We start from the raw sequence: 53,589 nt of genomic DNA on the forward strand, positions 1-53,589 counted from the left end.
GCCCCCCCCCCCCCCCCCCGTGGATCTCACCTGCCTCTGTCCAGCTGGCCTCAATCCCAGCTCTGCTGGTGCCTCCAGAAGACTCCAAACCTGGGAAAAGTCACTGTGCCCCACGGGACAGGGACAAGTCTGGGAGCAGGAAGTGGACTACTGTCCTCAGAAGCCCGGCCACCCCTCCTGGGAGAGCTGCCCTAACTAAGGTCAGGGAAATGCCAGGGCCTTCTCGCTGGACCCTCTGCAGAACTGCAGCCCACAGGGCCGCTGGCTTCAGGCAAAGGCAAATGGCAACAAAAATAAACACAAGATAAAACAGAGCCTGTTGGCCCCGGGCTAGTTTGTTTTTCCTGCGGAAGAGAGGCAGCGGGAACGAGAACCATCTGTGCCCAGAGCGCTGGCGGCCTGGCAGCTCATCCTACTTGCCCTCCCCCGTGACCACAGGAGCTGGGCAAGGCCTTGCTGCCTGCTTCGTGGGTGCTGCTGGCTCGGCCGGGCGCGGGGCGGGGCTACCACACTCCTCCAGGCCCGCCTCCTTGGGGTGCCCCCTGAGCTGGCATCGTTGTAAGGGCAGGGGCCGCCTTGGGCCCCACCTCTGCCAGGCCTGAGCGCAACTTCCCCGTGAGGCCACTGCCGCTAGCCCCTATGGTCCCCGGGGCTGCGGCCAGGGGCCCGGTGCCGAGAAAGCCCTCACAGGGATATTGGCGTGAATGGCGGAACAGGGGAGCGATGTAGCGTCACCACAGGGAAAGCATCTCGTTTTCCTTCCTTGAAGCAGGAGGACCAGGGAGCCAGGGTCCCTGGGCTAGAAGAGTCTCAGCTTTATATCAGAACTTCGCCGGGGGAGCCGGAGCCCTCTGGGGTGCTGTGCAGTGAGCCGGCCAGGCCCCTGCCTCCGGGTCACCCGCCATAAGGTGCTCTCCCGCTCTGAACCTCGGTTCGGCCACCCGTGAATAGGGGTCACTGGTCCGTCCTGCAGGGGGCGCGAAGGGTCATGGGGTCCTGACGGTGCTGGTCACCATTCCCGGCGCACAGCAGGAGCTTGTGGAACGCCAGCGTTGGGACCATGCTGCCTGTCCAATCGTGCCCTGATGACGGTCCTGGGTCCTGGCTGGCACCAGGCGACAGGCCCAACGCGCATTGCCCACGTGGCCCCCCACCCGCGGGGAATGAGTGCATCACTGGTCCTGGCAGGGGGCTCCTGGGCCACGGGTCTGGGCAGGAGGAGCTCCTGGAGGGCACCACCCGTCCCTCACCACCGGCCACACACCTGCCTCGCTCTTGCCCGAGTCCCCTCTGCGCACCGTCCCCAGCTCTGCCTCCCTCTTCCCGGCCTCCCCGGGGGCAGCCCCTCGTTACCTTCTGCCTTGTAACCACCTCCCCACTCGGTGAGGCCTGGTGCACCAGCGGGACAGAGTGCTCCCATGGGGGGTCGTAGGCACCCCTGCCCCATCCATCCCTATTGGGTCCCATTGCCAAAGGAGCGTTAGAGGGAGAAAAACGCTTTCCCGTCGGGACACATCCTCAGAAGGAATACAGAGGGCAGAGGAGCAGTGACGCCGGCCGGTCCTGGAGGCACCGCGGCTCGAGAGCCGACACCCAGGATTTGGTGTCAGCACGCCCGGGGCCCTGCCCTCGCCAGTGGCCAACAGTGCCGCCTCCACCCGAGGCACCTGCCACGCGCCTGCCCTTCACCGCTCAGCCTTCCCTGGCGTCCTGCCTGTCGTACCAGTGAGCGGGCAGAACGGCGAGGTGCCGGTCCCCAGGCCGGGCTTCAGGGGAGCTGACTTACCCGTCCCAGATCCGCCCCCTGGCCAGGCCTGGCGGGAGATGACGGTGGACGGTTTCTGAGCGCCTGGAGGTGGGGAGGCCTGGTGGACTCTCAGGGCTGCAATGGGCCTTGGATGAAGGCCGGGCCGGCTGAAGGCGGCCGCTGCCTGGAGCCATCCCAGGGACAAAGGATGGGCACACAGGCGTCAGCGGGGTGTGCAGCCTGAGGCCCACGGGGGTGTTTGCTGGGGCCAGGGGTAGATCGGGATATCCCTGCTGCTGGCGTGGTACCTCCTCGTCCGTGGCCTCCCAGACCCTGCTGCCCCCGCCCCCCAGCCTCCCCGCCTACAGCAAGTTTGCTCCTGCGGGGCCCAGAGGGGACACAGAGGAGCTGAGCCCAACCCGGGACCTAAATGCTTCTGACCAGTCTCTACCATGGATTCCAGACTGAAGAAGGAAAAGGTAGACAGGGAGAAAAAGAGAGAGAGAGAGAGAGAGAGAGAGAGAGAGAGAGAGAGAGAGAGGCACACGCACGCTCACATACATAGTCATGTAAGACCACTCGGGTTGACCGCGTTCCCGATAATGTCATTACCCTGAGAAACAACGTATTGTCCTGCAAAGTCGTGGGGCAAGTGCCCCCCACCCCATTGCCCTGAGGACCCCGGGGGTCGCCCACAGCCATCTCCTCTCCTCAGGGCCTCAAGACTCCCTGGAGAGTGGGGCCTGCAGGGTGGGTGAACGGGTCCCCAGGCAGGTGCCGCAGGGAGCCGGAAGGAAACGGTCTGCCGCCCCGCGGGGCCCAGTGTCTCCCTGGGAGATGACAGGCGCCCAGGAAATAGCTGGAGGTGCGAGGGAGGCTATGCACCACCCGTCTCATTGAGCGACACCTGGCCACGCAGCATTCCTGGGGCCCTGGCTGGCAGCTGCGGGCTCTGTCACCCGGGGCCACGTGAAGCGGGCACACCCGCCCTCATCCGTGGCAGGTCGGTCTGTGGGAGCCCATCCCCGGCTCGTATGACTGAACCCCCTGCCCCCTGCCTGTCTAAGCCCCCCAGGCCTGGCAGATGGGTGACACTGAGAGCCGGAGACAGGCAGAGAGAGAGACACAGAGACAGAGGCAGAGAGATGGAGAGTCTGGGGGCTCTGGGCTCCCACGGTGCCGTGTGGTGGGAGGGGGAGTCTTCACGCGAGCCTAAGCCAGACAGAATTAGGGGGGCGAATAAATCCGAGGAAGCCCCCCCAGGCAAATAAGACACAGTGGATTTTCCCCTTTCAGGGGCTCTCTGCCCACAGCTCCCCACTCCAGCAGAGCCGCTGGGGATAGAAGCCACTGGCCTGTGTTAAATCCACTCCCCCCTCCCGCCGGCTGGCCCTCGGCCAAGCTCCCTGACCCTTGGGGTGCGGAGCGGGGAATGAGGCACTCATCAGAGACCACTGAGATGGTGTGTCCTCTGGGTCCGTCCCCTGGGGCCGCTCCCTCCAGAGGCTCCCAGGGAGGGTCGTCCCTGCCTCTCTCAGCTCCTGGGGCTCCAGGCGCCCCTTGGCTGGTGACTGCCTCCCTCCACCTCTGCTCGGTCCTCAACAGGCCCCCACCCTTCTCCTCTGGGAGGACTGGCCATCGGATGCAGGGCCTGCCTAGTCCAGGATGGTCTCATCCTGAGATGCTTAATGACATCTGCATGGACCTTCCCTCCCAAACAGAAGCACATTTACGCCTATTTACTCTAGGTGGACGTCTTCTGGGGACTCCATTCACCCCGCTACGCCCACGTCCCAGTATTTACTTGCTACATGACTTGGGTCATAGAACACGCAGAGCTTTGCGGCCTCGTTGTCACGTCGCGTTATATCCTGAGCACGACCCGGGCATCGCAGAAAGGTTCTCACAGGCACCACTGGGGGTGGGGCTATGTGGCCTGCATCCAGACCCTCGCTGGGGGAGCCTCCGCTGCCCCCTCCTTTCCCGGCTGTGCGCTGTCCGGTGAAAGGCACCAGAGCCTGTGCCCCCAGGGCTCAGGGAGCAGCCGCCCTCCCGGCAGCTCAGGGAGCGGGGTCACCACACAACCGCTCACAGGTCCATGAGGAAACCTCTCTCCGTGGGGACTCTGTCTAGAACGTAGGGACAACGTGGAGCTTGGGACACTGCAGACCCATGCAGATGTGGCCGCTAGAGCAGGGGCCCTACCCTGGGCCTCTCTCCTCTGTCAGACGGAAGCCTGGGAAATAAAGTCCTGCCAGTGAAGCCCCTGGCACGGGCCTAGAACATGTCGTCCACTGTGCAAGGGACAGCTGTCGCCATGAAACTTGCTCCTGGGCTGACCTCCTCCAGCCTCCCCGGGCTGAGCCCCTCAGGCTGCCGGCCCAGAGGCGTGGGCGGACGCGGGGACCTCCTCAGGCACAGACCTCGTGCGCGGGGCCAGCGAGTCGGGGTTTGCCCGCCTCCGTGGGCCTCCTGGGCAATGCCCGTCACCTGTCCAGCGGCAGGCGCGGAAAGCCAGGGAGAGCAGGAGAGGGGGCCACCCTCCTGCCGGTCCCCGCGTGGGGTCCGTTCCCAGAGTCTCTGCCCATCTTTTCCGGCCGCTGGCGGTTGCCACGGAAACCCCGCATCCTCCTCAGGGGGCCCCTGCTCTGCTCTTAGGGGAAACTCAGCCAGGCGGCCTCCTCTCCCAGCCCTCTGTGGCCTCGGGGTGGGGCTGTTTTCACAGCTTGATTCTTCCCAGTGGGTTGGTCCCTAATTCCCAAATGGTCTGGTCAGGTCTGTGGGAGACTCCCCTTGGTGTGGGCCCCACCCCGCCTCTGTGGCCCGAATCAACCTAGGGGCAATGACTGACCTGCAGGGGGCAGCAGACTCAGGGCAGCGCGGCAGCAGTCTGGGCCGGGCCCCAGGCGGTCCCCAGTCTGAAAAGCACCTGGAATCCTACCACTCTGGTTCTCCGAACTGCAAACCTTCCAGGATGGGAGCACGGACATTTCCTGAGCATCTGGCACCCGGGAAGGGAAGCAGCCAGAAGGAAGGAGGGACACAGGACCCCAGGCCTCCGGGGCCCCTCCCTCTCCCTGCAGGACTGATCGAAGCTCAGAGCCAGGCTGATCGGGGGAAATTAGAAAGACCCGCAGGGACAAACCCATCTCATGCATTTACTTTTGATCCCCTTGGAGGCCCCATTAAAACGACAGCAACGAGGGGCGCCTGGGTGGCTCGGTCGGTTAAGCGTCCGACTTCGGCTCAGGTCATGATCTCGCGGTTCGTGAGTTCAAGCCCCGCGTCGGGCTCTGTGCTGACAGCTCGGAGCCTGGAGCCTGTTTCAGATTCTGTGTCTCCCTCTCTCTCTGCCCCTCCCCTGTTCGTGCTCTGTCTCTCTCTGTCTCAAAAATAAATAAACGTTAAAAAAAAAATTAAAAAAATGAGAGCAATGAGTTTCTTCGTTTGCTTTTTAAATTATGAGCTCATAAAGACAAAGAGGACAGGAGAGGGGAGGGAAGGGGGGAGGGGGGGCGGCCCTCAGGTGCCATGGAGAACAGGGGCTGAACTTGGGAGGTGACCCCCCCCCATAGCTGGAGGTCTGGACTGAGAGCTCCCCACCCCGCAGAGGCAGAAAGCCAGGGAATGAGGGTCCTTACAGACCCCCTTCCTCCCGCCTCCACCCCTAAGCAGGACAGTGGAGGCGTCTTCTCAGGGTCTGGCCAGCCCTACGTGTTTGGAGTCCACAGCTCACCCCTCCCTCAGAGCCACCAGGTTGCTCTTGGCCCCACCTGTCATAGGTCTGGTTCTCCGGAAGCGGATGCCAAGGCGGAGTCTGGGGCGCACGATGCACCCCAGGGAGCCCCTGCCGTTGGATGGTGGGGAGGAAGCAGGGCCACCCTGCGGGGCTCTGGCCGACTGACGCCTTGCCGCACCCCCCGGTCCCCAGGCCCCGGTCCTCTTCCCGCGGGGGACACAGGAGGTCCTGGCAAGGCACCCTCTTGCGGGGTGCTGTCCGGGTGACGCTTCTGGCGAGGCCCTCCTCGGCTGTGGCCGGGGGCAGCCCGTGGACGTTGCCCCTCTGCACCTGCCCTGACGAAGCGGGATGCAGTGGGGTAGGGGGTCCCGCGCTGGAAGGTCAGACGTTCCTACAACCGGGGTGGTGCCGGCCGAGCCCTCGCGGATAGCACAGGCCAGCTGCGCCCCGGACGCACTCCTGAGGAGGAGCGGCGGCCCTTCCAGAACGAGGGGGAGGCCCAGGGGAGCCGCCGGGCCGTCCGAGCTCCAGGACTCCTAGGCTCCCCAGACCCCTGCAGGTGCGAGTTTGGAGCTGGGCAGGGGTGGGGGCAGCACACGCTGACCAGGACCTAGGGTTGAAAATGAACTTTGGGTGAGTGTGCAGATCTTAGCCAAGTGACCGAGACCCCGGGAACCCACACGCGGGACTAGGCGCTGCCCGGACCCCTCAAGAGCCCCTGCCCTCCTTTGCCTGGGCCTGCCACACTGACTCCAAGGAGGCGGAAGACCTTGTGAGTTTTGCGTTTGGTAACCGGACCCCCCGCCATGTCCACCCACCGGCACCTTCCCACCGTCTGGAAGCCCTGAGAACTGCTCTCTAGACGAGGCTGTGAACTGTCTCAGGTGTTCCCCCCCCCCCGCCCCGCCCCGCCCCCGACACCATGCTTCAGAAGGGCTGGGGTGACCCTGTTGGCCTCCGGCTCCCTGGCTCCTGGCTGCCAGGCTGTGCTTCCAGAGACCCGGGTGGCTGCTGGAGGTCCCTGGGGGGGGCGGGGAGAAAGCAGGGGTGGAGGGTCGAGAGGGGGCAGCTGTGGACCGCACTGGAGATGCCCGCCTCCCTGCCGGTGCAGACCTGCCTCCCGCGCTGCCCCCACTGCCCGGGGCCCAGTAGGAGCGCCCCAGGTGTGTGTCCCCTGCCCGTGGGGGCTGGATGTGCCGGTGAGGCTCCTGGCGCCTGGCGCTGTTCCCTCGAGGCTCCGGGAAGCCAGCCTGGAGGAGGAGCCTGCCTGGATGGACGCTTGGGTTTCTCCGGCAACGTCAGGTGCCGGTGTCCCGGTGCCTGGCTCCGCCGGTGACTGGCCTTTGAGCCACGGCTGCTGCCTGGCGCCCTCCCACAGCTGGTGAGTTCCCTGGGGGGCTCTGCCTGAGCCGAGCCGGCCTGTCCCGGGCACTTGGGGGAGGCACGGGTGGGAGCACAGGCAGGTTGGGGAGGGCGTTAGCCTTTCCTCCTGGCATGGACGTGGCTGGGTGCTGGGAGCCACCTTCCTTCCGTCCTGCTTTCCTGGGGAGGGGTCTTCTGGCGTGGGGGCTCCCTCTGAGGGCTTGGGGCCTCCTCAGGGGCAAAGCCAGGCTGCCCCTGGGAGCTTGATGCCCACCCGCCCTACCCACTGGGCAGCCCTGCCTCTGGCTTCAGGTGCTGCTGTAAGGCCAGCACTAGACTCTTACCTAATGAACTGTCCCTCAGTCTCCCCGTCTGTATAATAGGAATAAATACGCCACCAGCCCCTGAGTGGGGCTGGTGGACAGTTCTGCATTTGGTCCCACCCGCAAGCCCAGCTGACAACGAGGCCAGCTCAGCCTGGATCCTGTCCAGCTAACTCCTCGGGCAAAGGGGGCCCCTCAGGCCGTCCTGTCCTGCTGGAAGACCCCCATCAAGGAGTGGAGTCAGCGGGCAGGAGACCCACAGCCATGCCCCCCAAAAGCCATGGTCCCCAGTTGACCCTTCTGAGCCGTTTGAGGGTGGCTCTCACTCCCTGGGGGGTGTCTGTGTCCACGGGCTCCTTTCCCCGGGGTCGCTGGTGTTCCAGCTCCCTCCCTGTTTGCGGGGGGTGGCCCGGAAGACAGGTCTCCACTCTGTGTTGTGTGACTGTGGGCAGGGTGACAACGCCTTGCTCTTGGGTTGTGGGGAGGTGCCTCAGGTCGCCTGGGGAACACGCTGGGGGCAGGGCCCGGCCCCTGGCAGGGTGCCCCCAGGGGAGCCGGCTCAGGAGCCGCTGCACTGAGCGCTGGGTGCTGGCCAGGCTGACTCTGGCCTTGGACGAGGCCGCCCAGGCCTGAGGGTGGGGGTGCGGGGCGGGGCGGGGGGAGCAAGGAGGTAGCCGGGCCGGGGTGGGGGGAGCTCCCTGCTGACCTCTCTGTGGGTGTGGCCGTGAGTCCCTCTTGGCGAGTGGGCGGTGGCGCTAGGGTCCCCTGGGGGGTGGGTTAAATGGCGACTGGGCTGTGCAGCCGAGGGGTCGAGAGGTCGCGGGGGGTGGCAGCCTCGCCTTGGTTTTATCTCCTTGACCCTGTGGCCCGGCCTGGCCGCGTGTGGAATTTCCCTCTGCCCCGCCTCACCCACCGGCCCTTGCATCCCGCTTTCCCGCTGGCGCCCCCCTCCCCAACCTTGGCCTCGTGTTACCTTGTTTGGCCCTGTGGTCTGCCACCCTGGGGCCTGGCGCTCTCCTCTGGGGAGCGGCTGGTAGAGACGCGGTGGCTGAGAATGGAGAGGCTGGGGGACACCGCCCTGGCCAGACTCCCACGCAAGAAAGCCTTTGGCAGCCCAGGCCGGCCTACCTTCTCTGCAGCCCCGGGCAGCGAGCACGCGTGCTGTGTGTCGGGGTCCGGGGTCACGGGGCTGGGGGGTGCCTGTGCAGCTCTTGTTGCCTGCATATCACTTCCCCAGATGTGACCCGAGCCTGGGTCAGCGGCCGGAGCGCTTCTGTCTGGACCTCTAAGGCCCTGCACCCCACCCTCTCTGGGCCCCTGCTTGGTGGCTTCTGGGCAGGGCCTGGTGCGCTGGGGGACTCTAATCGGGGGACAGGGCCAGTTCGGGTGTGTTCGCTGCCGGGACCAGTGCTGCCCCAGGGCCGGGTCTGAGCCGGTGGCTGGAGGGCCCGATGCCCGAGTCCAGGCGGGGCCGGCTGCTTGCTGCTGCTGGTGAGACCAATGTGGTCTGAAACCCTGGGGCCCAGGGACCGTGGGCACCTGGGCCTTTCTCCTTCACGGTCCACCGAATCTGTCCCCGAGCCCGCTCGGGGTGCTTTGGGCTGGGTTCCCTGGGGATGAGCTGGGGAGACGTGAACAGCGTGGCCGACAGAGCCGAGCTGCCGCCCACCCCACCCCTGCAGCCCGGCCAGGCTGTGGAAGCAGGGGCCTGGCCCAGAGCGGTGTCATGGTCTGTGGACTGTGGGCTGCGGGTGCTGTGGGTGGATCCCCCGGGCCCGGCAAGGAGCGGGACACCTGCTCCACCCAGGGCCCCCCCACACTGGGGGCTCTCACAGCCACGAGCATTTGCACACAGGCCACCCCTGCACCCCCCCCCCCCGGAGCGGTCCCCAGCCCCCTGGGGAGGGCAGAGGGGACCTCGCTCAGAGAGAGTGGCACTGGTAGGTGTGAGGAGGGAGGAGGCAGGGGTGGTCGGGAGGGAGCGAATGTGGCAACAGAAGGAGCCTCGGGGCCCAAATGGGGGCCAACCTCCAGCCGGGCCTGCATCTTGGCTCAGGGTTAGGGGAGAGGCTGGGGCCTGATCCATGTGGGGGGGGCCCCCCCCCCCCCCCCCCCCCCGCCGCAAGACTGTGGTCTCTGCTGTGGCCTTGTGGTACCTGGTGCCCACGCTGCTGCTCGTGGCCCCGGCCGCTTGTGGTCACCCCAGCAGGTGTGAGGGAGCCGGGGCAGTGCGTGCCAGGGTCCACGGAGGGTCCTGGGCAGGGAGAGGCCCTGGGGGCTCGCACGTCCCCTGATTTGGAGCCGGGCTAGAAGCCCGGGCGGTGAACCAGGTCTGTGGAGAGGTGCGGCACCCACGGAGGGGGGTGGAGGTCGGGGGCCGGGGAGGAAGTTCTGGGCTTGTCACCGCTCACAGAGCAACGACGAAGCTGGTTATTTTCACGTGCACACACATTCGTTTCATGATTTCGCTTTTATGAACTCTAGGGCGTTGAAGCAGACTGCTTCATCGTGTGTATGCATGTATTTATGTGTATTTATTTTGAGAGGCGGGGAGGGGAAGAGAGAGAGAGGGAGAGAGAGGATCCCAAGCAGGCTCAGCGCTGTCAGCACAGAGCCTGATGTGGGGCTCGAACCCACAAACTGTGAGATCGTGACCTGAGCTGAAAACAGGAGGTGGACACTTAACCTCCTGAGCCCCCCAGGCGCCCCCCCCCCCACCATCGTATTTATGAAATAGCTGCTTCCTGAGGAGGAAAACTGCTTAGGACCTATTTCTGCCCAGAGAGCCCCTCCCTCTGCCCTTTAGGGATCAGGGCTAGAAAGTTGGGGGTATGCCGGGGGAGAGTGATGAGGGCCTGAGTGCCTGGCGGGGGACACGGCCGCAGTGATGGCGGGGTCCGTTGGCAGGGCTGCAGGGGGTTCTGCTGAGCTGTCTCTGGCAGTCTCCTCGGTTGTGCAGCCTGTAAGGGTGGTGGTGGGGACACCGTGGTCACGCTCTGGGGAAGCCACAGTGTTCCCAGTCCCGCCACCCCCCCCCCCAGGCTCCCCTGTGCCACCCCGGGTCAGCCCTCTGTGACACTGACCCCTCGCAAACATCGTAAAGGAACACAGGGGTGGGACCGGCTGTAGCCTGGCCTCACCGGGGAGCAGGCAGGCCCAGGCAGGGCGGGACTCCCCACCAGGCGGACTCGGCAGAGCGGGAGGGTGGCCACGGTGCCACCGGCAGGGGGACCTGGCCACGCAGGTACGCGGAGGCACGCCCTCGGTCTAGGCCGCCAGGTGTGGTCGAGGGTCCCAGGGCCAAAGTCTGGATCTGGGGTCCCGCGGGCTCTGTGCCCTGAGATGCGCGCCTTCTGCCCCCCGTCTCGACCTCAGGAGAAGCCAGACGGGAGAGAAGGGACAGCACCCCGCAGTGCAGGCTGGTCCCATCCCTGGGGTGGGTCCTCTCACCCTGCTGGCGGGACGGGGGCGGGGGGGGGGGCATGTCCACCGCGACAGGGCCCTGCTGGGCTCAGGACCTCGCCCTGTGCCCTGCCGCCCTGCCCCTCCGGCAGCCGCGTCCAGGCATCTCTGCTTCCCCCGGACAGGCAGGAGGCCCTCCATTCTGCCTTCTGCTTCCTCGGGGCGACCTGAAAACGAAGTCTTTGTAACCCTCTCAGCCACCCGGCCGCCCCACTCAGCGCCCCCTGCTGGAGTGAACTCACCAGCTGCTCACAATACCTGGGGGGACAGCGGCAGGGTGGGGTCTCTGGTCGCCCGAGGTTACTCAGCCGGCTGGGGGCGGAGCGGGGATTTGAAGGAGCTCTGCTCCGGGGGACCATGCCCAGCTCAGAGCCAGCTGACTGCAGAGTCCACACCCTCTCCACCACTCCGCCGGCCGGGGTCGTCGAGGTGACAGGACGCCCACTGCAGGTGGGCCAGGCTGGGGTGCAGCCCTGGGAGTGCAGGGCCCAGGAAGCAGGCCCGGGGCTCCCGGGGCTCAGGCGTCTTCAGCTGCTGCTCCTGTGGGCAAAAGGGTGTCCCGAGCCTGTGGCAGGGCGAGCCGAGGAGCCAGCGCCCACTTCCCGTGACCAATCCCGAGAGGCCGAAGGCAGGGACCTGGGCAGTGTTTCCGAGTCCGTGTCGGGGCCCGAGCACACAGCCTCTCGTCCAGCCGCTGGGGACACGTCCTGGGCTGGCTCCTCTCTCCCGCCCCGGGTCTTCCAGGCTGACCCTGCCCAGAATCGAAGCCTGAGCCCGGCATCAGCCCGGAGGTCACCCCACTCTGCCCCCAGCCCCTCCCTGTGCCCCCACTCTGGCCCAGCCCGACCGCGGCCCCGGCCAGTTCACTCACCGCCCGCGCAGCCACTGGCTCCGGTGCCCTGGGAGGAAGGGGGTGGGGCCCTGCCCATCGCCCCAGCAGGAGCTGAAGGCCTCGGCCCTGTCGCTGAGTGACGTGGGGTTATTATGCTGTCACAGGCCACCCAGAATTCTCTCCCACCCTGCTAAGAGGCAGCTCGTTAGAAAGCCCCCCGCCCCCCGCCATTCCAGCCCAGGGCCCGGCAGCCCACCATGTCTGCTCAGTTTCCACAAGTATCCTGAGGGTCCTCATCGTGGGCCAGGGGACTGGAGAAGGCCAGCCGGCCCAGCCCGCGCAGGGATGGATGTCGGGCCTCAGGCCAGCAGGCTGCCCTGTGAAGGCACCATCTGTGACCTCAGGGCAGGCGGTGACCAGGGGGCTCACCAGATCCCGCCCTGGGCCCGGCCCTGGGGCCATGTCGATCTCGGTCCTCCTAGGAGACACGACCCAGCCCCACCCCAAAGACAACCTCGAGGCCCAGGGCAGGCCAGCCGCCAGGAAGGCTAGAGCCAAGCCCAGGTAGTGTCTGTGCCCGCCCCCTGGACCAGGTGGGGGCTTCCTTTCCCAGGAGGGCAGCCCGGTCAGCATGAGGACAGAGGACTTGGGGGCCTCTGCTGCATGCCTTCTCCAGAGCCTCAGTTTCCCCATCTGCAAATTGGACCGATCGTGGTGCCTTCCCCAGGGCCTCAGTTTCCCCATCTGCAAATTGGGCTGATCATGGTGCCTGCCTCAAAGGCTCCAGGTGGCCGTCCGAGGGGACGTCACAGCAGTGCCGTGCATGGGGCATTTCACTGGTCCCCTGCACCTTCCTTGGCGGTGGGCCTTCTGAGACAGGAGAACGAGGGAGCAGGAGGGGTGCTGGGCTGGGGGGGTTGTGCTGTGTGAGATGTTCTTCTGCTCGGCATGGCCGTGTCCCCCCCACTCCTGACCGGCCAGTCTGCTTCTCTCTCCCCAGGGACTCCGGGCTCCGTCCATCTGCGGCTGATGATGATGCCATGGCTGCCCTGAGGTGGGCCAGGCCCTCCCGGCAGCCAGGTGACCTGCGGGGAGCTCCCCACGTGGCCTGGTCCGACTACACCGAGCAGCCAGGCCCCCAGAGGAAGGCCTGCAGCCTCCTGGGGTGGTCCGAAAGCGAGGAGGCCAGGGATGGGGACAGCTCAGTGTCATCAGGCCGCCTTTCCGGCTCCTCCGGGGGCCACGAGTCCTGCACATCTCTCCCCGGGCCCTGGAAGGAGCGCCCCCCCCAGGTGCAGGGGCCCCGGCGGCAGCTGAGAGAGAGCAACCCACGACTGGAACGGCTTAGGGACAAGATCCGGGCCCAGGCACAGTGGCAGGCCAGCTGTGCCTCTCTGGGCACCTCAACGCCCTCCAGCGCCTCGCGCCTCTACAGAGTCTCCAAGCCAGATGCCCGCAGGAAGGCCGGAAGGCTGGCGCACCCCGATCCGGCCCCGTGGGACGTACTTGGGCCTGGGGCCACCGTCAAAGGTGCTGCGTTTGAAGCCTTTTGAGCGGCTGCCGGATGGGGACCTTTTCCTGGAACTTTGCGGAACCTGTCTCACGATGCTCCCTCTCATCTTCTCCAGGCTTAGGCACCCCGAGCGAGGCTCCGTGTGGAGCGGAAGACAAGGCCATCCCGGGCCGGGGGCGAGAGCCCTCCAGGGTCCCCCAGCGCCAGGCCTCAGGTGAGCCCGTGTGGACACCCAGGCGGCAGTCGGGGCCACACGGTTCTGGACCATACAGCTTCTCTCTCACCAGGCGATCGGCTCTATTTGATCACACTCAGATGGGGACACTAGAGAGGGTCCCAGCCCTTTATGAAAGGGCCGAGCAGGGGTCTGGACTCAGCCCGCCATTCCGTGGGGGTAGGACTTCCGAACCTCGGCGCCCCTCTCGGGGAAGGAGTGCAGGCTGGCACCGTTTGCAGATGGCGAGGGGGAGGAGGGCATCCCTCACATGCAGAGACAGCTTCACTTCAGCAAGATTTGGGGGGGGGGGACCCTGGAGTGGGGGAGGGGGAGGGCCTCGGGAGCAGAAATCAGGCTGCCCTGGGACGCCCGAGGCTTCTGGGGTCCTCGGTGCAGGGGAACAGGATGGGTTTTCCACGGGGCAATATTGGCACCGAGGGTGGGCGAGAGGTTGGTCAGTATGGGATTTGCGACCCCCGGGGCAGCTGTCACAGGGGCGTTTTTGGGTGTGTGTCCTGCCCCAGCTGGATGTATGAGCCGAGTACAGATGCCGGTGGGGTCCAAGGTGCCTGCTGATCAAAGCCAAGGGGGCCGGGCCCAGCTCTGGCTGACGTGGCCGGGGGCTGCGACAACTCCCCGTAGCCGGACGCCCAGGCAGGCCGTGGCTCACAGCGATCACACCCTGCCTTTCTCCTCCTCCACCCACGGGACCCCTATGGCTTCAGCTCTCCCGTCCGCTCCCATCCCACAGAGGCCACTGGGGCCCCTCAGGCAAGGACGGGACTTGGCCATTGGTCACTCAGCACCTGGTGTCATCGGTCACCAGTCCTTGATAGTCACGTCTCCCCCTCCCAGCTTTAGAACCCTCCGGAAGTAGGTGTGGGGCAGGGCCAAGGTCTTTTCCTTTTTTTCTTTTTTAATTGTGGTAAGATACACACAACACAAGATTTACTGTCGTAACCACTTTCAAGGACGCAGTTCGGGGGCGTCAGGCGCACTCACACTGTCGTGCAGCCGTCTCCCCGTCCGTCCCCAGAACGTGTTCGTCTTCCCAGACTGGACTCTGTCCCATTACACGTGGACCCTCCCCTCCCCCAGCCCCACCCTCCCGCTCTCCGTGTCCGTGGCTCCGACTCCTCCAGGGCCTCCTGTGAGTGGATCCTGTAGAATTAGTGCTTTTGTACAGGCCTGGTTGCTGGACGTCCCTCCTGCCAGCGGGTTGTGGGCACCGAGGACAGAGGGACCGGCCAAGGCCTGGAGGCCTGGAGAGTCCTTCGGGCCAGCCTTTCCCTGAGCGCCCCCGGTTCTGCTCACACATCGCGGGCTGATCGGCTTCTTGGTGCTTCCCAGACACGGCCCCCGTCCCAGCGGTGAACAGGGACGAGCGAGGCCAGACAGCACGGGGAGAGGGGGCCCCACTGGCCCTCAGGAAGCTGGCCCGGTCCTGCTGGCCGCTGTGCTTGCCCGGGGACTTGGACAACCTCCACCGCCCTCGGTCTCTGAGTCTTCACACATCCCGCCAGGGTGGACCCCACCACGCGGAGCCCCTCCCCCCACGTCCCCCTGCTGGGCCGCCTCTCCCCGGCGGCCCACTCGGCCGTCTATTCAGTCACCAAACACGAGGGCCGCACCGCAGACCGAGATGGTTGCGGGCAACTCAGACGGGAGGCCGTTCCTGTCCTCGGTGGCTCGCGGCCCCGGGCACCTGGGCATTTGTGACCAGTCGGGGCGTGAAGGGGGGGCCCGTGCAGACCACTAAGAGGCGGACAGCCACGTGTGCCCCTCTGGCCCTGCACTCACAGTCCCCGGGAGCAGGCAGGACAGGCGCGTGGCTCTGTAGGGGCAGGGGGCCGCCAGCGTGGCCGGCCGTGTGGCCGTCACTGCTCACCCTCCCCGCCTTCCCTCCTCCTCTCCTCTCCCTGAAGCTCCACGGGAGAAAACCAAAAGAATGAAAAGTCGTCCTTGCGTGAGGGAGAGAGCGCCCCAGTCGCCCACCTCTAGAAGAGATGCCAAAGACACAGGTAAGGTTTGCCCGTTTGGGGCCCCGGCAAGGCCTGGGGTAAAAGTCTGTGACCCGGCTCGCTAGGTGGGCACGCGGCTTCTGGTTCCGGTGCTGCGGATGGACGGGGGCCTGGGGCGCTGCGTGCACGGGGGCCTGGGACGGGCAGGGGCTGAGCTCGAGTGGAGGGTCTGCCACGCGTGAAGGAGGGGCGGCACTGGCGTCCGCATCTCGGGTGAGTGTAGACCCCGCCTGGGCGTCACCGGGCGCCGCGTGGTCCCCGCCGGCACAGGGGTCGTCCGCCGTGAGGAAGTGGGAGTCCACCACCCCCCGTGCCGTGGACTGTCCTTCCAGCACCCCTAGACCAAGAGAGTCTGTAGGGACACGGAGCCGCTCTCCGCGATTGGACGTGCATTCACAGTCTGTGCTCCGAGGCATCACTCGTGAGCGGCGGGGGCTGCTGGAGGGAGAGGTCTCCCTAGGCACCCGGCCTGGGATTGGAATCCAGACAGCAAGCCCGGAACACCTGCCTTCCCCCAGAGCACTCGGTGATAGGAAAGGCCTTAGATAGTGCCCACTGTCTCCCAGCCCTCTGGGGACTTGGGGCCATCAGGCAGGGGTGCGCTTCGGCCGATCACATCCCAGGAGAGTCCGAGGCAAAGCTGGTGGTGGTGGCAGGCCTGAGGTCACACCCTGGGGCCCCCAGAGGTGGGGGTTTGGGGCGTGGACATCCAGCAGGGACCCAGCTGCCCAGGCTGGGTCGGTCTGTGCCCCTGCCCTCGTGGCGGATCTGCCCGCCCCAGAAGGGGCCACTTTGGTGTGTGTGGGACAAGGGAGGCAGTGTTCCCCTGGGGCTTGACTGTTCCTGGCGGGCAGCGTGGAGTGGCGGCGCTCAGCGCTGGCTCTGTGTGCCTCGAGCTCTCTGGACATCAGCTCAGGGACCCCCACGGCACTCCCCTGGGGTAGACGGGCTTGCTCCTGCTCTGTAGACGGGGACACTGAGGCTCAGCGAGGTTCGACAGCCTGCCCAGGGCTGCACTGGTGTGCTGGCTCCAGGCCTGCGCTGCTCACCTGAGAGAGCCAGGGGCGGGTGCTCTGGCCACCTTTCTGCTCCGAGCCATCAGACTTGCTGCCTCCACTCTGGGAGAGCACGGGTTGCCACTGGACGAATGAACATGTCCCTCCTCCGCCATTGGCTTCGGGGACCCTCGAGGGAGGCGGGCAGCCATGGGGGCAGACACGTCTATTCAGCAGGGTAAGAGGTGACCAGACAGCAGGGAAAACCTCCACTCGAACCTGACAGTGAGGGATGCTGGGAGCCACAGAGAAGGTTCCGGAAGGCTCACTGAAAAGGCACAAAATACAATAGTTTTCTGCATCGTTGTCACCCCCCCGCCCTCAGCTTTTTGGTTTGTTTTATTTTAATGGCTCGCTTGAAAAATGACCTGCTTGCTGTCTGACACTGGGTCAAAGGGCATGCCACTGGCTGCATCCATCATCGTAACCACCGTGTCACCCTGACGGAGCTGACCATTAGTTTCTGTCAGTGACCAAGTCACAGCTGGGCTAAGGAGAGATGAGCTTGGGTTCAGAGGTCAGAGCCGCAGGACTTGGGAATTGGATGAATTAGAAATTTGCTGTAGTTAACAAAAAATTAAATCACAATAGTTATAAAATATTCATCCATCCGGGCTGAAGGAAAATGAAGCCCTATATTTAATTTCAGATTATACCGCCTCACTTTGCATTTTTTATCATAGATTAAGTCGGCCCTGGAACTTTGACAGGGCACTTGGGGACTTCATCCATTTCCACAGATTAAAAATCCTCTCGTAAAAAAATTAATTGCCATTAAACTGCTCAGCGGAAGAAAAAATGTGCCCATCAGGACCCATTTATTGACCCGGACCCCTCTGGCGGGCTAATGGGGGATGAGCGGCCAGTGATGGAGGGGCCTGTGGGGAGGGTCCCGGCCAGCGGGCAGCCCCCTCGCCAGAGCAGGGCCTGCACAGTGGCAGGGAGGAGCGATGACTTTGTGCAGGTCAGCAGCGACAGGGGCCAGGACGCAGGAGCCTTGCTGGGGAGCCCCCCCTCCTCCCTCGGTACCATCCAACACCCAGGTGCGGCCACCTGGGCAGTGCCGGCCTCAGCCCCGGCCTTTGTCTCTGCCAGCGGAACCCTGTCCCTTCCTGGCCCACCCCGTTTCATGCCTGTGGTCTTGTGGGGAAACCGAGGAGAGTCACTCGCCCGAAGCCCATAGCTAGTAATCAGCAGAGCCAGAATTTAAACCCGGTCTGGGACTCCCGAGACCACGCTTTAACCTCCGGTGTTCCCGGGCCCTGGCGTGGGGGGCGTGGCCTCAGGGGCCCTTCCTGGAGGGGTGTGGTTTGTGGGGGGCGTGGCCTCAGGGGCCCTACCTGGAGGGGTGTGGTTTGTGGAAGGCGTGGCCTTGGCTTCGGGTCCTGAAGGGGCGTGGCTTTACAGAGGGCAAGCTTTCGGGGCGTGGCCTAGGGAGGGCGTGGCTTGGCGTGGCCCTTTCCCCTTCCTGCAGCCGTCGGTTCAGGCTTGCCTCTCTCTCTCTCTGGGTCTGGGCCTTGGGCCAGGGATCCTTAAGCGTGTGTTGGGGAGGGGCCTGACCCTGTTGGTTGCCTGCCCCGGGGGTCACCTCTCCTGGCCTCCGCCACGGCCCTTGTGGATGGGTTTGTAACGATGGTGGGGGCTGGCATTGGCATTTGGTGAGAGTATTCTGGGATTATGAAGAACTTTGATAAATGACGTTCCTCAGGTGACAACATTTGTTAACAAAACCTCGTTTGCGTTTGGGACGCGGTGGGTGTTTGTCCGTGCTCTCCGGGACCCCTCGTCGTGCTGGCCTGGGCATCCTTGTTGGTGCCCAGCCCCTTTGCTGCGGAGCCACACCGGCTTGAAAGCAAATAGTTTGCTGCAGCCCGGTGCGAGTGGCCAACTGTGGCCGTAGCCTCCCACTGGCCCTTCCTGTGCTGATGGCTCTCCGTTATCGCCGTCCTTGTCACTACGGGCGGGTGTTTACTGAGCACGTGCCGCGCACCTGGGCCTGTGTTGCTCCCTCGGGGAGCAGCTTTTATTGTCCCGTTAACCGAGGGTCAGAGAAGTCAGGTGACCGTCCAAAGTCATCCTGGGACTCAGCCCTGCCTCTCGCTGCCTGGTGGCTGAGGCTCACCCCAGCTCCTCTGGGGGCGTGTGAATTGGTCCCAGGGGACTGCCCGGGGCCAGCAACCTCCCCGGAAGGCCCCGGCTGCTCGGCTGTGTGTGCGTTTTCTCTGTTTAAGATTCTGAGTTGGTCGGTGTTTACGCCTGGAGGAAAGGACCAGCCCTGGCGAGGGCCCTGCTTGGGCCCCCTCCGGCCCTCCCCAGGCTCCAGAGGGAGGCTCCCTCGAGAGACCAGGCCCCCACCGCGGAATTAGGTACCTGGTGCCTCGCCTCTGGCTCCTGCTGCTGCGCTGTAGCCTGTGGGCGGTGGGCGCAGAGGGCGAAGGAGGGACATCAGGTACAGGAGCAGGCCTCTCCCCAGTGGCCCGTCGGATGCCCTCCAAACCTGCCATCGGGCAGGACTTGGGGGAAACCATTACGTTTGAAAGCCTAAGGAAAGGATTTCTGTCCCCGCGAGACGCCTTTCAGGCTCCCAGGAGGCTAGGCTTTCCCGACTGGGGGAAGGCAGGGTGGGAGGGGCAGGGGCTCCTCCAGCAGACACACGTCACCCCCATCACGCTGTGTTCGCCATGTCTGGGGTGGGGGGCTCTGCGCCACGTGCCCGGGCACAGCCTCGAGTCACCAGGATGTGGCATGTGCACCTGGAGGGCTTCTGCAAACCCATGCTGTGTGCAGGGGTCAGGAGGGGCTGGGAGCAGGGCCAGGGGTGCTTCTGGGGGGAGGGAGGGGAGCTGGCTCTGCCCCCCCCGGGGCCCTGCAGCCCCTGACACCCGTGACCACCTGTGTTTGCAGGAGACAGCAAGAAAGTTGGAGCTGCTGAGAACTCCCCTGCCCGTCCCCGGATGCCCGGTCCAGCCTCTGTCCGCGGCGGCCTGCAGGTGTCCACCAATACGCCCAACCTGTCCTCCTGCGAGCAGCCTGTGACCATCCAGAATGCCATGGCTGTCCTTAGAGACCTCCGCCAGCAAATCCAGGCCGGGCTGGAGCTGGCCCGGAGCCACCGCCCCAGGGGAGGGCCAGAGCTGGGGCGGTCAAAGTTGTGGCTGCAGAACCTGGCAGAGAGGAGGCAGCAGGGCCCCTGGAGCACCCCAGATGTTCGGGGCTCCTTCTCGAAGAGTCCTCAGGCCTTAGAGAGGGCTGGCAGCTTCCCCACGGGGCATCGCTGGAGCAGCTTGGCTGGGTGGGAGTCCTGTCCCCAGATGACCTGGGCGGCCCGAGGACGGAACCCCTCCTTCCAGAGGCCTGGGAGCCCCCCTGAAAGGCTGACCTCCTTCCCTCAGCGGCCCTGGAGCGCCTCGGCCAGGCAGCCCTCCCGGCCCCAGAGGACCTGGGCTGCTCATGAAGACTGGGAGAGCTCTGCCCAAAGCCCGTGGAGCCCAGCGGCCCAGCGGCCGTGGAGCGCCTCCTTCCTGCACAGCAAGGGCACCCCATGCAGGGGCCGAGGCTCGCTCCCGCCTCCCTCGGAGCCAAAGCGAGCCTGGATGAGGCCGGCCCCCGGGGCCCCCAGGAACGCCCCTGGGAAGGAGAACGAGGTGAGGGTGCCGCCACCCTGCCCGAAGCCCCGGGGGGTCCTGGGTCACCCCTACAGCTCTGAGTCCCTGCGGGAGTTCATGCGCCAGAAGACGCTGGCCCGGAGGCGACAGGCCCTGGAGGAGAAGGCCTCGGCCCTGCGGGCGCTCGAGCTGAAAAACCAGAGGCTGCAGGATGTGTACAGGAAGCAGAGGGAGGCCGTCCTCGGCAAAGCCGTCCCTGTGGTGTCCCACACGACCCCCGGCATCGTGACCTTTTTTCCGCATTGTGCACAGTCCAAGGTACGCGCAGCCTGCCGGTGAGGACGCGGTGCTGAGTTTCTGACGTCCCCAAGTGCCTGCCTCCCTGGGTATGGTGGCGCTCTGAGGGACCCCACTGCCTCTGTCCCAGCCCCTAGAGAGGGGGCCCCCCGAGGGCTCCAGCCTGAGACCCTTAGCTCTGGGACTAAGGGACAGGGTCTCAGGGTCTTTTGTCCGAGGCGGGCTCTGACCGTGTTCTCCTCTGCTTTAGGGCCTGGAAGCCTCTGGGAGCCTGGGGTCGCCTGTGCTGGAGTGGAGCAAGGTGACCTCCGGCATGGTGCTGGGGGACCAGGAGGCCCCGGGCAGGTGGGTAGGCGGGGGGGGGGGGGGGGGGGGGTGGGGGGGGGGGGGGCATTGGGCACCTCCCCAGTGTCGTGTGACTGCCACCTCTCTCTGCACACACAACATCGCCTCACCCCGAAAGGGAACCCCGTACCCGTCGGCATGGCTCCGGTGCCTCCCCGCGGCCCCCCCGCCGCCCCAGTCTGCTCCCCCCTCTACAGATTCACGTCACTGGAGTCTGGCGGGGCATGGCCGCTGGGAGGCCGCTTCTCTCTTGGAGCGTGCTTTCTGGGCACGTCCGTGTTGTCGCGCGCATTGGGGTTTCGTTCCGTCGTTATGGCCAAACCCCGTTCCGTGGCCTGACGGCCGCAGATGGTTTATCCGTTGGTCAGTTGGTGGACGTTTGGACTGTTCCCCCCCACCCCGCCCCCCAGGCTGCCGTGGTTAGTGCCGCTGTGAATGAATTCACTGGATGCCTATCTCGTGTCCCTTGTTACACGCCTGGGAGTGGAATTGCCAGGCAACTTTATTTGGAAACTCGGTGTTTAACTTTTCGAGAAACCGCCAGATGGCTTCCCACACCGGCTGCCTCGTTTTGTATCCCCACCAGCGACGGAGCGGCCCAGTTTCTCTGTGTCCCGCCAACTGCTTTTCTGTTTTTCTCCCTCCTGTTTTCGTCTGTTTTTCACTATTGTGTATTTTAATGGAGCCGGGCACCTGTTCGGAAAGCCCCTCCCCGGGGCGGCACCTTAAAGCTCGGGGTCAGGAGACCGTCCCCCACTTTGCTTGGGGCGCTCCCGGAGGTTACAGGTCCACAGAGCAGCCCGGGAGGCTGCGCGGTTTTCAGCTTCTTAAACTTGACGTCTGGGAACATCCTGAAGAAGATGCGGGTCCCAGGTCGTGCGGCTCAGTGACGTTCACACACTCCACACCTGCGTCCCGACGGAGAAACCAGCCACTGCCCAGGGCAGCCCCTGTCCTCTGCGGAAAGGCCGGCCGAGGGCTCCTGGCCGCCTTGACGTGATGCCCGCGGGTCGGTCCCCCGGACAGCGGGAGTGTGGGCCCTTCATCTTGCTTTCTTGTGTTCTTTTTCCCCCTCCACGTTTTAAAGAAGTTGTGGGGAAATACACACAATGTAGATTTACTGTCTTTAGGCACATTCACGCTGTCATGCAGCCGTCCCTCCGTCTGTCCCCAGAACGTGTCCACCTTCCCAGACTGGACTCTGTCCCATTACACACGGACCCTCCCCGCCCCCCCCCCCCCCGCCCACCTCCTCTCTCTGTGCCCGTGGATCTGATCTATCTAGAGCCTCCTGGGAGTGGATCCTTCAGGACTGGTCCTTCTGTGCAGGGCACAGCTCACGGAGCACGGTGTTCTCCAGGTGCATCCACGTTGCGGCCGGTGTCCAGATTTCCTTTTTATGGAATGCTTCCGATCTCTTCACATCCTGTCAACACTGGTTATTTTTAATTTTAATTAATTTATTTTTATTTAGTTAATTTTTTTTTTTGAGAGAGAGAGAGAGGGAGCGAGTGGGGGAGAGGGGCAGAGAGACAGGGAGAGGGAGAATCTCAGGCAGGCTCCGCGCTTAACGTAGAGTCCAGTGTGGGGCCGATCATGACCTGAGCCGAAATCAAGAATCAGACGCTCACCTGACCGAACCACCCAGGTGCCCCTTTTATTTATTGTTAAGTCGTAGGCACCCTGACCGCTGTGAAGGGGTATCTTACTGCGATCTGGATTTGCATCTCCCCGATCACCCGCGATGTTCGGCCTCTTTTTCGTGTGTTTGTTGGCTCTTTGGAGAAACATCCCCTCAAATTCTTTGTGCGCTGTAGCTGTTGAATGGCAGGTGTCCCTTATATGCTCTGGGTTCTGACCCTCATGGGACGTGTGGGTTGTAATAACTTTGTCCCATTCTGTAGGTCACCTTCTCACTCATGATTGTGGCCTTGGTGCACATGAGTCATACGTTTTGAAGGACTTTGATCTGTTTTTTCTTTTGGTGCCTCTGCTCTGGTGTGAAACTCCAGAAATCACTGCTGGGTCTCCCTCACGGCCTGGGGTGGTCCCTTGCTGTATAGACGTGCCCCGGAGCCAGCCCTCCGAGCCATAAACTGTCACCGTGAATGGACGCCATTGTCACAGACGCTCATCCCGCCTCCTACACGTTTTGAACTCGCTGCCGAGGCCGCAGGCGCCAGACCTGACCCCCTCCACCCTCTCTCCCTGCAGCTTCTGCCTGTGTCTGAACAGAGCCCTGAACCGCACTGAGACGCTGGGGACAGGCGGCCCCACGCTGATGTCCGCCCGCTCCTCCCCGGGTCCCCTGAAGCTCCAGGACCTCGCCACCCAGGGCCCACGTCCAGGAGTGTGCATCTACCTAGACCCCGAGGAGAGCGAGCGCCTGGGCACATCGGGGCCCCTGCACTTCCGCTACAAGCAGGCCCGGCTACAGGCTCTGGAGACCATGGCCAACATCCTGAAGCAACGGATCGACATCCTGACGGCCAAGCTGCACAAGTCAGAGGCCCTGGACCCTCCTGGGGACCCGGTCTCCGACCCGTCACCCTCATACCTCAGCGGAATGGCTGCGGCCCCCACGCCCACAGCCCCCGTCCACTCCGGAGCGTTAGTGCCCCGTCGGGGCGGAGGGACACCCTGGGACTGGGCGGACACGCAGGCCAGGCCGCCGGCCTCACCCACCTGCTTCCCGGACAGCGGGACGCCGTCCTGGAGCCCTGACTGGGAGCGGCGGCACAGCGTGAGCCCGGGGGCCCCCCGCGACAGCCAGCCCCGAGGTAGGCGGCCACCAGCCCCAGCAGTGGCCCCACTCTCTCCCTCAAGGGAAGAGGCCGATGACAATACCACGGCGGGTGTGTAGGCCGCTCGAAGGGACGTAGGGGCGGTCCTGGTGGAGCCCGGCCACAGGCTCAAGTTCTACCGGCTGTGGCCTTGTCCACGGCTTGGTCCTGGTGGGTGGAGGAGTGAGGCCTGGCCCTGAGGCTTGTGTGCCCATACCCCCCCCCCGCCTCCAGAGAGGGGCAAGAAAGCAGACAAGGCCCACTGGGCCCCTCCTGACACGGGCCGGGGGTGTCCCTGCTCGGTCCCCAACTGCCGGCAGCTCCTCCTTCCGGGGAATGAGCCTGGTGTCCGTGTCCCCCAAGGTCTCACGGAGGACGGATGTTTGGAGCCGGACAACAGGCTGGCGAGAAACACGGACTCCTTCCAGGCCCTCCGCCCCTTCATCGGGAGGTGAGCCTGCGCCCTCCACGCGCCCTGGCCGAGCCGCGAGCTGCTGGCCGTGCACAGGGGTGCACAGTGGTCTGGGTGCAGCTGGGCTGGCAACGGGGGTGGTGACACAGTCCTGACCCCACCGTGAGAAGCCCCCGGACCTGGGTCAGGGCCTGCTGGCTCTGGTGCTGGCCAGGGCCCGGGGGGAGGGCCCAGAGACCCCTCTCTGGCTGGGCTGTGGGCACTGGGCCCCTGACCCAAGGCCCCCGCTGATGGGTGGGCAGCCCCCGGGACGCACCCCCTCCCCACACACCTCTGCACTGGCTTCGGGCCCAGCGGACACTATCGGCCACACTTTTCTTGGTGACTGGGGGGCTGGTCGTGTGCGGGTATCTTCCCACTCAGGTCCTGTGTCCCGTGTCTAAGTTCTCAGGACCACCCAGCCACCCCCCCACCCCCACCCCCGCCGCCGGCTACCCAGCCTCCGTCCAGTCGGTGGACCTGAATGATTACTGCCAGTAGGGGGCAGCATTGGGCTGGACTTCTGGTTCTTGGCCAGCTGCCCGCCGCCCAGACCTAGGGGAGAGGCAAGGGATGGGAAAATTGTCAGACGTGAACCATCGGTGCCCCGGGCTCCAAGGCGGACGCCCCACATCTGCCTGTCCCACTGCTGGACGGCCAGCGGGGCCCTGCAGGGCATTCCCACCCAGCGCACCCCCACCCCTGGGCCCCGCGTCCTCCCCGTCCCCCCGCACCCACCCCGATCAGGCTGTGCAGAGTTGTGCCCTGGACGACTCAGCGGCCTTGCTGTGTGGGACCAGGGCCCAGGGGCTTGCCGGCCCCTCAGTGTGTCCAGAAAAGCCGCCTGGCCGGCCCTTCTGAAATAGCACTTGCCGCCCTGCTGGCGTCTCTCTGGTGGGGTCCGAGGATGAAGGTCAAGGCCCCCATCCAGCTTGCGGTCCCCAAGTTCTCCAGATCCGGGGCCTGGCCCATCCCGCTGCCTCTCAGGCCAGCTTTTGAGTGCCTGAGTTGGGGAGGGACCACCACCCACACCGCCGTCCTCTCTCCGCTGGGACCGTGGGGCTCGGTGCTGGCCGGGGCCCCAGCCCATCACCAGCACCCACTCCTGCCCTCCAAGGGCCCGTCCATCCCGGCATCTCCGGAAAGAAGGGTGGTGGGGTGCCTGCCCCAGCTGTGTGCCGACTGCTACCCGCAGGCTTCCCTGCACCTCGGGCAGCACTTTCAGGATCCTGTGAGATGGATTCCCGTTCCCACTGCACAGACCAGAAAACTGAGGCCCAGAGAGGTGACTTTGCCAGGATCCCATGGCTCATGGGAGGGCAAGCCAAAACTCAGACGCAGGGCTGGACGCAAGAGCCCAGGGTTCTTCCATTAAGCCCCTTCCCTAGTCGAGCGGTTCTCATTCTGTTCCCTGAGAACTCGTTGGAAACGCCGAGTCCCGGCCCACCCCCCGCCCTCCTGAGCCCGGTACACTAGGCTGGGCCCAGGGCTCAGTCCTGCTGGGCACGTGCTGCACACCGAAGTGTGACAACCACTGCCCTGGGAAGTCTAGGCAGAGGCCAACGAGCCACAGCCACGTGGCCCACTGCCTGTGTTCATAAATAAAGCTTTATTGGCACCCAGCCCCGCGCATCCTTTACCTCGGGAGTGCGGCCGCTGTCAGTCATGCTGCAATGGCAGAATCGTTCCTACAGAGGCAGGGTCTGCGGTGACCTGGTCCCTCCTGTCCCCTCATGGGCACGCGCTCCTGCAGCAGCCCCCACTCCCCGTCCCCGGGGGGGCTTCCGGATTCAGCCCCTGGGCCTGGGCATCGCTTCCTCTCTCCAGGACCCTCTTCCACACCATCTCCCTTGCAAGGGCCCGGGGCTGCAGAGGTGGGGGCTGGGCGTCCCAGCAACGTGTGGCTGTTGGAGGGCCACGTCCCCCCCGCCCCCGCTCCACGGCCTGCAGCGTGTCCTTAGTCACCCCGGCGGTCCGGAGTCCCCGTGCCGGCACGGACAGCCGCACCCTAACGAGAAACGTGAAGGGAGGCAGAACCGTGCACCCCGCTGGCACAGGCCCCGTCTCCTGGGCTCCTGCTGTCTCGGGGAAAGCCCACCTCCTCCCAATCCTAGGGAACCTCGCAGGCCACCTCAGGGTCGGGGGCTAGCTTGCCCTCCCAGCAGGCAGGTACCGAGTCTAGCTGGCCCGTGTGACCGCCGCCTCCTCGGCCCCCTGGCCGGCTCAGCCTCCCTCTGTGGGACGGGACAGCCTCTCGGGGCGCGAGCAGTCCCGAGGTGGTGAGGGTTAGGGCTGGTTGTCCGCCCTGCTCCACTCCGGGCCCGGTGGACACAGCCCCTTAGCAGGCGGCAGAGGGAACGACGGAGGCGAAGAACAGGCCCGTGTCCCTCATTCCCAGAGTGGCCGTCTCGCCCCGTAGGGCCCGGGGTGGGAGCCGGCCCAGAGCAGGCACGGGCTTCCAGGCAAAGGGCGTTCTGGTCCCATCCAGGGTGCCCAGCGGTGATGATGGCAGCTGGGCCCCAGCCGTCCGAGCTCCTGAGGGCTGCTGGTCCCCCGGGTCCCGGTGCAGAGCCCCAGGCTGCCACTTCAAGCTGGGGGACGCTGCTGGCGTGGATCCGTGGGTCCACTGCTGCCCCCCTGGTCTTCCAGGCACGGGCCCATCCCCCTACCTCCTTAGGCCTCTGGCCCTTGGCTTCGGCCCTGGTCACTGTGGGTCTGAGAGCCGCTTTGTTCAGGCCGAGGGAACCCGGGTCCCTGCCCCCCAGACCCCAGCGGCCTCATACCTCATGGATTGGTCCTTGCCCGACTCTGCTCACGTGTGTGTTTGCGTGTCCCCAGCTCACTCGGGGTGACAGCCATGCTGGACCCCACCTGCGACTCCCTGCGGCTGGAGATGCCGTCGGCCAGAGGGGCCGGCTTGCTCACGCCCCGGACCACGCGAAGCTGCGGTAAGGGTGAGCCCGCGGACAGGCCCTGGGCTGGCTGGTCGGGTGGCCGGGGAGGTCCGCTGGGGACCCCCTCCACTGCCTGATGCTCCGGCGAGGTCCTACGGGTGTAGAGAGAGCCTTTTCTATGTGGAGAGCATCCGTGTATCAGTATTAAAGTTTTTTGGAGGCTTTCGGGACCCAGCTGCTTGCTACGTGCCCCTGCAGCGCCTCGGTTGTGACCGATACTTGCCCGGATGAGGGCTGACCGCGTGTTTCGTCGAGGGCCCTGCTCCCGGGCCGCCGCGTCCGAGCATCTGCCCGCCCAGGCCTCTGCCTTTTCTTTTGCTTCTGAAAGGTTTTGTCCCTGGGTTTCAGCTGAGGAGACTTGCTCAGGGCCACGGAACTGGTGCAGAGCAGGGGGTGCGTGGGGCAGAGCCCTGTCTGGTAGCCCGGCCTGGCCGAGGGCCCGTGCTGAGGGGTGTGGGCGGACGGTGTGGGCTGGCTCGGGGCGTGCTCAGGGGTGAGCTGCAGGGCCCTGGCACAGCGGCTGGGAACCGGGACTGAGTGGCTGGGGAGGTGTGTCGAGGGGGGCCCGCTGGGCTCGTGCCCTGGGCCCTCTGGAGGAGGAGGGGTCTGTGCCTCCCCCCAATGCCATGGCCGACCCGCTCCCACCTCCTTTGCTTCTTGGTCCGGGAGCCTCTCCAGCCTGTGCTGGGGGCTGCGGGGGGGCCTGACCCCTGGCCCTGCTTCTCCCGGTCTCCCGAGCACCAAGAGCCCCCTAATTCATTTGTTGGTTCCTGTCTCTGCTTTTCCGACTTGTCCCCACTGAGTACCTGCTGTGCCCGGTGCTGACCTGAGATCCGGCCCTACCCTCCAGGCACCTGCTCCTTAGCGTGGGGCAGGCATCGGGAAGCTATCGGGTGACAGCACACGACACTTCAGGTTCTGAGAGAGAATCCACCGGGAAGCCGGTAGAGATTTCCTCCGTGTTTGCAGCCCCAGAAAATGCAGCCCAGAGGGAGCAGCGAGTAGCCCAGGAGTGCCCGGGATTGAGCTGTGACCAGGGCCTGAACGCGGGTACCAGCACCGTCTATCCCTTGCTGTCCTTCTGGAAGGCTGGCTGAGCAGGGGGCGGTGGCTGGCTGCTGTGAGAGTCAAGGGTGATCCCCAGTCGCATGGGGCTGGCTGCCTCCGGGCCAGGGTCCTACAAGGGGGTCAGGCTCTGGCCTTCCCTCCGGAGGGGACAGCCCTCTCTTTACCGCTCAGCCCCACTCACTGGCTCCTTGCTCTTGGGAGTGTGGGGCCACGGTCCCGGAGCCCCCTTGAAAGGCTCCGCCAGGGCCAAGTGCCCCAGTCCCTGCAGTGAGGTTGGGGTGTGGACCTGAAGGCACCTGCTTTGGTGGCTTCAGGGGACGGTGGGGAGGCCCCCCGCCCATCACCTCCACACCTGGGGCCTTGGCCGCCTGGAGACCTTCGCTGGACCCGCTGCCAGGATCTGGGCACAGCCGCGTGCTCTGGAAAGCTGGGACAGCTCAGGTGCCCCCTGCCCCTCTCGACCGTCACACGGGGCGATGTGGGGACTCAGAGTTGAGGTGGAAAGCACTAGACCCTGAGGACAGCCCCTGCGGGGCTCCGTGCTTTTACCTCCGCTGGGCAGCAGCAGTAAGTGACTCCTCCTGGGACCCGAGGCGCGCGTGCGCCCCACACACTTGCGCTCCCCGCGCTGTCTGCCCACGGGGGGGTAGGTGCGGGGAGGTGGTCGACATCTGGGGGTCGGGCAGGTGGTCCATGGGGAGGGGCGTGAGAGCACAGCTAGGGGCAGAGAAGGGGGCCCTCTCCAATCCCAGAGGGGAAACCATCAGTCACCGGTTGGAAGGACAAAATACTTGCATTGTGGACCCACAGCCCCCGTGTGAGCTTTCTCAGCGACTCATTCACGGGAGCGACAATCGGGGGCAGCCTGGGCACCGGGGCGAGGACAGCCCTCCCTGCACAGCTGCCCCCTCCCCGCAGGCGCCTCTCAGCCGGGCAAGGGGCTGGGCCTAGTTAAAGAGCGCCCCACGCCAGCCCGCTGTGTCCCCAGGGCTGACCCCAGGGGTCCCACCCACACCTTCCAGAGAGAGACGGGGCAGAGCCGTCACCTTGAGAAATGTCCCCAGTCCCCTGCTCCATGCCCGTCTCCATGAGCGTCCCTCCTGGAGCCTCTGAGGCCTCGTGTCAGCCCCGGGATCTGGCAGCTCCCACGGGCTGAACCCAAACGGGCCAGATGCCGGGCCTTCCGGAAAAACCCACTCTTCCTGGCTCTGCCTCCAGGCTACTTCTCCAGGAGGCAGGGGGAGCAGGACGGGCGGTGGAGTGGAGGCCCGCCCCAGGCTCCCTGTCCCTCCCTGTCCCTCCCGCGTCCCTCCTTACACTCTCCGTCGTTGGGCAGGACCTACCTGTCCGTGGGTGGACTGAAATTCTCTGATGGGGCCTCTTTATCCTGAGACTCTAGGCAGGCCCCCCAGAGTCATTTGAAATCCGAGCTGCTCCTGCCCAGCGTGGCCGAGAGCAGGATCTCGGGTACCCTGAACCCAAGCAGTGAGCACCTGTGCCGGGCGGGTGTCTGACGCCTCCTCCGGGAAGCCTCCCGGATAGCACGCGGGCTGGGCCAGGTCCTGCCGCTCACCCTGCTGTAGCTTGCTCTGCGGGCCGCGAGGACTCACTGCAGCCCCAGCCAGTGCCCGCCAGGCACGTGTGCCCGGGGAGCGTTTGCCGAGAGCATGAGTGAACTGAGCACCCTGATCGCCCCGGACCGGGCACCGTGTACCACACATGGGTCTCGCTGGTCTCACCATGCTTGGGGCTGGGCCCATCGCCGTGCTCCTGCTTATGGAGGAGGGACCTGATGCTCAAAGAGGCACCATGGTCTTGGGCCAGATCTGTGGCAGAGGGGGGATTCGAACCCAGCTCTTCCTGCTGGGGCAGCGCTGCCCACTGGAACTTTTGAGACCCCTCTAGACCAGTGCTGCCCAGCAGCACTCACTTTCAAGACTCCACCAGCCAGCACCACGTTGTCCAGCAGAAGCTTCTGGCTGGAGGGAAGCATCCTACACTCTGGGCTATCCAGTAGGGATTAGCCACGCACGGCCGTCTGGCCAGTGAAATGGGGCCGGTGGGACTGAGGAGTAGAGTGTTACGCTGACTTCCCTTTCGCGGAAGCTAAAATGACAGCAACGCGCGTAGTGGCGGGCGACTGTGTCTCCACCCAGCGTGGGGGGGAGGGGAGTCCGTCAGCTTCTGGCTCGAGGCGGTGACTCCCCGATCCCAGCCTCCTCCCTGAGAACATGCTGACGACTACAATCATGGTCGTGACACAGCCGTGTCGGGGACAGCTCACTTTCTCCTGGGTCACCGCTCGGAGCTCAGGGGGCACGCGGCCCGTGTCTCCCTGGTGACCGTCTGGGGTGCTGGCGTGGTGTGGCCGGAGGTGACAAGGAACACCCCTCCCTGAGCCTTGGAGCCTCCCGGGGGGTCGGTGGGCGCTCAGGCTGGCGGGGCCTCAGGGGTCCTGGGCATCTTCTCCGGCTTCAGTTTCTCTCAGCGGCCACAGAACAGAAGCAAAAGAGGGTTTTTCCTTGTCGAGGGAACTTCGGCTCAGAAGAGACACTTCGAACCGTTCTCCCATTCGGGCCTTCGTTTCCCACGGAGGCCAGCTGGCGGGGGCAGGGGGAGGGCTGCTGTGTGCTCAGCACGGGTCACACCTAACTGCTCCCCCTGGGGCTTCCGAGTTTCCCCGCACTGCCGTGGAAACGCTCAGGAGCTGGTTCAGCCACTGCCCACAGCCTCTGCGCTCCGACCCCGGAAAGCTGAAGCACACCGGCCAGCGATGACCGAGGAAGTCCTCCCAGAGCCACCCACAGACCGGACGCCCTCCTCTGCCCGCTTCCACCAACACCAGGCCCGGAAGACGGGAGGCGGGCCAAGGAGGGAGCGCGCTGGGCCCCCTCCGGCCGTGGAGTCGCCCCTAGAGGCCCCCTCGGGGGGGCCAGCAGCACCAACCTGTGCGCAGAGCCCGAGCCAGACACTCGGGGGCCACAAAGGGAAAGAGGAGCCCCTGTGGCCTTCCCGATCCAGGCTGGGAGGCCGCGGTTTTCACGCCCCTTCTCTGGAGCAACCCCAGAAACCCTAGGGACGCCTGGGGCCCTGTGCCTCTGTGTTAACAGGCACCCGCCCGGCCGTGACCATTGTTACGGTGGTGACCGCTGCCATCCGGCCAGCCTGTGTTAGGTCACCCCTCCAGCAGGGAGGTGGGAACCTCTGTTTGTCCCACCGAGGCTCTGAAGGGCTAGCGATTTGTTTTAGGTCGCCAGGGAAGGCGGGGTGAGCCCGGGTCTGCTGCTGGGCTCCAACTCACCATCTCTGCAGACTTGGGCACGGCTCCCCGGGGGAGTGCGGCTGAGGGTCAGGCCGAGCCAACCCTTGGGGCCGTCGAGGAGACGCAGGAGCTGTCTGCCTCCTCCTGCCATGGGCAGCCCTGTCCTGCCCCCCCCCCCCCCCCGGACGCACGGGAAGGGACTGTCGTGCTGGGAGTCTCCCTGCCGGCCACTTACCTGCCCCTTCTCTGTGGCTTCCACAGGTCAGCGTTCCGGGCACCTTGCCAACATCCCCCAGAAGTCCCTGGGCTTTCTCAAGTCACTGAAGGTGTGTCCCACCCCATTCTGCCAGGCCGATGGCAGCTGTGTCCCCTAGAGGCCTGTTTGGGGTGAGCTGGGAGCAGCCCTCGTCCCCCTGAGGCTGAGCGAAGGCCCCAAAGCGGGCAGCTGTAGAATGTGAGCGACGGCTCTTCCGCGGGGGAGGCTGCGCGGGAAGGAGGGAGGGGACAGGCAGCTCAGGACGAGGACCGCCTCAGCCGAGAAGGGGAGCAAGCCGCGGGCTGGGGGGAGGCCCGGCCACGAGTGGGGGCTTTCGAGCCCTGCCCCCAAGAAGTGTCCCGCTCCCCACGATGGCACTGCCTGCCCTCATGGGCTCAGGGCTTTTGGAGAGCTGTGGGGGCAGCAGTCTGGGCACCCCCCCGCCCCCCGGCCCGGGGAATCCTGAGGCTCGGCCCTCCCTGCAGCTTGACCAGCAGAAGCGGAAGCAGGCGTTGGCCCTTCTGCGGCAGCGGGCGAAGCAGGAGGTCTGGGAGACACAGAAGGCCCTGGACGAGCTGCTCTTCAAGCACCGGGTGCAGGTCAGGCACGGACAGGCCCCACGCGCGGCCCTTCCCAGGTGGCTTCACTCTCTGGCTGCGTGGGGGACACCTGCCTTCACAGAAGGTCGAGGCGGGGAGGGTGCAGATACAGTGCCGCCTGAAATGTGAGCCCTGCCGGTGCCCAGAAGAGAAGGGGGCAGCTGCGGCCAGAGGCCAGCTCAGTGGGCTGCACACAGATGCTCACAGGACCCACCACTGACCTGGGGGCACCTGGCTGGGGGGACAGATGACCGCCCGCGCCTTCCACCTGCCTGTGTCCCCGGTGGCACCAGAGTCTTGGGCTCCCTGTTGGAGCTCGTGAGCTGATATGTGCCGGAAACTCACAGCCCTGGCAGGTCGGCCGGGCGGGGAAGGGGACCCACATCTCCAAACCACCTGTGCCTGGCCCCCCTGCGTTCACTGGTCGGGATGGCCCCGGCCGATGTCCAGGATCCGCTTAGATGTGATGGGCTTTCTCTTCTCTGTGTCTCTGGTCCGGGGGCTGTTGGGATGGACTCACCCACAGCACATCTGGGGAGGCATTCCCGGGAGGGTGCCCCAGCCCGGGGAAGCACGTGCACATGCATGTACACGCATGTGCCTGTGTGTGTGGGCAACATACACAGCCGTCCCCTGCTTCCTCTCCTTCCCTCTTTCTTCCCAGCACCACAGCTGCTGCAGCTGAGAATCAGGGCTCTGGCTCCTGCTGTCCTTCATGCAGCCAGCCCCCCCCCCCCGGCCATCTGAGACCCCCCAGCTTTGGGGTGCTCCAGCCCCAGCCTTGCTCTGTGTCTGCTGGGCACCTGCCACCCTCCCCCACCCCGCCACGTCCAGCCCTGTCTGGGGGGCAGGGAGGGACTGTCAGCCTCCCGTGGAGGCCTCTGAGGTTGGGGCCCCCACCACACACCCCACCTTCCCGTTCTCGCAGCAGCTGATGGGGAAACACTCCACCGAGGCCAGGCAGAAACCGGCTTCGGAGGGGAAGCAGCCACAGGTGTGCGGAGGTCTGGAGCCAGTGACTTGTCTGAGCACGGTGACAGCCAGACCCAGGTGGGGCCCGGGGGAGGCTGGCCGCCGCCACCTCCCAGCATAGAAGAGGGCGGGCAGGGCGTCTGGGACGGGCGCTGCGGCTGGTGCCGCCGGGGCTGTGTCTCCAGCGCATCTCTCCCCCCACCCCTCCCCAGATCGCACCCAGCCCAGGGCAGAGCCGCAGCCGCGCCCTCCCAGGACCCCCGGGAAGGACAGCAGAGTCGGGAGGGCAAGTCGGCTCCTGCAGGTAAGGGTCTTCCAAAGCACACACACGGCGAGTGCCCGGCCGGCAGCAGTGGGCAGAGGGCCCCGGACGGCGACGGGCGAGGGCTCGTACGTATGGCCCAGCCCTCAGTGACAGCAGACCGTCCCGGTGCCCTGTGCACCTCACCCAGATCTTTCCTGAACTCCACCGTAGTTCGTTATGACCGTGCTGTCGACGCTCGGTCAGCTTTTAACCAGTCTGTGCACACCCGTTCCCGGTGCTCGCTCTTGCTTTGTGTAGACAGGATTCCCGCCCCAGCGTCGCGCCGTCCTTCTGCCCGGAGGACCTCCCTTAACGCTTCCGGACGGGGGGGAGGGGGGGCGGTGGCGACATCTTCTTTTAGCTTTTGTATGTCTAAGAACAAACTCATCGCATCGGTGTTTCTGAAATACCCTTTGCGGAGTATAGCCCAGGTGGACCGTGTCTCCCTCCGGCTGGCAGTGGCGCCCCGTCTTCTGGCCGCGTTGTTTCGCACCGCAAGCCTGCGGTCAGCGTCGCTCTTCTCCCGCACACGCTGTCCCTTTCCTCGGGCTGCCTTTCTGGCTTTCTCCTTGTTACTGCCTTGCGGCTACTTGATATGATAAGGTTGCGTTCGGTTTCTCTTTAAAAGGCTCTCGTGCTTGGGGTGCGTTGCGATCCGGGCACCCGAGGGTTTATCGTTTGCCTCGTGCTTGGGAATGTTCAGCCACGGTGTCGTCTGTCTCCTGGCCAACAAGCCTCCGCTGGCAGGGACGTCAGGACACCTGAAGCCCCGTGCTCGCGAGGCTCTATTCTGTTTGATTCTCTTTTTCTTCTGTGTTTCCTTGTGGAGAGCTCCAACTGCCGTGCCTTCAAGTTCATTACTCTTTTCTTCTGTGGCCACTGATCTGTCATTAATCCCATCCGGTGTCTTTTCCTTCTCAGGTATTTGGGCTTTCATTTCTAAAACTTCCACTTGGACACTTTTTTATATCATCCCTGATTCTACTCAACTTTTTAAATATATAGAACACAGTCACAAAAGCTTTTAAAATTTTTTTTTAATGTTTATTTGTTTTTGATAGAAAGAGACAAAGCACAAGCAGGGGAGGGGCAGAGAGAGAGAGGGAGACACAGAATCCGAAACAGGCTCCAGGCTCCGAGCTGTCAGCACAGAGCCCGACGCGGGGCTCAAACTCACAGACTGTGAGATCATGACCCGAGCCGAAGTCGGATGCTTAACTGACTGAGCCACCTAGACACTCCCAGTTATAACAGCTTTTAAAGGCCTTCTCTGGCTAATTCTACCGCCTGGGTCAGTTTCTACTGACTGTTCTCATGATAGGTCGTGGCTCTTCTTCCCGTGCCTGCTGAACATTTTGACTTTTACCTTGCCGGGGGGCTCCACACACAGTCGTGAGCTTTGTTCTGGAACACAGTTACTTGGATGCAGCTGGAGCCTCCCGGGTGTTGCTTTCCTAATTTGTTAGGTGGGTTTGAAGCAGGTGTCCCCCTGGGACGGAGGCAGGACCTTCTGTGTGCTCTGCCCTGAGACCCGTGGAGCGTGAGGTTTTCCAGCCCGGCTGGCAGAGACAGGCATGGCCCCCAGGCTCTGATCCTTCCCGATGCTTCTCTCCCCAGCGTGGGGAGCTTCCTCACATGCTTTCACCAGCCAGTTCCCACTGAAGGCTGAAGTGGGGGGGGGGCACTCCAAATCTCCAGGTTCTCTCGGCGCAGCTCTCTTCTCCCTGGTCCTTTTGCCACGAGCTTTACATGCTTCGGTCTCCCCAGACTCCCAGCTCCATCTTGTCTCCTCTGGGGGTCTGACAGGCTCTGCCTCAGTTTCCCCTTCTTGCGGTGGAGCCTAGAAACACTCTCAAGGCAGTCAGCTGTGACAATCAGAGGTCTCACCTAATTTGTTTTCTGTCTCTCAGGGATCACCGTGCTATATGGCCTGATGTCCAGGGTCTGGAGAATTGTTTTCTCATATACGTATTGGGAATGTTCATATATGTGTACCTGCATATACATAAGTAATTTTTTTGTTTTGTTGCTTTTTTTACTGTTTATTTTTGAGAGAGAGACAGACAGAGCATGAGTGGGGGAGGAGCAGAGAAAGAAGGAGACACAGAGTCCAAAGCAGGCTCCAGGCTCTGAGCTGTCAGCACAGAGCCTGACGTTGGGCTCGAACTCACAAACCGTGAGGTCACGACCTGAGCCGAAGTCAGACGTTTCACCGACTGAGCCACCCAGGCGCCCCTATTTTGTTGCTTTTTTTTTTTTCTTTTTTTCTTTTTTTCTTTTTATTTTTGGGACAGAGAGAGACAGAGCATGAACGGGGGAGGGTCAGAGAGAGAGGGAGACACAGAATCGGAAACAGGCTCCAGGCTCTGAGCCATCAGCCCAGAGCCTGACGCGGGGCTCGAACTCACGGACCGCGAGATCGTGACCTGGCTGAAGTCGGACGCTTAACCGACTGCGCCACCCAGGCGCCCCTATTTTGTTGCTTTTTAAAGTCATTTTTAGCGGGACAGTAAATCCACGATCCGATCCCTTTTACTCTCTCGGTGGGAAGCACAAGTCCTCAAATTAACTTTCTAAAACTATAGGGTCCTTTTCCATCCACCCAGCGCAGAAGGACAGCTAGTAGCAGCCCATGCCAAAAGAGCTGCTTAAGCCCGGAATCTGCTGCCTCCCCACCTGCTGGATGCCGGACCTCAAGGGGTCACGCTCTGGCTCTGGGCCTCGGTCTCGGAAGGGAAGCCGTGGGACCAAGTCATTCCTGAGGCTCCTCTCCCTTGGGTCTGGTCCTTTGTATGATCAGTGGGTTCACACACAACTTCACACCGGGACTAAAGAGGCGGTTAAATCCTCCTGGTGCGGCCTTGTGAAGATCTGATGTGAAGCTGTGTGTATGGGGGGGGGGGGTTACACTACCCCAGATATCCTACCTTTGAGAGGCCCTCCTGTAGAAAAGTCCACTGGAACCCTTACCTGACCCAGCAGGCTGTCCAGAACCCCTACAGGGCCCAACCACAGACTGCTTTCTGTCCTCAGAGCCCAGGCAGGAAGAGAGGCCAGACCAAGCCCCCTCCCAGCTGCCCCTGGCCAGGCTCTACCCTCAGGACAACCCCACCCACCAGGTACAGGGAGAGGTACTCTGGGGAGGCAGGTTCAGGGGAGGTGCTGGCATTAGCTCTTAGACCCAAATCCTCCCTCAGCTGCCTGGAGCCATCGGGTGCTGAGGACCACCTTTCCTAGAGCCTGCACTCAGAGGATCTCTGCTGCAGATCCTGGGCTGGGATGGGGGTGGGGGGAGGCACTCCCTGCCATGGGCATCGCCCACCCTTCCAACTGACATCTGCCCAAGCCCCTTCCTCATGCCTGGGGTGGTAGGTGAGAGCAGGCATTTCAGCAAAGTGCTTCAGGCAAGGCTGGCCCCCACCTTTCAGGTTGCACATTTCAGGGCAGGTGGCCCAGTCTTTCCTCAACCCTCTTGGGCACAAATACGTGCCCAGACTGAATCAAGGCAAAAGACCAAGATGATGAGGACCCCTCCCTGCCCTCGGGAGCCCGCAGTCGGGAGGGGGGTACCCCGCCCCAGGAAAGGAGGCACACAACTCGGGATGAGTGGAGCAGACAGTCTGGGAGGGCTTCCTGGAGGCGCCGGCCTCCTCCCCTAGGCTGGGCACCGCTCCCACCCAGCGAAGCTGGTCCCGGAGCGGCCCGGTCGGTCTGCCCCGCCCCAGGGGAGCCCGGCGGGGCCCTGGAGCGCGAACCCCGGAGCCCTCGGCCGCTTCACGCTGCAGATGCTTGACGTGAGCCTGCGGGAGGAGGAGCTGCGCGCGCAGCACCAAGCTGCGATGCTGCGCCTGCGCGAGAAAGCGCTGGAGGAGAAGATGTGCGCCGAGCTGGCCTGGCTGGAGCATCAGCGAGAGTGAGCGCGTGCGCGGCCCCGCCCCCGTTCCGACCCCGCCCCCGAGCCGCCCCGCCTGCCACTCGGGCCCCGCCCCCGACCGGACTCCGCTTCCCACCGGTCTCGGCTCCCGCCCCGGTCCTGACAGCGTTACGGGGAACAAACCGAACCGATGCAGATAGTAATGGGTGTTTGCGGGAAGTTAGTTAAGGCAGTGAAGTTCCAGAAACAAATGACGTAAACATTTAAAGCACCCGCAGTCCCACCTCTCCCACACAGCCCCTGCGTATTTTCCAGTCTGTCCTGCCAGCTCTCGTTGCGGGAGATACACAGGGCCGTTTAACAGCATTCCGAGAACACTCCACTGCTGTCTTGTGACCTGGGTTTCCACTCACAAGTCGGGAAAGCTTTCAGGGCCCCCGTGTAGCCGCTGCAACGTGCAGGGGCCCCACCCCGACTGACCACACAGCTCCTTTAGGCCTGTGGTGGGGGGCCTCCAGCTGCCTCCTGCCGGTGACCACGGAGGAGACACGCCCCTTAAGGGAAACGTCTAGAAGCGGGCCTTCGGTGTCGGGGAGGGGAAGCACGGTTTAAGCTTCTTGATATTCCCTCACTGGTTTCCAGTGAGTGTATCCCAAATAAGCTTCCCCCCACCCGGCCACCTCCCACTCTCCCTCCTTGGGCAGTTTAGGAGCCTGGCAGGCTGTGGGGGTTCTATCCCATGGTGGGCCCCGAGCCCCGCCCCAGGGGACCCTTTGGGTGGGCTAGAGCTCCAGGGTGGGAGGCGCTGCCCTTCCTTCATGTGTCAGGCCCGAAAGTGGTCACGAAGAGCGGGTGGGGAGAGTGACAGTCTGGACTGAGCCCCCGGGCCCGGGTTCCCCCAGCCTGCCCCTAGTGCATGGCACTGGGAGGGGGGCGTCCCAGGTCCACCTGGCCGGCCAGTTTTCACATCCACTTGCTGAACCTGAGGTGGATAGTCAGTCCCGCCTCCCCCCTCAGGTGTCTGGGCGGCGAGGGGAAGGACATGATGCTGGCGGCCTTGGCAATGAGGCAAGAGCAGGCGCTCAGCAAGCTTGAGCAGGAGCAGGTAAGGGTGACCCAGCCCCGTTCGGTGGGCAGGTGACCAGCACCGAGTTGGTCCTGCCATCCTCCTGGCTGGGAATGTGGGCCTTCTGCACCACACCTTGATCAGTCCCCAGCCCTCACCACCCTCCAGGGCCGCTCAGGACCCTGTGGTGCATGGGGAGCGCCCAGTGGCCAGGGTGGGGGCGGCATGGCCTGGATGGGGTGTGGCCCTGTAGTCCTGTGTCCTGCGGCCTCTTGGAGCCTCAAGAACGGGAGAATGACAGCAGTGTCTGTCGGGGGGCCGGCGGGGCTTTAGTGCAGCCAGCACTGACCAGGGTAAGCGTGTACCACTGCAGAGAGGGCTCAAGCCCAGTTTCCTTTGCTGGAAAATGGGCACCGGGGCCGCTGTGCGGGTGATCTCATCAGTGTCCCAGCATGCTGTGTGGTGGAGACTAATGTTAACCGCCGCCCTTTATGCAGATGAAGAAACCGGGGCTCAGTGTAGGGGGCTTGTCTCACTCGGGGACCCTCAGAGGGGAACGAGGGGTGATGCTGGACTTTGGGTTGGCAGAAAACTTCCGCCCAAGGTGGCCTGTATAGGCCAGGGAGGTGGGGTGGCGGATGTGGGACATGGCAGGTACTAGGGGCAACAGGAGGAGACCCAGAGAGAAAAGTGCAGGTGACACCATCTGTTGGGCACACCCTGACCAGTGAGCTGTGAAGAAGACTTGGAAGGAGGTCCAGTTATCAAATGGCAGCTAGGTTCTGTGTTGCAGGCAGAGCCACTGTGGAGGAGGCTGGGATCTGGGCCCCTGGCCACCGGGGCTTGAGCAGGACAGCTCTGCCGAGGCTTAGTTTCCTCTTTGACCTAGGAAGGCCTCCACCCCCCAAAGTGGGCGTGCAAAGACCCCAGCAGGTGCTCCAGGCAAGGTGGCTCTGCTGAGGGATGTGCCATCAGAGACAAAGCAGGGACCAGAGGACAGATGGGGACGGTTGAACGAAGGGACAAGTTCCCTTTGGGTGGGGGCAGTGCCCAGAACCTGGAGAGAGGGAGGGCCGAGTGGGGGAGGGCAGAAGGGCAGCCGGCCTGTGCCAGTCTCGGTTGGCCGACCCAGGGTACGACACCCTGCCTTCCCTCCTGCTTCCTGCCAAGCCTCCCGGGGGCCAGCAAGCCGAGCAGGACGAGAAGGGCGGGGCGTGGGGAGGGGCCCAGGGAAGGCCCCATCGGAGCTGGGCTGCCCCCACCCCCAGACACCCTTTATCCCTTTGCTCACGCGTGCACTTCTCTTCAACGTGTGCCTGGGTGTGGGCTTGGGGGTTTGCTGACATCTTCCCTGGCCGGTTCAGAGAGAAATCCGATACCTGCGGGACATTCACCTGTTTTCACACCAAGAGAGGAAACTTCTCCTGCAGCATGAAAAGGACATCGTCTCCCTGCAGAGATCCATGGTGCACCTGCGGCGGGAGCTTCAGGCCCGGACCAGGCTGCCTCAGGTGGGCGCTCTCACTGGGCTGGAGGCCAGGAAACGCTTGGCACCTGGCTGTTCTGTGGCACTGTCCCTCGTAAATACGCTTGTGACCCAGGGAGGGGAGGGACCGAGGAGGAGTGCAAAGGGAAGGCAGGAGGGGCCCCCAAGGCGGCTTCCTGGACACAGTGGCCCGGCTGGGCTCTGGAGGAGGAGCCCCCACAGTGGAAGGTGCTCCAGGCCCAGAGGTGCGGGTGGGAAGCCCAGTGGGAAGGAGGGAGGTCAGGCTAGAGCTGGGATGGGGCCAGGGCTGTACTCACTGGGGGGCAGGGCTGAGGCAAGAAGCGGAGGTGGCCTGGGCTCCTAGGGGGAGCAGCCCCTTGGGGGACCCCGAGCAGCAGGGGTGTCCTTGCTCCAGCTCCCCGTTCCCACCACCTGTGGCACGGAGGGGGCTGTGGGGACACAGAGCAGGGCAGCTGTTCCCAGCCCAAGCTCTGTTGAGCTGCGGATGCTGTGGCCTTGCCTGGTTGGATGAGGACGGGATGAACTGGGTTCTCTGGATTAACAGTCACCCTGCAGGGGGGGCAGTAGAGCGGTGTCCTCCCTGCCCCAGGCCGGCCCGCAGGGGAGGTGACCCAGGGCTGCCTGCTGCCAGAGCATGGCCTTGGGTGTGAGCTCGGTGACCCGGGCAGCCTGCGGCAAGGACTCTCCAGCTCTGGGCCTGTGTCTGCTCTGCCTCGGGGCCGCTGCCCTGCCTCGGGGCCGTTAGCATGGCATGCAGGGCTCCTGCGAGGCTAGGACCACCTGCTTCAGCTGGTGAAGGCCGACCTGTGGGGGCACACTGGCCGCCGTGCTGTACGTGAAGCCTGCCACCCACTTCCCCTGAGGGGCGGTGACCCACACGTGTCCGTGCCAGCTCCCTCGTGCTGTTTCTCATAGAGTTCCGTCCTTGAGGTCAAGACCACTCAGACGGAGGGGTCTGAGACAAGTGTGCAGCTGAAGGGCCCTGCACAGGGCTCCTCGCGCCCCTTGTCACCGCCCGGGCCCGCCAGCCCCGCCAGCCACTGCCCCCGGACAAGCCCTGAGACCCCACGAGTCCAACAGTGAGTTGTCCCTGGGCGGCCCCGGTGCTTACCATTAAAAACCTTTCCTGTGCTGCTGGCTGGGGTGTCTTCCCCTCTCTGAGCCCAGTTCGTCATCTGTTAAGTGGGGACGGGGCTGCCACCATCCCCGAGACGAAGCGAGTAGACCGGCCTTGCTCCAGGGCAGCGGGCGGCACCCGGGTGGCCAGGAGCCCCTCCGAGGCTGGCGTGGGGCCTTTCTGCCAGCTGTGGCGGCCGGGCCTTCTCTCACGGGCCCGGCCACGTGGCCGCTGGGCTCGTTTTGCAGCAGAAGGGCCTCTCCCCGCACACTAGAGGGGCCCTGCCCAGGCTGAGTCACCGCGAGGGCGGAGGGGGAGGCCGGTGAGCGGTGCCACCTGACCGGGAGCCTCGCTGTGGGAGAGAGCCAGCTGCCTCAGCCATCAAGAGCGTCCCCGTGTCCCTGCGCTGGGAACGCCGCCTCCCCTCTGTCTTAATTACAACGGCCCCAGGGCTGGCTGCCCACGGCCAGGGTCTAATGACAGCAGCCTGGGGGGTGAGGGGGGCGCCGGTGCAGGAGGCAGCCCCCACCGCCCCAGAAAGGGCCCGCCCCTCCCCGCCGGGAGCGGCCTTTGCAGGGACCCCTGTCTGCCTGCGGGGGTCACCAGCGCCTCCAGTGGCCTTCCTGCCTGCGGAGCGGGGGAACTTTGCACGCCTCCTCCGTGGAAGGGGGTCAGCGCCCCCTCGGCTGCCAGGGCCACGAGCCCCACTTGGCTGCCCTGACAGCGTGCTTCTCACATCTCAGCACGGGCCCATGCAGCCTTCGAGTTACCATCGACTGCCGGATCTCTGAGGACGCTCCGGGCTGACTGTACCCTCTTGGTGCCCAGGAGCTGGTTCCTGAGGCTGGGTGGGCGGGGCCGTTAGCACAGGCGGGGGTGGGGCAGGGAAGGGGGGGTGCAGGCCGCCGTCTGTCCTCCCGCAGGGCGAGGCCTCCTTTGCTGTCCTTATCACAGCAGCGATGCGTCGTCATCGCTGGGAAGTTGGGGACCAGAAAGGCTGTGTACACGTTGGGAAAATATCAGATGGCTTCTAACCGCCACCTCTGTCACTGTGAGAGAGACTCTGAGTTTTTGCTGGGGCCGTGCTACGCAGAGAACTAGGTGTCCTCCCTCCATCCAGGGGAGCTCAGCAGCGCTGCGAGTGGGTCAGGGCCCAGGTGCATCCTTGAGCTCTGCCTGTGGAGCCACCCCCCTGCACTCAGCCCACAGGGCTCCTGGCCTGAGACGGGGGTGGGGGGGGTAGGGGGGTGGGGCGGTGGGGGGGGTGGGGAGAGGTGTGACAAGCCTTTGAAAGGGCTCCAGGGGCTGCCATTCCAGTTTGATTTAGCCTGTTCCTGAGGCAGCTCTGGGGGGCGGGTGATGGGCTTGGGCGCACACCCCTTGCTGTGTCCTCGGGGTCCTTGCTCCTGGGGCCAGGCAGGGGCCTGCATCTGGGACACACTCATGGGGACAGGTGCCTCCCAGGCCTTGCCCCAGAGAGGCCAGAGCTCCAGCCCCTGCGTCGTCTCCATCTGCAAAGGCCCCAGATTCCAGGCACCGAGGAAAGCCCTTTGACCCCACTCCCCGTTCACACCCCTGACGTGGGGGTGTGAACCCAGCGGCAGGTGCCCAGGGCCCCCTGGGGGAGTTGTAGCATCCGAAGGGAACAGAAACAAGTCAAGCCGCACCCTAAAGAGTGGCCAGTGTCCCAGCTGGCCCCTCTGCCTGCATTGTCCAGGGGTCAGGAGACCTGGCAACCTTGCCCCCCGGCTGTCTCCTTGAGGCTGGGACGGGGGGTGGTTTCCTGATGCCCATCAGTGTGCTCAGAGCATGGCAGCGGGTCTGGGCATGTGGCCTCCCGGAGCTCAGGTGGGCCCGGTGGTTTGTCCCCACGGAGAACTCTTGCCGGAGCGCCCTGTGCTGGGGAACAGGGACAGGCGGACGCCTCCGGCCCATCACTGTGCCTGCACCTCGCGAGCCCCCAGCAGGGACCCGTCTGCTTGGGAAGCTGCCTGGGAGGGGAGGGCCCAGGACCTGTTTTCCTGCACCCGTGTGGTGACCGCTCGGCCACCGACCACAGCCGTCCCCCGGATGTGACGCGTGTTGTCCCATTTGTGGAATGTTGTGGTCGGGGCTTGTCCCCCGGGAGGGCATCGCCCGGGTAGGCAGTCCCAGCCCCGCCCTGCCTTACAGCCTTCTCAGCAAGCAGGCAGATGGGACGCCCCCCCAGGCAACCTCAGCTGCGGAGAGTCACCGGCCGCCTCCAAGGCCCGCGTGGGGAGAGGACACTCCTGTGGCCGGCAGCTGGCCCGACACGGGGCGCCGGCTGGAGGAGAGCCACAGCCCCGTGGGCCAAGGTAACCGGGCACCGCGGTGGCTGCGGTGGCAGCCAAGGACAGACGGTCACTCTGTCGGTTGGCCCTGGCAACTGGGGGCAGCATCGGGCTTGAGGTCAGACAGACCTGCGTCCTGGCGCACCTCACACGCGCCGTGTGGCCTCCCTCTCCGTGTCTGGGCGCACGGCGGGCCCGTTTGCAGGAGGGCCACCTGCGTGCACCTCGACCGACGTTTCCGGGCAGCGGGGGCTGGGCGGGCGCGGAGGCTGTCCTCCCTTCCCTCCGTCTCCTCCTCCGTGTGAAGAGGGGCCAGCTCAGGGGGTGTGCACCCTTCCCAGGGCTGATTTTCTCACAGGACTTCATAATTCCTGGACGCTGTGCCCCCGCGTCTTCCGTTCTGTGCCCATCAATGCTGACAGTCCCTTTGCCTCACAGGAGACCCCCAGACCAACCCCAGCCCCACGTCAGCAGAGGAGAAGACCCGGCCTCTGACAGACAGCCGTGCACAGAAGCTCCAGGGCCCGAACTCCCCGGGTGGAGGGGGTCCCTGCGGCCCCCTGGAAGCCAGCGTGAGTTGAGGCTAGGTCCTGCCCTGGCTGCAGGCAGAGTGGGGGCCTGTCTGTGGCTCGGTCGGACTCTACCGTGTGGCTTTGGGTGGGGGCCGCCCTGTCCACCAGATGATGGTGTTGAGGGGATGGGGCCTCTTTGGCCCTTCTCATCTGGATTCCTCTGTTGAGGGGCCTTTGGTGCCTGCTGGGAGGAGGGGTACCTGGTAAGTGGGGGTCTCCTCGGCGATCTTTAAGGGGATGGTCTTTGTTCCTTACGGTGGTAACTCCATGGGAGCACAGGGCTTTACCTACGGCTAAGGGGCACGGACTGATGGCCTCGTGGCAGTGGCCACATCCTGGCTGTGGTCTTTCTCCCACAGGTGGTTGAAGGCCGTGTCGGCCGAGCAGGGTCAGAGCTGGGGCTGGATTTTGCCGGCAGCCCCGTGGAGGAGCCCCACAGAATAGAAGGCTGGTGGCCGGGGGAACAGAGGTATGTGGTCTGGAGGGTTGCCTGAGCCCAGGGGACCCGCAGGCGGGGGTGGGGTCCTGGGGCATGGAGACGCCCGTCCTCTCATTGGAAGAGGACAGCTCACTCTGTCCGGGTGCCCCTCGTCCTGAACCGGGTCCTCTGTGCCCCCTCAACCCACCCCATGCCCTCCTGAGTCTGACCCCCTCTGTGGAAGCAAAGATGTCACCTGGGGAGTTGGCCCACGATCCCGTGCTGGGGGCAGCGGGAGGGGCCCTTCCAGGGAACGCGTGCCTCTGAGCCTCTCAGAAAGCAACGCCCCCCCAGAGACCTGACCCAGTGGGGACTGAGGCCAGAACCTCCTAAACACGGGGCCTCCTGCCCCCACCCGGGGAGCCCTGCGCTCTGACCGTCACCTCCTGTCGGGGCAGATACCTGGCGGGCACGGGTGTCAAGCTTACGGGGGAGTTGAAGGCCCCGTGGAGGCCCTGAGCCGTGGGGACAAGGCCGGGGGATGGGGCCCTCTCCTGGGCGCCCCCTGGGACATCCGCACAAACGTGTTTGCAGGACCGAGAGCTGCGGGCAGGACCCCTGCGGCCCCTTCTCTCCACCGGGAGCCGCCCAGCTGACCGCTGCTCCAGGTGAGGCCCTGCCGTGCACCAGGACCGCGGAACCCCCACCCGCGGGTCCTCTGCCACCAGCTCCTCCTCGGCCAGAGCCACCCTTCCCCCAAAGCCCCGCGGGGGAGCCCCGCCCACTCGCCATACCCATCCGCCGTCCAAGCGGAGGACTGTAGGGAGGGCCCCTGTCTGGAGCCGTCGTGCCCCAATAAACACAGGACGGCTGCAGTTCTGAGGCGGGGCCCCCAAGGCGCGGACATGTCCCCCCAGACGCAGCGCCCTTACTTGAGCTGGCGGGTGGGTGTGGAGCCTGGGGGGGGGGAGGCTCCGCGGACCACGCTGGGGCTGTGGACCTTTCTTCGCCTCCACCGGGCCCTTCTGGTCCCGATCCGCTGGCTTAGGGGCTGTGGGGTGTGGGCCGCAGGGGTGGCAGGGGGCGAGGGCTGGGGGCCTCACCCCCAGCTCCCCCCTCTCTGCAGCTCCTGTACCACCCAGCCGGCCTGAGGGCAGCCCCCCGCCGCCGCTCAGGGCCCCCTCGGACCCGGGCCCGGAATCCGAGGCTGCTCCCCGGAGCCGCTCGGGGTCTCGGGCGGGGTCCCCTGCCTCCTCCTCCCTGAGTGGGGTGTCCTGCCGCTCTCTCCAGGAATTTCAGAGAGCAGCCGCCGTCCTGGTTCAGCTCTCCGAGAGCCCCGTCTCCATGTCAGACTGGGGGGGTGGGGACGTCCCAGACACGGACCCCAGCTGTTCTGGGGAGCTCTCTCCTCAAGACTCCTGGGGGCTCCACCGGGGCGGGGGGCAGGTGGCCCGGGAGAGGCCAGAGGACGGTGGGGCCGGGCCCCTGGGCGGCCCCTCCACGGAGCCGGGGGGCGTCCTGCGGGAGGGCTGGCCGCTGCCTCCCCCGGACGCCCCCTCTCCGAGGTCAGGGTCAGAGCTGTCAGAGGCGTCCAGCGAGGTCTGGGACGAGGAGAACCTTCTGGAGCCTGGCTCGGGGCCCTCCTTGTCTACAGGAGGCTCGTCCCACCTGGAAAATGGCGGGGCGCCCGGCTCTGCACTTGCTTCCTTGGGCCCTGGGGAGGGGCAGGAAGCATCTGGAAGCACTGGGAGCCTCATCCGTGGACTCACTACGGAAGAGGGCCCAACAGACGTCCCCCGAGGCTGCCTGCATGCCCTCCCGTCCACGCCCTCGTCCTCCAGTGACTTGGACCTGTCCCTTTCCTCTCCCTCAGGGTCCTTGGCATCCGAAGGGGTGGGTTTTGGCAGAGGAGAGACCAGGCCTCTGCAGGCCTCGGCTGCCTGCCCAGAGGGGCCCTGGGACGCTGCCCTGAGTCTGCCCAGCGACAGGACGCCACGACAGTCCTGGTCTGAGCCTGAGGTCCCCGTGACCCCGCGGGCTCCTCCTGGGGACCCTGGCGGTCTGGTGGCCCTGACACCCCAGGGCTGGGCACCCAGATGTAGGGCCAGTAGAGACTCCCCTGCCCCCGAGGAAGCCTGCCCCACGCCGTCCAGCAGGGCCTTGCCTGAGATCCTGTCCCCCGTTGACGAGGTGCTGTCCTATGGCAGTGCCGACCTGTCCTCCGCTCACAGGGATGCCTGCCTCCCTCCTCTGCCTCCCACCTTCCCAGCAGAGGATCTGGCCAACACGACCAGCCCCGACTCAGGAGACTTCCCTTCCCCACCTGAGGATGTCATGTCTCCTGGGAGCTTGCTGGGCCCCCCGGGGGAGGATGCCTCCATCAAAACTGGGGAGTTGCCCTCCTTGTCTGAGGAGGACACACCCGAGGCACCGTCCCCAGGGCCCCAGGAGTCGGGGCTCTGCCTGGGGGCAGGCAGACAGGGCGGAAGCCTTGGGGACGAATTGGGTGAGTCAAGTTCGGTTTCCAGGGATCAGGCTGTGGGCAGCCAGTGGTCTGACCCAGCCGGCTGGCCAGGGTGCCCCTCTGGGGGCAGGGCAGGAGACGCCCCCGGAGGGCTCCCAAGGCTGCCGGTGCGGCCCCCGACCCTGTCCAGAGTGGCCTTTATGGCCGGGGAGGGTCTGCCAATGCTGTCAGCCGCTGGCAGCCCTGGGCAGGGCGACCCGGCTCCTGCTCTGGGTGCGGGCCCCTGCGCTGACCCGCCGGGCACGGAGGGAGCCAAGGTGGTAGATTTGGTCTCCAGCCAGCTTAGCAGGAGGATCCTGTGCGACACGCTGGCGGTGCTCTTGGAGCCGGCCCAGCCCGCGGCCCCCTGACGGAAGAGCTGCCGTGTCCCGCAGGCTGGCCCGGCGGCCGCTGCAGGGCCTCGGGAAGACGGGGCCCACGGTGACATGGGGTGCCATTACGCATGCGTGTGCGTGGTGTGTGGGATGCTCCGGGGAGCCTGGGCCACCGAGGGCAGAGCCCCCATTCAGAACAGCCTGCCTGCGGCTGGCCCCCAAGTAGTCGTCTGGTGCTGGGCGGGGGCCTGGGCGGGGACATGGCGGGGAGCACGGTGAGCTCTGTGTTCTTCCGGATGTTGGGGCCGCTGCGTCCGTCAGGCGCCTGGATGGGCCCCTGATCCAAAGACTTTAAGAGGCAGGAAGGTAAAAGGTTGTGCGGGCGTGTCCAGAGGCTGGCCGGTCGAGGAAAGGTGCGGAGGTCATGGATTGACAGAGAACGGTCCGGAGGGGAGCGGTCCCCAAGGATGAACTGGAGACCACATGCCGGGAGGCAGAGCCATCGGCAAAGGCGGGGCGAAGAGAGAGAGAGCCGCTCTGGGGGGACAGGGGGGCAAGGGGCGGTGGAGACGGGCTGGGGGTCACGTCCGCACGGACTCACACCCCAGCTTGGCTGCTTCTGAAGGCCAAGGGCATGCACGTGGGCCGACCCCGCTGTGGACATCACAGATCTGTCAACTCAAGGGCCGGAGGTGACCAGCCACGCCCCAGGCCTGCCCTCTGGCGGGAGGCGGGCCAAGGGCTCCTTGAGGACTCAGGACTCCGGGAGAGGTCAGAGTCCGTTCCCTGGTGGCTGTCCCCCATCGAATGAGCCCTCGGGATGCAAGGCGGTCTCGGAGCAGGGAGCAGTTTGCAGAGGTGTTGGCGGGTGCGATCCCTCTAGGGCTTGGCTCCTCCCCTCCAGGGCACGGACTTCCCGGGCCTCAACAGAGGAACTCCTTTGGAGATGACACTTATGGACCCCTGGGGAGCCAGCGACTCCTTTGGAGATGACATTTATGGACCTCTGGGGAGCCGGCGACTTCCGTGCACTTGCGGTTAGCTGGGGGGCGTGGCGGAGCCCAGAGTTCTGCCTGTGCCCTCCACCTTCCAGCTCGGGAGCGGCGGCCACCTCCAGGCAGCCCTCCACCAGGCCCCCGCTTCAGGGCAGCCTCCTGTATCCAGGCCAGCTGCTCGCCAGACGGACTTTCGTCACAGGCTCACTCGTCCGGTTTCACGGCTCAGGGAGGCACCAGCTGAGACAGTTCATGCTGATTTCGCACTGGGTCCCCCCACGTCCACCAGGGAACCCCGGGACGGGCTTGGGTGGAGGGCAATGTGCTCTTGCTGTGCGTATGCGATTTCAAAACAAGTTCTGAGCTACAGCTTTCCTATTGATTTGCTTCTAGTTTTCTGAACAAATCAGTCTGTAATTTTTTATTTTTTTTCTATTTATTGCTGACCCTTTTGGATTTACGAGGCCGTGCGAGAGGGATTATGTATTTTACACACACACGTTTGGCATGGTAATAAATCTCCCACCTCAAAACCCTGCAGATTTGCCTCAAACCCCGTCGCCCCCTTTCTGGTCGCCGTGGGGGGTGGCTGTGCTCCTGGCGGGGCCACGGGCCTCCCAAATGACCTGTCTGGGGGCCGCCTGCACCGGTGGCCCCTCGCCCACGACAGCGGGGCCCAAGGGAGGCCACGCTACAAAATGAGCTCCATGTTTCAGGGCGCCGTGGAGGGTGTCAGAAGCCCTCCGTCTCAGCTGACACGGCGAGTGGGGGGCGTGGGCTCCGGGGTCCGTCTAATGACAGGCAAAACGTACACACCACACTGCTGCCTTCACAGCCTCACTGCGCTCGCCTCGGCTCCAGTCCCTGCTAACCTCTGGGGCCGATAAATCTTGGTCTCCAGAAGGGCCATTATCCTTCATAGAAAGTGGTTATTTCTGGGGCGCCCGGGTGGCTCAGTCGGTGGAGCGTCCTCCTTCGGCTCAGGTCACGGTCTCGCGGTCTGTGGGTTCGAGCCCCGCGTCGGGCTCTGTGCTGACGGCTCGGAGCCTGGAGCCCGCTTCCGATTCTGTCTCTCTCTCTCTCTCTGCCCCTCCTCCACTCATGTTCTGTCTCTCTCTACCAAAAATAAATGTTAAAAAAAAAAAAAAGAGGTTATTTCTTAGTTAAAGCCCACATTTAATTTTGCAGTCTGTCTCTTTCAACGGCCCCTCTTAGCTGTACCCTCTTGCATGAAATGCCCACGGATGCACCTTCAGCATTTCAAATGCCAAATCACCAGACCAGCTTTAGGAAGCCTTTGATTCCTTACCACGTGCGGCCGTGACAGCCGCCCCTATAAAATACAGCGGGGGCCCCCCCGAGGGCAGGTACAGAGAAGTGACAGCCTTGTGCACTCCGGGGGAACACAGCAGCACCCGTTTGGATGGCGCCTGCCTGTGCCAGGGGCACCTGGCTCCCGGGGTGGGGGGGTGGGAGGTTAAGTGACCAGGCTGGGTCCCCACCCCCGGGCCAGGTTCTCCGGCAGCGAGGGGACGTGGCTGTGCAGCGAGCACCCAAACAAAACCAGTTCCGTGGGTCAGACCTGCCCTGTCCATGCTGGCTCCCCAACCAGCATCTGGGCCCCCGGAAGGATGTCTGCGAGGCCCACACCTGTGCCTGTGGCCCCTTGTCCTGCCCGCCCACCCCACGCCAGGCATCAAATGCCAAGCTACTGCTCTGCATTCCCAACGACGTGCACACGGCTGGGAGCAGACCGCAGCGTTGGCAAAACATGACTACGGGTTTAGGGCGCCAGGCAGGATCGCGCGTGAACACATGCGCCCACACGCGCACCCCGGCCCTCCCAGGGCTCCTGCGGCTGTCCCCCGGTTGGGGCCCTTTCTGTCCGGCAGCTGTGTCCGTCCAGGCTGTAACGTGACACAGCCGGGGTGTTCAGCGATGCTCAGAGCCCTTCCTAAGTCCTGCTCTCCACGTCTCACTGGGGTCGTGGCAGGGACCCCATCCCCGTGCCTCCCTGGCCACCGCCCCTGCCTCCCCCCCCCCCCACTGTGTCACTGTGAGGACACAGAGGATAGTCCCCACCAGGCTCTGTCCCCGGCCCGCAGCAGTGCTCTGGAACAATCCTCCTGGTAGGTCTTCCGGAGAATGGGCGTTCTTCCTAAGCAGCCATGCCCAAACGCAAACAACAACTGGGGGCAGGTCCTCGGAGGACAGGGCCCGCTCCGGAGTCTGGGCTGTGGCAGGAGTTCAGAAGCGTGTGTGGGGCACAGAAAAGGCACAGTGGCCCTGCCACCACCACCCCCCCCCCCGGGGCCTCTCTCGCCGCCCCACAAGCTGGCGTGGCTGCGGCACTCAGAGCAGGGAGGGAGCTCCGCCTTTGCCCCTGAGTGTCAGGGGCACTCCGGCTTGAGACCCCCTCTGTCGAATATGTGCCACGTGCCCTTCACCATAGTCCGTGGCCCTCTGAGCCTCAGTCTCCCCCTCTGTAAACAAGAACACAGATGCCTCGCTCCGTCAGCTCCAAGATGCAGACCTTCCCACGTCGGAATCACCGCGAAATCAGAGCGCGTCCTTCGACTGGAGGCATCTGAAAATGGCAGCGTGTTTCCTTCCTTAGTAGCATCTGCGATCGTGGTTCATCTCACGGTGGCCCAGGGCCGAGCGCCCCCTCCGTGCAGGTGGAGGAACAGATCCGGGGGGGCTCCAGGGTGGGGTCACGGGCTCAAAGCCCCGGCCGGGAAAGCAATGGAAGCTTGAAAACTGCTATCGTTGCCTTGTCTCTCAGACCCTAAGGTACAACCCCCTCCCCCACACCCTGTTTTAATGTTTCTGAGTCTGGCTGCATTTTACGATCAGTGGGTGCTTTTCCTAAGAACCTTTTAGTAAATTGACATGGGCTGCAGGGCCAGTGGCGCTCTGGGTTTGAGAAACGACCCGTGCTGTGTTCAGGGCGCTGAACGAAGTCCGGTGCCACGGGCCCCATGCCGCGGAGCAGGTGTGGGGTGAAGTAACACCCGGCCACGCTGACTGCACCCCGGGGTGGGCTCACGGTGTCCGTGGCGCCAGCCTTCCTCGCTTCCCGTGGGGTGGGGCTGGCCCTGGGGAGGGACACTGTGCTTCGACCTGCCTTCCCACAGCAGGAAGGGGGCACTCCTCCAGCATTCCCCGGGGGGATGGCTGGCAGAGGAGGGACCAGGAGACCCGAGTGGCCCTTCGGTGGGGCCAGCACGCACATCGTCTGGCTGCCCCTGAGATGCCCCTCTGGCTCCCTCAGCACGTGGATGGGGACACGCAAGCCCTGGGGAACACTTGTGACAGCACGACTTGCACCTGGGTAGGGGAGGGGCACGGTCCTTCCAGGTGGCTTTGGGCATTTGCTGTGGACTGAACTGTGCCTCCCCAGAATTCATTCATGGAAACTTGTCCCCACTGTCACGGTGCTAGGAAGCACATTAGGGTTTGATGAGGTCACGAGAGTGGGTTCCCACGACTGCCCTTGTGCCCTTATGAGAACAGACCCCAGAGAGTTCTCTGTCCACGAGAACACACAGAGGGACGTGAGGACACCTCGAGAAGGCGGCTGGCGATCTGTAGGCCAGGAAGTGGGCCTCTGGGAGCTGACCCTGATGACCCTGATCTGGAGTTTCCAGCCTCCTGAGCTGTGAGAAACAAAGGTCTGTCGTTTAATAAATGCCTGTGCTGTGGGGTTTTGTTACGCAGCCTGAGCCGACTGAGACAGGGTTCAGAGTTAAACCCCTCCGGGAAGGGTGGGGAAGGGTGCCTTGGGCCTGAGTGCTCAGAACCTACCCAATAGCTCGCCCCTGACAGTCTTTGCCCACTGGATGACCAGAGCTGGTCTGGCACTCAACAGTGGTCATGTGACTTTGTGGCCGTGCCCCCAGGCCGAGGCCAACAAGTCAACCTGGTCACAGGTGGAGGGGGGCAGGGACAGGTGAGCCTGAGATGGGCTCCACCCCAAGGGCAGCAGGGGACCCCAGGGGCACCCAGCAGAGCAGGAGGGGCACCTGGAAGCATAGGCTGCATGCGGGGGCTCCCCTCGGAGGCGGAGGCAGCACCTTCTGTGGAGAGAGGCGGAGAGAGGCTGAGCTGGTCAGGTGCAGGGTGCAGCGACCCCTTCCAGCCTTGTGTCCCTTGGTGCCCACGCACCCAGGGGTCACCTGCCTCCTTCCCCTTGCACTCCACGAGGCACACCCTGGCTCTCCCCCACCTGTTCCCTGCCGGGCCTCTCCTTCCTGCCTGGATCTCCGCTCTCCTTCCCCCACCACCTCCCGAAAACCTCCTGGGAGGAGCCACCGAGCCTCTCCTCTTTCCCTCCACCACCCTTTCTGTAAACGCCTTGTCCCTACGTCACCCAGAACACCTTTGTCCGGTCGCTAGGGAGCCATGCCCCCCCCACCAGACATCTGTCATTCTTTCCTCCCCACATCTATCCTTCACCTCCGTCTCTGCCCTCTCCTGTCCTCCTCCAACCTCCAGGTTGCTCCTCTGCCTCCCCCACCCCAACCCATTTGCTTCAGTCCAGGGCTCGAGGTGTGGCCAGTCCTCTTCTGTCCCCGTGGCCTCCTGTGGTGACCTCAAGCAGCCCAACCTACCCTCTGAGCCCAGACTCTCACAGCCAACCAGTGGCCTGGCACTTGCCTCAGATGTCACAAGGTCAACAGATCCAAAACAAGCTGGAGTTCCACTCTCACCCCAACCTCCGTCAAGTGCAGCCTCCCGCTTGCAGCGGCTCTGGCCAAAACCCTGCGAGAAGACACGACCCCTCCGTCTACACTCGGGATTTAATCCACCGCATGTCCTACCTTCCAAATGCACCCTAAGTCTGACACTGTCACTAACAATGCCACCCAACCCTCACCTGATTCCCACCATCTCTTGGAGGGCTGTGACAGCCTGTCACAGCTTTCCCTCCTGCCCCTAAGACACGGCAGCCAGAAGGGGAGAACCACATCTCTACTCAGAATCCCCCAATGGCCACCATGGCTTTCAGAGCCAGGGGCCCTAATCTGCAGCCTGCCTGGTGAGGCCCCTCCCTGTGTTGTTCTTGGCCGCTTCCCTGGTTCCCTCTCTTCCCCTGGCTAACTCTGCTCCAGCCACGCTGGCCTCCTTGCTTTTCTTCGAACGCGCATGTCCCTTCTACCGCAGGGCCTTTGCACACGCAGTTCCTCTGCCTGGCGTGTGTAGGAGCCAAGTGGCCCGAAACAAGAATCTGAACTTCCAGGCCAATGACTGTTGCTGACTCATATCCGCTCTGCGACCTACTTCCTTTCTTTTTTGTTTTGGTCACACAGTTCAGAGAAAATGTTGATATGCATAACAATCAAGAATAGCAATGTAAAAACCAGGTCTCCTGTTGAATTAAGCAGAAAGTCACAGGAAGCTTTACTTCCTAGGGCTGCAAAGGTCACCTGGAAAGTCCTAAACTTGGGCACCATAACACATCTGAATCTGTGTGGGTGTCTTGCTAAGTCTCCCAGAGATAAAAATCTCATATTTAAAGGTCAAGGTCAGGGGAGCAGACACTCTGAAGCCCCAGGTGGGGTTTCCAGATGAAGCGCAGGACCCCCAGTTAAATGGAAATTTCCGATAAGCAGCCAGTCTTTTACGAGTCCGAGAACTTCCCGTTAAATTTGCATCTCAGACACGGGGCATTTTCGTTTGCTAAATGTGGCGACCCTGGCGTGGGGAGGGGCGGGGCCGGG

At 64.4% G+C, this 53,589-nt stretch overlaps 1 protein-coding gene across 10 annotated transcripts; it reads left to right on the forward strand.

Moving 5' to 3' along the window:
- Positions 1 to 11,657: 11,657 nt before the first annotated feature.
- On the forward strand, positions 11,658 to 48,404 carry CCDC187 (coiled-coil domain containing 187). 10 transcript variants are annotated; one of them, XM_049631589.1, is made up of 26 exons: positions 11,658 to 12,029; positions 12,466 to 12,995; positions 13,094 to 13,192; positions 15,121 to 15,216; positions 18,503 to 18,637; positions 19,176 to 20,194; positions 20,424 to 20,518; positions 22,733 to 23,128; positions 23,219 to 23,298; positions 23,665 to 23,752; positions 26,591 to 26,700; positions 27,676 to 27,756; positions 31,298 to 31,362; positions 31,778 to 31,891; positions 32,820 to 32,941; positions 33,076 to 33,167; positions 36,201 to 36,286; positions 36,893 to 37,080; positions 38,059 to 38,146; positions 39,472 to 39,618; positions 40,530 to 40,693; positions 42,904 to 43,067; positions 43,482 to 43,615; positions 43,975 to 44,084; positions 44,628 to 44,701; positions 45,160 to 48,404. In XM_049631589.1, exons 1-26 carry the CDS (start codon positions 11,815 to 11,817, stop codon positions 46,905 to 46,907), a joined length of 6,240 nt encoding a protein of 2,079 aa, XP_049487546.1. In that variant the 5' UTR covers positions 11,658 to 11,814; the 3' UTR covers positions 46,908 to 48,404. The 10 variants fall into 10 exon arrangements, with proteins under 10 accessions (XP_049487546.1, XP_049487577.1, XP_049487529.1 ...); XM_049631620.1 differs by having other exon boundaries at positions 19,176 to 19,261; positions 19,664 to 20,194; positions 22,733 to 23,298; XM_049631572.1 differs by having other exon boundaries at positions 22,733 to 23,298; positions 39,538 to 39,618.
- Positions 48,405 to 53,589: the final 5,185 nt, after the last annotated feature.

The sequence above is a fragment of the Panthera uncia genome, chromosome D4, assembly GCF_023721935.1.
Source record: "Panthera uncia isolate 11264 chromosome D4, Puncia_PCG_1.0, whole genome shotgun sequence".
In the NCBI taxonomy this organism is placed as follows: Eukaryota; Metazoa; Chordata; class Mammalia; order Carnivora; family Felidae; genus Panthera; species Panthera uncia.

Coding starts and splice junctions, on each gene's coding strand:
- CCDC187 (XM_049631545.1), top strand. CDS start 11,815: ATGTCGGGCCTCAGGCCAGCAGGCTGCCCTGTGAAGGCACCATCTGTG. Junction 36,287..36,892: donor AGGACAACCCCACCCACCAG/GTACAGGGAGAG, acceptor GCCCCGCCCCAG/GGGAGCCCGGCGGGGCCCTG. Junction 44,702..45,159: donor CCAGCTGACCGCTGCTCCAG/GTGAGGCCCTGC, acceptor CCCTCTCTGCAG/CTCCTGTACCACCCAGCCGG.